Source organism: Protopterus annectens, chromosome 6.part0, assembly GCF_019279795.1.
Source record: "Protopterus annectens isolate FY-2018-M chromosome 6.part0, PAN1.0, whole genome shotgun sequence".
Classification (NCBI taxonomy): Eukaryota; Metazoa; Chordata; order Ceratodontiformes; family Protopteridae; genus Protopterus; species Protopterus annectens.
Window position 1 is genome coordinate 1,002,921,275 of NC_056737.1, and position 72,089 is coordinate 1,002,993,363.

The following is a 72,089-nucleotide window of genomic DNA, read 5'->3' on the forward strand; positions in this document are numbered from 1 at the left end:
TGCCAGGTAGACCTCATTGGGGCATTTTACACACACACACACACACACACACACACACACACTGGAACAGGCAACACAAACACACACACACACACACACACACACACACACACACACACACACACACACTGGAACAGGCAACACAAACACACTGGGACAGGCAACACAAACACACACTGGAACAGGCAACACACACATACACTCTGGAACAGGTAGCACATACACACACACTCTCTGGAACAGGCAGCACATACACACACTCTCTGGAACAGGAAGCACATACACACACTCTCTGGAACAGGCAGCACACACTCCCTGGAACAGGCAGAATACACACTCTCTGGAACAGACAGCACACACTCTCTCTCTCTCTCTTTGGAAAGGCAGCACACACTCTTTCTCTCTCTTTGGAGCAGGCAGCACACACTCTCTCTTTAGAACAGGCAGCATGCACACACACTCTTTGGCACAAGCAGCACACACACTCCTTGAAACAGGCAGCACACACACACTCATTGGAACAGGCAGCACACACTCGCTCTCTCCTTGGAACAGGCAGCACACACACACTCACTGTCTCCTTGGAACAGGCAGCACACACACACTCACTCTCTCTTTGAAATAGGCAGCACACACACACACACACACACACACACACACACACACACTGAATCTCTCCTTGTAACAGGCAGCCCACACACACACTCCTTAAAACAGGCAGCACACACACTCTCTCCTTGGAAAAGGCAGCACGCACACTCACTCTGTCTCCTTCGAACTAACAATGCACACACACACACACACACACACACACACACACACACACACACACACACACACACACACACACACACTCACTCTCTCTTTGGAAAAGGCAGCACACACACACACTCACTCTCTCCTTGGAATAGGCAGCACACCCACTCACTCTCTCCTTGGAACAGGCAGCCAACACACACTCCTTGAAACAGGCAGCACACACACACTGACTCTCTCCTTGGAATAGGCAGCACACACACACACACACACACACACACACACACACACACACACACACACACACACACACACACACACACACACACACACACACTCACTTTCTCCTTCGAAGAGGCAGCACACACTCTCCTTACTTGGAACAAGCAGCAATAAGAAAACTATGAAAAATGGCAATTGAACAGGCAGCACCAGCAAGCAAAATGGCAGCAATAAGAAACAGGAACAGGCAGCAATACAAACATTATCCTTACTTGGAACAGACAGCAAACGCACACTCACTCACTACTTGGAACAGTCAGCAAACACACTCCTTACTTGGAACAGGCAGCAAACGCACACTCACTCACTACTTGGAACAGTCAGCAAACACACTCCTTACTTGGAACAGGCAGCAAACGCACACTCACTCACTACTTGGAACAGGCAGCAAACACACTCCTTACTTGGAACAGGCAGCAAACACACTCCTTACTTGGAACAGGCAGCAAACACACTCCTTACTTGGAACAGGCAGCAAACACACTCCTTACTTGGAACAGGCAGCAAACACACTCCTTACTTGGAACAGACAGCAAACACACTCCTTACTTGGAACAGTCAGCAAACACACTCCTTACTTGGAACAGGCAGCAAACACACTCCTTACTTGGAACAGTCAGCAAACACACTCCTTACTTGGAACAGGCAGCAAACACACTCCTTACTTGGAACAGGCAGCAAACACACTCCTTACTTGGAACAGACAGCAAACACACTCCTTACTTGGAACAGTCAGCAAACACACTCCTTACTTGGAACAGGCAGCAAACACACTCCTTACTTGGAACAGGCAGCAAACACACTCCTTACTTGGAACAGGCAGCAAACACACTCCTTACTTGGAACAGACAGCAAACACACTCCTTACTTGGAACAGTCAGCAAACACACTCCTTACTTGGAACAGACAGCAAACACACTCCTTACTTGGAACAGTCAGCAAACACACTCCTTACTTGGAACAGTCAGCAAACACACTCCTTACTTGGAACAGGCAGCAAACACACTCCTTACTTGGAACAGGCAGCAAACACACTCCTTACTTGGAACAGGCAGCAAACACACTCCTTACTTGGAACAGGCAGCAAACACACTCCTTACTTGGAACAGACAGCAAACACACTCCTTACTTGGAACAGTCAGCAAACACACTCCTTACTTGGAACAGGCAGCAAACACACTCCTTACTTGGAACAGGCAGCAAACACACTCCTTACTTGGAACAGGCAGCAAACACACTCCTTACTTGGAACAGGCAGCAAACACACTCCTTACTTGGAACAGACAGCAAACACACTCCTTACTTGGAACAGACAGCAAACGCACTCCTTACTTGGAACAGTCAGCAAACACACTCCTTACTTGGAACAGACAGCAATAAGAAAACTATGCAAAATGGCAGCAATAAGAAACAGCAGCACAAATGATGTATTTTAAAATTGCATGGGAGGCAGACAAAATGGGACACCAGAAGAATAATATGATGCTATGGGACCATTCTTAAAGAAGAACACCTTTAAAAAACAGTTTAGGGTTTTTTTCTGCTCCTCTCACCCCTCCCCCCAGCTACGCCACTGTCTGTACCATAAATTGAGAGTGAAGGAGCTGTGGGCAATGTATTTCTCAAGAAAAACGTAAAAAAATATTTGAGAACTCTGAATGTGCCTGGCTACTGTAGCATATGTTGAGTTTGCTTAACTGATAGTCAAAGTATGTTATCACAAGTTGGGTTTAGTCACATGATGATACAGGAAGCCTGTACCCTGTATCCACCATCAGTCTGATTTAGACAGCTGAAAATGGGTAAAAGTAGTATTAAAGAAACATTCCATACACAGCAGCCTAATACCGGACCAGTCCAAACACTTCACATAGTTGCAGTTAATAAACTTTCACTGTACATTCTCACATTATAGAATCTTTAAGGGTGTATTTTTCAAACACTGTTTGACATCACTCTTCAGCAAGAGTTAAACCACAGCGTACAACCTGACACTTTAAGAAACAGAAGTCTCACTCCCTAATTTCGCTCTTCATGTGAACCTTTCTTTTTACTCGACTCACTTTTAATTAGAACGTTGTATACAAAGAGTAAAGCATTTACTTTACATCATCACAGCAACTGGCAGCACTACATAACTGCAGTGCCGATACTGTTACAAGGAACCAAATGCTAGCACACGGAATCTTGTTTGAAAAGTAAGTATATTTAAAAGAACATTAATCATTTATGTCCACTAAATGTGAACAGTATAATGTCTGAAATGCAGGTGTGTTCAAAAAAATGTTAATTTTGTTTAGTTACTGTTTAAGAATTGATGTGAAGTTGTCCTATCTCACCTTCATTCTGTACTTATGGGTACAGAACTGACTCAGCTGTTTACTAAAGCTCGAGATCTTCAAGCAACTTGTGGCTTACTCCCTATCCCATGGTGCTCTGGTGCCTTCCTCAGATCTCGTTTGCCGCTGAAACAGATCGGGTGATTCTTTCAGCTTTGGCTAAGTCAAAAATTTATTTTGTATATTTACCAAGTTTTTGACAAATATATTGTGATATCTTGATTCTCTGTTTACTTGTTCATTGATCGTGCTTATTTAAATAGCATTCCGCTTGGGTTAGAGTGTATGTTGTTAAATTTATTGGCTGCATTTTATTTGGGCCTATATAGTTCCCCTATCCCCTATCCCCTCTTTCTTCATACTACTATTGGTGCCGTTTGCTTAGTATTCTAACTTTTTACCTTAGAAAAAGTTTTAAAACATGTATCTATATATGTTTTTCTTAATAGTATGCGATTTAGCCTGATATAGACCTTGATGACTCAGAAGCGTCCCTGTGGTCGCCCTCTGAAGATGTCTCCTTTGTGGACATCTTAGAGATCCTTAAACAGAGAGGTGACTGGAAGCCCATCACCCCTTCTGATGAGTCTGTTTACCTGAAGGCTTTTGGGTCTCGCCCATCCAGCAATTGGGTGTCTCTGCCTTTTGATGAACTCATGGAACTGGTTTGTTGAAAGGAGTGGGAGTCTCCAGACACAGTGGAACCTGTCCCCAGGAGGCCAAATAAATGTGTCACTTCTCCAGAAGACAAAACATTTCTAACAAAAGGGGTCCCGGTAGATGCTATGGTGGTGGCAGCAGCCACCAAAAAGGAGTTGTCTGAGATGTCCACTTCTGTCCATCCCCCGAACAAAGACTCACTCACAATGGACAGATACAGAAAGCGCGTGTTTTCTTCAGTGATGTTTACTCTCAGGTCACTGAATTATCTTACCCATTTCACTAGGCTACAGATAGATCTCCTGAAAGAGCTTGGAGGTACTCTCCAGGGTTCCCTAGCTGTGGGGGCAGCAGATAAGGTGTCCTCCCAACTCTCCACCCTTAACTCAACTGCAAGCCCATCACCCGTTCTGATGAGTCTGTTTACCTGAAGGCTTTTGGGTCTCGCCCTTCCAGCACTTGGGTGTCTCTGCCTTTTGACGAACTCATGGAACTGGTTTGTTGAAAGGAGTGGGGAGTCTCCAGACACAGTGGAACCTGTCCCTAGGAGGCCAAGTAAATTTATCACTTCTCCAGAAGACAAAACTTTTCTAACAAAAGGGGTCCCGGGAGAGGCTATGGTGGTGGCAGCAGCCACCAAAAAGGAGTTGTTTGAGATGTCCACTTCTGTCCATCCCCCGAGCAAAGACTCACTCACGATGGACAGATACAATAAGCGCATGTTTTCTTCAGTGACCTTTACACTCAGGTCATTAAATTATCTTACCCATTTCACTAGACTACAGAGCAATCTCCTGAAGGAGCTTGGAGACACTCTCCATGGTTCCCTAGCTGTGGGGGTAGCAGATAAGGTGTCCTCCCAACTCTCCACCCTTAATTCAGTAGTGAACTCATCCATGAGGCTCATTTCTTATGCAGCTGATTGAGCAAGTAGGTCTAGGTCAGCAGATTCAGGAATTGCTCTTAGGAGACATTCCTGGATGCACTTGTGTAACTTTGCGGAACCCTTCAAGTGATCCTTTATTAACACCCCCTTCGATGGCTCATCCATGTTCGGGCCTAAAGTAAAAAAAACACTAACCAGGTCTGAACATGAAGGAAAGACTCTTTCTGCCATCAAAGTCTGCTCTTCCACACCTTCTAGATCCTATCCCAAGGGTCAAAAGGGAGGGAAAATGTGGTTTCAAAAATCCCAGAGAGCCTTTCAAGACACATTTGGTGAACCTTCCGCCAGAGGCAGAGGAGGAGGTAATAATGGAAGATGACAGCCACATAGCAGAGAGGATCCACAAAACCAGGGCAAGCGGGAATCTTTCTTTAGTAAGCCCTTTCAGTGCTCCTAAAAGGAGGCCTGCCTGTCCCTCTGTGGAGGCAGTCGGGGGTTGCATATCTTTGTACCCAGATGCCTGGCTAAAAATAACAAAAGACAAGTGGGTACAAAGTATCATATCCAGAGGTTACTCTCTACCCTTTTCCATGCAAGCCCCACTAATGAAAAGGATTCTGGACATTCCACCCAGTCACAGGAAACAAGCAACCATATAAGTTCAGAAGTTGCTAGAAAAAAGAGTCATCCAACCAGTCCTCACAGGCCAGATAGGATCCGAGACTTAATCAAGGTTTTTTTAGTTTCAAAGAAAACAGGAGACTGAAGATCCATACTGGATCTCAGCAGACTGAACAAATCTGTAAAAAGACAAAGTTCTGGATGGTTACACTGCAGTCGATACTCCCTTTTCTGGGAAAATACAATTGGATGTGCTCTACAGACCTACCAGATGAGTATTACCACATAAAAATGGACAGGCCATCCAGGAGTCATCTGCGCTTTCAGCTGGGAGCCAGTCATTACCAATGCCAGGCTCTGCTCTTTGGTCTCACTACAGCTCCCAGAGTGTTCAACAAATGCATGGCAGTGGTTATGGCTCACCTGAGGCATTCAGGATTCTGAGTGTTTCCATATTTAGACAACTGGCTCCTAACCGCCACCACCAAGCATCTATTTTAACAGGTAAGAGACACCACCTTGAACCTCTGTGCTCATTTAGGGATTACAATAAACAATGAAAAATCTACCTTATTGCCATATCAACATGTTTCTTTTATAGGCACCGAGTTAGACAATACTACAATGATGGTACAACTTCCACCAGACAGGATACAGACCCTTCAGACACAGATTCAAGGCCTTCTCTTAAAAACAAAGACTTAAGCAAGGGCAATTCTCAAAGTATTAGGCACAATGGCACTCCCGCTTGCTCAAATGGTTTTATATCACATTCCTGTCCCAAAGTAATGTTTTCTTAGTGCTGCAGCTTTCCTGCTTTTAAGGTTGCTTTTGCACATCTATCAAGACCAAATGATATTCTTATATAATCTGAAAAAGCTTTAACCACTTACAGTTGTGCTTTCATCTGATGAACTATGTAGTTAAATCATCTACAAAAAGAAGATGAGAAGTCTTTACACTTTGCTGTTTTCTGGGAGCCAGATTATAGCCATGATCTGATCTGTTAAGTAGACAGCTTACTGGGATAAAGGCAAGGCAAAAGAGCAGCAGTGACAGAGTCACCATGTAATATCCCCTTTGAATTTTCATCCCTAGAATAATAATTTGTCCTCTATCATGGCTTAACTTTAAAGTGGTTTGCCACTGTTTCATGGTTGTTGTAATGTAATCAATCAATGTAGACTGTATCTTATACATTTTTAAGGACTCTTTTATCTATAAATGAGGGATACTGTCAACTGCTTTTTTGTGGTCTATCCATGCCATGCTTAGATTCTTCTCCATTTTGCAGTTCTCCATTATGATTTTATTTAACATCAAATGATCCTTTGTTCCGTATGACTTTCTTTTATTATATTTTGCTATATTGCCATGATTGAGTTTTCTTCTAAATGACTATAAACTCTGTTGGCATCAATTCCAAATGTATAGTTTATATGTCGTTGGAAGGCAAGTTATTGGTTTATAGTTTTTAGGATGGCTTGCAGGTTTGCTCTTAAGGAGGAGTATTGTTTTTTTCCTGTTGTTAGCAAGGCTGGTCTCTGTTTGGGGTCTGTATATAAATAGTTCTTACTCGTGGCTAAATCCTTATGTAAAGATGTTAATACTTTTAACCTAAACTTAGGTACTGCATCTGGGCCTGAGGCTTTCCATTTAGGAGCTTTTGTTAACTTTGTTTCAGTCTCTCTGGCCATTACTTCATTCCATTGCATATCGGTACATTTGAACTTCTTATTCTTTCTTTTACTGTTTCTATCCATTTAACATCTTTGTTATGTTCCATGGGGTCTTCATAGATATTTCTCCAAAATGTATTTATTTCTTCTTTTTTTGGTGGTGTTTCAATTCATTTTGCCTTGTTTCCCAATTCTCTATAAAGCTTTTTTTGGGTCATCAAAAAATTGCTTGTTTTGTACTTTTCCTTTATATTTATTTGTGTATCTTCTAGGTTTTTCTGCCTGTGCTGATATTTTTAGTTTCTTATTTGCTATAGCGCATGATAACTCCTGATCTATTCTGATACTGTGCGTTGCTTTTATCGTGTCTATCTTACTGTGTAGTTTTGATCTGCTCCCTTTTCTATACTCTTCTAACAGTAACACTTTTTGTCTTAAATACTTTGTAGCTTTCTGTGTTTGATACGTCCACGATGGCATTCTGTTTCTTCCCTTCCTTTCCCTTATTACCATATATTTTTGTGATAAAACTTTATCAGTTATTAATTTAACTGCACAGTAATATATCCTATTTACTTCTGTTATATCACATGAATCTCTATGGACAGTCCTAATTACTGTTTTTAGTTGTTTTATTAAATTTCTAACTTTTGGGGTTTTATTGACCTTCTGTAGTCTATTTCTTTCATTGATCTCAGTATGTCTGTCCATCTCTATTAAATCAAGCAACTCTTTTCTTAGATAATTTTATTCTACACTGATGGCATATTCTGTGTTCCCCAGTCCCTGTGAGTATCCTATAGATAGTTCCAGAACATCTTCCTGTACCACATTCTCTTTGGTTTCATCATGTGTCGTCCATTGCTCTTTCATTTGGGAATTCACTGGCCTATTACCCCACAACATTGGCTGCATCACAGTTGCCACGGTTTCCTGTTCCTCCCCTTGCTGTGCAACTCCAACTGAACGTTTGCACTGGTTTCCTATAGAAGGCTCCAAAGTATCTTCATCTGGCAACTGATCAGATGTTTCCTGCTCCTCTGGTTGTGCCTTAATTTGGGGATCATTGCTCTGTCATGCTGTGATGTTTTCTGAGTTAGATTTTCTACACTAAATCATTTACTTCGCAAGTAATCCATAACCTCAGTCTCTATTTCTTTAACTTTTCCATTACTAATCATCTTTTCTAGTTTTCCTCTCTGTTTTTTTAACTTTAATATTGTAAAATTTTACACGTCTGGATGCCTTTCCCTGTATTTCTCTTCAAATATCTTTGGTGCTACTCTTTTTGTATTGATTAGTTTTGCTTTCTCCTTTGTATAAATATTACACTATATTAATCCTCTTTCTCTTTCCCAAGTCCATATTTCTTCTTCAGATGTCTTCTGCTCCTCCTGTTTCTCCTTACTTTGGGGACTCGTTCCATCATGCTATGATGTAACCTGTGTTAGACTTTCTACACTAAATCCTTCTCTTCACAAATATTCTATAGCTTCATCTTTTATTTTTTTAACTTCTAATTTACTAATCTTCTCTTCTATGTTCCCTCATTGTGATCATCCCAGTTTCTCAGAAGATGACTTATTTTTCCAACCTTACTTCAAAATGCCCTTGTTGTGTGAATCATCAGTCAGACAAACCAGGAATGTGAATCAAATTAACTTCCAAAAATAAGTCTCTAAACACACTCCCTTCAAAGTTGAAAGTACCATTCAGCTGCTGACTCGCATTTGTATCTCCTGAATGCGTTTCCATTTCAATCACATGTACACTGTAGATCCCAGAAGGTTTGGCAGCCATTGGAATATGGCTAGAACCTTTGGGTGATGTAAGACTGATTGACAGCACATCAAATTAAGTACAGTGTTCTACAATTCTTCAATGACTAAGGGAGTATCCACGACAAACATAGTAAAATGAGCAATAAAATAAAGAATGCTAGAAGCTCCCACTGAGTTAGGAAAATGCAAACTCCAAAAAGTGTCCCTGGAACATTCTAGAACAAGGAAGAAAAGGGACAAGGCTGTAAATCCCAGTAAAGTATATTTATTGTACAAAACCAGTAAGTGATTCCTTCTCTAACAATACCACTAGAGCTGAGACTTCATCAACCTAAAGAATACACTCTAACCATGTTTTAAATACCATGTTAAAAGATGTTCTATTGAATATTAGCAAAGCAATTGACTCAGGCACCAGGCATTTTAAGTGACACATAAAATTGACAAAGTCTGTGACACCCCACTACTGGACCTATAATGAAGTTGCCTCAATCCTCTCCACTGGCACATGTGGGGGGACATTCACTGGAAGGATAAAAGGTACACATACAGTATTTCCAGATGCAGCTCTCTGCACCAAGTGCAATTTTCTTTAAGAGCACACAGAGACCACAGTCATTTCGGAGCTGGTTTCTCCCTCTTTCTCCAGATCCCCAGTAAGACTCCCCACTGGCACAGCTATAGGGTTGAGATCTCAGCTGAGTGGCCAAGCCCAGACCTCCAGCATCCTCTCTGTTTGACCAGTGCTTTGTATCCCTGCCCAAGTTGCTCACACACACACACACACACACACACACACACACACACACACACACACACACACACACACACACACACACACACACACCAGGCAAAGGCTGATACAGGTTTACCAGCTATTTCCCTTTTTGCGCAGACTATAAGGTAGTTATCGCTTCCACCAGCCAGCTCCTTACCAGCTACTTTAAGGCCCTTAACAAAGGGTGTTCAATTTTACTGTGTAATACTGCTGTTAATACAAATTTTAGTTTGACCAAGAGCAAGGCTATTAGGAGTGACATACACAGTGTCACCAAATAAATATGCAAGTAGTCTCAGAACTTGAATATCTCTAGACAGATCAGTCACAATGAAAGGTTTAAATATGTTTAATAATAATAAAAGAACACGGAAATACTCAATTTATTATTGCAGTGATATTAGAGTTCAAAATCACAGGAAATATTTAAAAAAACATTCTCAAATAAATAAAGAAAACCATTTAAATTAAGCTTTGCTATATTCACAACTGTATCTAAGAGAATTACTATACCCTAATAACTTACTTCAGAGCAAGACATATGTGTTAAATGAATCTTGTTGTTGTTGTCAGGTCAAAGAATACAGAATGCTGAGTCTCTCTCAGAGACTTCTCAAATTAAAATCTCAAATATTACTGCTGGGATAGCCTGCAGAATGACATCATTTCTTGTCATCTAACTTTATCCCAGGTAAACCCCCTACTGTTGAAAGCTAGCAGTATTTAGCATCCACCTGTGAAAATACATAGATGAGGCTTTTTCTCAGATCTTTGGCAAATGGTGGAAGTCATAAAACAATCAAACACTTCCAAGTTAATACAGAAAGTTCCCTAGCTTTAGACATTGTCTCTTGCTGCACTGAAAATGAAAGATAACATATTTTTATGATCTGGCCATAAAGTAATTTAATTTCAGCTGTTTTTCTGAAGTTACCCTTCTGCATTCCAGTACCCATTGTTAAAATATATACATCTAAACAGTTACAATAGTGCAGGTACATTTCTGTTCTATTCAATAGGGCATGCTGTGGTTACATTTTAAGCACTTTGCAAAAACCTTTTCAACACACACTTCTGTACCAGCAGTTTGATATACACAGGACATACAGTTCTAATACATTTGTAATACAAGCATCGCATATGAATCATGTTGGTATTCACAAATGACATATAATTATTTACAAAATTCCAGATAGCTGTGCTGACAGTATCTCCTTTCATGACAGAAGCATTTAATCCAATGTCTACTGTCAAATTTAAAACAACTTGCCACTTATATTCTAAATACTCAAAATAATCACCCATGTTCAAGTTACCTAAAATGCATTCAACTCAGCCATAGGTGCCTGATAGGAAAACTACAAAAGTTGGGAAATTGTTTGCTGTATGGCTGAAGGTTGGGACACAGTTCTCATGGGAACTCATGGAAAGGATGAAGTCAGGAAAAAAGGAAATTAATAATGGGACATCAAAGCTGTCTATCTTGGATCTAGTAGTCTCTGTGTTTGTTTTAAATATATCTGAGGGGACAGTGAATAGGACCAGCCTCTATGATATAAAATTAGATGCAGCAGTGGCTATTGGAGGAATGAACGTAACGGAGGCTAACAGAAGGGTCTATATTATATCAGAAAATGCATAACTTAGTGAATGCTGTATAACTGACCCAAATATGTCGAAACACCAAAATGCCGAACACACGGAGCAGCGATTTTTTTTCCCAGGAAAAAGAAATCGCTGTTCCGTTAAAAAAAAAAAAAAAAAACAAAACAAACCCCCCCCCCCACACCCCCCTACTTAAATATACCAACTCCGAGATTGCACCATATTGGAGGAAATGGCATAGTCCTGAAAATGGCCCAGTGATTTTTTTTTCCCCTGGGAAAAAAAAATTTGCTGTTCCCTGCTTTTGGGATTTCACCATTATGAATAAAAAGGGTCAATTAATAGCGTTCGCTATTTTAAGCATTCACTGATTTAATAGGAACCCTAACAGAATGGGCTGAAAAGTAGCAGCTGAAGTTAAACACAGATGAAAGTATTGTGTTTGGGCTACAAGTCTGTTGTGAAATATCAGGTGGGGATGTAACTTTTGGAAAATGCAGGAAAAGGATATCATTGTATTCATTACCCCTGCATTGGACCTCCATCGCTACACAGAAGGGGTTAGTGACAGCAGCAAATCAATTTTTCAATGTATCCCCAGGGAAATAGAATTTGAAAGGCAAAGAGTTAATGCTGCAGTTCTACTAGGTCCTGAACAGGCTGTACATTGGGTCATTGGGTACTGTCAGCACTTCTGGAGATCATGAAAGGACAGAGGTATCATGCTGCTAGACAGAGTCCATAGGGAAATCACTAAGGAGGTGTGTGGGAGAGAGGGGAAAGGAAACTTGTTATGATTTCGGTGCAAAGCATTGTATCATAGAGACCTTAGCAGATAGACCTAAACAGGAAAGACAGAGGGGGTGTAGAAGCGTAGATACAAAACTATAGGGACTAACTTCAACCTGGGTCTATTGAAGTACTTCACTGAAAAGAGAGCTGTGGGCCAAGGGAATGGACTACCTGAATAGGTGCTGGAGATTCAATGGAGACATTCAAGAAGGCAATAAATCAAAGAACAAAGTGTAAGATGGAAGGTAAGGGATGTAGAAAAGGCATACAACGGAAGGTAGAATCTCTAAAAAAGGTCGACTTAATCAGCTGAATGTATTCTTCTGTTGTCAAGCATTTGTAATGAAAGTGTGCTGGGCAGGAGCTGGGCAGTAGTAGGAGTGTTTGGGCAGTCCTGGATAAGGATGATGCTCACTTGTTTTTTTTTAACTATTCAGAAATCCTAATGCTTATCTGGTAGTTCAGAAATCACTGTACAGTTGCTGGTTTTCTGCTTGCAGACAGAATAATGGAGTTCATAAAATCACCACCTTGCACTGTTATTTGCAGATGTGCCTCTTTAACATGATTTAACACATCCAGGAATACCTAAAATAATACTCCAGCTCCTGCTGACAAGTCAGTATATATCCTGAAATGAACATGGAAGTAGATGAAGCAGGTTGTGGAAATGGGAGGAGAAAGGTGTCAGGGTTGGTGTAAGAGGAATGGCTTTGACCACTCCTTGCCTCATTCAGTGGTGGCAACACTAACTCTGGGAGATGTACAGGACTGGCTAATAATGCTAAGTAAGTATTACAAAGTCAGTCAGTGTGGCTGACTTGGTTGGTGTGATGCTGACAGTGCTACAGAGAATGAATCTCAGGCTTCATGTCCCCATCTGATGATGTCATACACATGTGCTCCATGAAGACAGGAACTGCTTGTCAATGCAAGAGAACTCTGTGCTTCAGCCTTTTCAAAATGAAGGAGTAGAGAGGAAGCAGAAAAAAATAATTAAAGAGAGACTACAAATGAGTTGGTAGAAACTGGGAATACATATGGCTTTGCAGATATCAGCTACCAGAGTGAAAGGAGAGTCGCCACATGGTGATGTATGTTTAATTATAGTAATGTCACATAGTTTAATTCTAGGTACATGTTTGACTTCAGTTGTTATCTGGATAAGCAAACTAATTCTTCTTGGGCACTTTTTGGCCACATTCCAAACAACTACGCCAAGGACTGAAGATCTTTATGTCAAAAGACAAATGCATTGACATGGCAGTCCTCGATGAAACCAAATCTAGTGGTAAACTCCAAAACAAGCCACATTCATGGTTAGTTGATATAAACTAACCTGTATGGCTGAAGGAAGTAACCATTTAAATTAAGATGTAAAGTCAGAAACCCTCTGCATGAAGACAAATTAAAAACCTTACCAAGAAATGGAAGGCAACCATAAAGCAAAGCATCACATGAATTCAGGCTAACAGCTAAGGTAAAAAATAATCCACAAGTCCTACTTCAGAAGAAAATTAAGAAATAATTAACAACACTGCTATGAACCTTTCTATAATGGTGCTCCCATCTCAAGGCTAGAAGGCATTGCTAACTTACTAGTAAATAGGTTTGTGGCCAACTTCTCCACTCAAATTATTGTCCATGAGTTACTAACACCCCATCATCAAGAATCATATTCTTATGATACCTGCAAAGACCAAAAACATCTGTTCTTTGTGTCTTCTGCATTATAAACAGTTTCAGCCATGCACTTACTAAACCCCTCCTTAAATCATTTAACCTGAGCCTATCTACAGGCTATGTTCCTGAATCATGGCACACTGCGAAGTGGTGCGCCTTTACATGGGTGGACTCACCATGGATTGTGGCAAGTATGTATTCATTAGCCTTATGAGTTTTATCTTTGAAGCTATGGAGTGCATCATTACTGGCCTCATAAATCACAACATCAAAAATCTGATTAGGCTCAACACACAGCTTTCAGCTTTGTAAAGAATAGGTCACGCCTGCTAAATCTTGTAAGCTTCTTTGAAAGGACATGCAGGCAATGGACACGATAAACACTGTCCATGCTGCATACGTTGTATTGACCAAGGTGTCTGATACCATACAACATGATGGAACTGTAAATAAGTGTACAGCATTAAACATTTGATCTCTAAGTGGCACAATGGCTAGCAGATTGGCTCAAGAAGAGAACAGACATTGTCAGAGTTTGTGACACCTCCTCAGTCAGGCAGAAGGTGGCCAGTGGTGTCCCCCAGGGATCTATATTGGACCCCTTCCTGTTTGGCATTTATTTCTCTGATCTTAAAATGTGTTACACTGTTCTCTGTTAAACCAGGTTTGCTGATGACTGCAAGCTGGGTGTAGTTATCAAGTCAAATGCCTATATCAGTGAAACTGAATTAACACTAGTCAACACTTGGTGCACTATAAAAAGCTTAAAATAAATGCCAAGAAATGCGGTATCATCCCATTCAGGAATATAGCAAATTGCTTCAATTTGCTGCATTGATAACACCCCACTATGAAGGGTTATCATTGATAACACCCCACTATGGAGGGTTATCATTGATAACACCTCACTATAAAGGGTCAATAGCCATTGATAACACCCCACTATGAAGGGTCATCATTGATAACACCCCACTATCAAGGGTCGATAGCCATTGATAACACCCCACTATGAAGGGTTATAGGTTCATAGGTTCTTCGGTTCATAGTAGGCTATCTGCCCAAGTGCATTTATAAGCCTAGCCAGAGTGTGTTTGACTTTCGCCACCCATTTTAAATTAATTTTGCTATGCCCTTTTTCGAGGTTAGTATACTGTGCCTCTGTCTAACAGTGACACAGAAGTAATACCCGGGGTAAACTTATGATCTCCCATCCACTCATCAAGATTCCTCTTGAAGAGAGTCAATGAGGGACTCTGCCTAACCTGGACTGGGATTTTATTCCAGAGTGAAGGGAGCCTCTGGGTTATGACTCTGTCGCTCCAGCATGTGCTATTTATTTCAGTGCTGAGGTTCAAGTCTCTTGAGCACGTAGCTTGATGACATTTGGATTTTCTGAGGTGCAGCATGTCCATTAATTCCGGGTTGGACATGGCTTTATACGTCAGGCACAGATCACCTCTGAGCAGGCAGTATGCCACTGAGTAGAGCTGGAGTTTATTTAACCGGGCAGTATATGGCATCTGTTTGAGCCCTTTGATCCTCTTGGTGAGGTACTTTTGGGGTCTTTCCAGTTGCTGCAGGTGTCTGGTAAGGTACATCCCAAAAGGGGCATTGTACTCAATTATGGGCCTGATGAGGGATGAGTAAAGAGGCACGATGACCTCCCCTGATCTAGATGTGAATCCCTTCATGATTAGGTGGGCTATATAAAATGTTTTTCTAACCACTTTGGCCACGTGGTTGTCAAATGAGAGATTGCTGTCAGCTTGGGTCCCCAGGTTCCTAATTACTTCTTCTGTACTTAATGGATTACCACCTATGTGGTAATTTGTGGGCACTTTGTTTTTGCCAAAGGGGATGACTATACACTTTTTGGCATTTAGCTTGAGGCCATTGCTCTGGCACCAGTTGTCTGTTTCTATGAGGCCCTTTTGGAGGATGCTTGTGTCGGCTGGAGAGTCGATTATGGCGCCCAGTTTGCAGTCATCTGCGAACTTGGTCAGCCACAGTCCTTCCGTGTTGGCCTGTACCTCCGAGAAATATATACCGAACAAGAGAGGTCCCAGGACTAAGCCTTGTGGGATGCCACTTGTAACTGGTTTGGAGTCTGACATGGCTGCAGCATTTCTAACCATGTGGGTTCTGTCCTTGAGCCAGTTTGCAACCCATCTAGTGACATAGGGGTTTATATTTAAGCTGGTGAGCTTATCTATAATGCCCAAGTGGGGTATTGTATTGAAGGCTTTTGTGAGGTCCAGGTAGGCTGTGTGGACCACCTTCCCCTTGTCAATGGCCTTGGTGACTGTTTCAAAGAAATCAACCAGTTTTAAGAGGCAGGATCTGCCCTTAACAAAGCTGAACTGGGTAGGATACAGTGTCTGTAGGTCCTCAATATCTTTATTTATGAGGTCCATGATAATCCTTTCCATAGCTTTGCAGACCAAGCCAGTCAGGCTTATGGGGCAATAGTTTCCAGGATCCGTTGAGGCACCACTTTTGTGGAGAGGGACCACTGTTGCTGTACGCCACTCTTTGGGGACATATCCTGTAGTAAGGCTGAGATTGAACAGTAGTTTTATGTTTGGGTTTAGCTCTTCTTGGAGTTCATGTAGGACGCAGCCCGGGACACCGTCTGGTCCCATTGATGCTGTGTTTTTTGCTTTGGAGAGGGCAGCTCTTACCTGAGCATCTGAGATGTCAGGGGCAGCACTTTTCTGGGATAGATTTTTGCCGTTTTGGTGGGGGGGGGTTGCGCTGAACCTGTCAGCTAGGATGTTGGCAATGTCTGTGGATTCGGTGTATTTTTGTCATTTTGGACTAATTCTGAGCATATCTGGGAATTCCCACCCAGGTTCCTAACATAACTAAAGAAAGCCTTGTGATTATCCTTAGTGTCCTGTGCAATTTTTCTCTCGAAGCTGGCCTTAGATGATTTTATGAGTGCCCATAGTTTTTTGCTAATACTGATCAGAGATGCCTTCCCTTTTTGGGATTTTGCTCTATCATGTAGTAGCTTCCTCCTTCTATTGTATAGTTTGTTTATGGCTGGGGTCCACCAGACAGAACGTCTGCCTTTGGAGGATTGGGTCTTGGTTTTGTTTGAGATTGCATGATCCATGCCTTCCTGAAGGTGTTCATAGAATGTGTTTATAAAGGATTCTGCGGTATGGGCCGTATTTTCCACAGGCCCGGGGGCTTTGAAGGATTCCACCTCGGTTTTGAGGAGTGTGAAATTTGCTTTAGATAAGTTTTTCACTGTGGTTTTCAGGGCAGGGGGTGGAGTCGGGATGTGAATATCCAGTGAGATTAGTTTATGGTCTGATCTTACCAGTGAGGGATACACTTCTGGTCTGGAGCATAGAGTCCCCATGTTGGTGATGATCAGGTCCAGTATGTTTTCTCCTCTTGTGGGAGTGGTAACAAGTTGTTCCATAGCACTTGAGTTTATAAATTCTAGGAACCTTTGGGCTAGGGTGTTGGAGCTAGAGTAATGCTCCCAGTCAATGTTTGGGTAGTTGAAGTCGCCCAATATAATGGTGTTTGGAGAGACCTTCATATTTTCCAGAGTTCTCAGGAAGGCCGAGTGCAGTTCCTGGGTTTGGGAGGGTGGTCTGTAGCAGGCTATAAACTGGAAGGCAGTTTTACCCACTGTTAGTTGCACATGGATAGTCTCTGATGCTTCATGCTGTGCCACCAACCTGGCGGTGTGGGTATCTTTGATGAATATTGATACTCCCCCTCCTTTTGTGGTTCGGTCCAAGTTTTGGGGCTGAAAAGCATGGTATGAGGTATAACCTGGTAGTTCTGTGGTGCTCTCGGGAGCCTTGAACCTGGTTTCTGTTACTGCACAGATATTGATGTTCTCCATGCTAAGGAGAGTTTCGAGTGTGTGCATCTTGAGATTTAGACTTCTGGCGTTGAGTAGCATTACTCTTAGTTTCTTATCCCTTGTGTTACCTATGGAGGTGGGTTTGTCTTTTGAGCCTTGCCTAAAAAAGGCACTATGGGGGTAGCAAGAGCCTTTGCCAATATCTGAAAGCCCAGGGGTGACAGGTGCAAGCCGTCCATAGCGAAGCATCGTGGCTTGTCGAGCATGTCATCCCCGGCTGACAGGCATTGGATCCCCTTTGAATGACACCAATACTTAAGCCAATTGTTGAAATTGATCATCTTGTCTTCATATTGTGGCATTATTCTTGGTGAGGGTAAGATGTTAATCAAGGTCATGGTCATACCGGCCTGGGCTACATGCTCAGAGAGCTCCTCTATGTCTCTTTTCATGTAGTCCAGGGAGATACGTCTCAGGTCATTCATACCAGCATGGACAATGACTGAGTCATATTTGTACTTGCCTTGGAGTGACCTGAGTGCTTGTGTTATGTGGCAGATCCTAGCGCCCAGCAGGCAGCTCACCATGACCTTCTCCTTGTTCAGCCTGGTGAGCGGGACGTCAGTGTGCCTGACGATAGAGTCACCTTTTACAAGTGTATCAGGTGTGTTGTTTAGCCTTAAGGGCTGTGACTATTTGGCACACTGGCTTTGTGAGCTATGTGTTGCACGTGTTTTGTTTTGGGGTAGCGGTTGCTTGGGTATCTGCTTTGGAGGTCTCTGCTGCTTAGGCAGATTTTTATTTAGAGCCTCTGAGTATGTTTTTGTGTGTTTGCATTTGGTTTGCTGTTGTTGTAGGTCTATGTGAGACTGGAATTGTAGTGAGTGTGGTTTCCTTCTCCTCCTGACTGGTTTCATCAGTACTGATTTGAGAGAGCTTAGCCTCCAGTATGGCTATATGGTTGCATCTCTCACATGTGTTGGAATTTGTTGGGAGGAGGAGAGGGTTGTCTGTGTACATGAGGCAGTTGTAACATTGACTCAAGATTCCCAGATTCATCAGCTGGACTGGAGAGGAGATTGACAACTGGCCTTTGAACATGCTAGAATAGTATTGGGAATTCCTTTATAATTGAACAATAAAAGGGCCAATGGGGAACGAGATACTCAAGGGGAGTTTGTGAGGGTGTAGTGCTTTTAATATTTTAGTGCTGACATATAATTGCTTTAGTGAGCAAGTGCCAGGTAACTTAAATGCAATGTGTTACAAGTACCTTAAATGCAAAACCGACAAACAGTAACTTTCTTTCAAGTGAAACAAGGAAATAAGTGCAGTAAGCAATGCAGATATCACTAGGGATCCACAGAAGCACTGAAAAGCCGCGTTTTAGGTGGAATTAGCATTTCGGGGAAATAACAAGCAAACAAACAACAAGCATACAAACAAAGCTAGATTCAGCAGGCCTGGATCTAGTCTATGCTACAGCAAACAAGGTGTACCAATTTCAGTAAAAAACAGTTAAAATATGCAGGCACTATAAGCCTTTAACCAGGAATTTCCAGCTCAGAAGGGCAGAGTCCAGCCTCTCCTCCCACAAGAGTGCAGACCATGAATCTTCTTAATGTAAAATAACTGGCCTGAAGCCCAAGTGCTTAAACCAGAACTAATACACTTTTAGAATAACAGACACTAAGCCCTCAATCAGCAGTTCACAACTTAGAAGGATGTAAGCTACCTGTCCTGCCACCGCAGTGCAGGCCGCAAACCTTCGGAATGTAAAACAACTGGTTTGAAGCCCAAGTGCTTAATCCAAAAGACTTAGAATGATAGCTACACTTTAATCAAGTTACTACCAAGCAGTAATAAATACAATTGAATACTTTAAAGAATGCCTAGATTAGTGGTCAAATTATACAAACAAAGCTAGATTCAGCAGGCCTGGATCTAGTCTATAGTTTCATAGTTTCATAGTTTAGTACTAGGCTATCTGCCCTGGGGCATTTGTAAGCCTAGCCATAGTGATGTGGCTTTTGCCACCCCATGAAATGGTACAAAAATGTACAGAATAAATTTAGAATACTGTGCCTCTGTCTAGTAGTGACACAATGAAGGTCCCCTTATATAATAGAATTAGTTTACTGTGCCCCTGTCTAGCAGTGACACAGATGTGACCCCTGGGGTAAACTTATGATCTCCCATCCACTCATCAAGATTTCTCTTGAAGAGAGTCAGTGAGGGGCTCTGCCTAATATGAACTGGGATCTTGTTCCAAAGCATGGGAAGCCTCTGGGTTATGAATATATCCCTCCAGCATGTCCTATTCATACTTGTGCCGAGGTTTAAGTCTTTAGCTCTCATGGTCCTGATGGATTTGGATTTTTTGAGATGGAGCATGTCCATCAGATCCTGATTGGACATGGCCTTGTACGTCAGGCAGAGATCACCTCTGAGCAGGCGGTATGCTACTGAATAGAGCTGAAGTTTCTTTAGTCTGGCAGAATAAGACATATGTTGGAGACCCTTGATCCTCTTGGTGAGGTACTTTTGTGGTCTCTCCAGCTGTTGCAAATGCTGGGTGAGGTATATACCAAATGGGGCATTGTACTCAATCATGGGTCTGATGATGGAGGAGTATAGCGGTACAATGATATCCTTGGATCTGGATGTGAATCCCTTCATGATGAGGTGTGCAAGGTAGAATGTTTTTCTAACCACTTTGGCAACGTGGGTGTCAAATGAGAGGTCGCTGTCGACTTGGGTCCCTAGGTCTCTGATTACTTTTTCCGTACTCAGTGCGTTGCTGTTTATGTGATAATTTGTGGGTACTTTGTTTTTCCCAAAGGGGATGACTATACATTTTTTGGCATTTAGTTTAAGGCCGTGACTCCGGCACCAGTTGTCCGTTTCTGTGAGGCCTTTTTGTAGGATGTATGTGTCAGCTGGTGTATTGACTATGGTGCCTAGTTTGCAGTCATCTGCGAACTTTGTCAGCCACAATCCTCCAATGTTTGCTTTAACATCTGAGAAATAAATGCCGAACAAGAGGGGTCCCAGGACAGATCCCTGTGGGACACCACTTGTGACTTGCTTTGAGTCTGACATTGCTCCAGCGATTTTAACTTTATGGGTTCTGTCCTTTAGCCAGTTTGCAACCCATCTAGTGACATAAGGGTTTACGTTTAAGCTGTTGAGCTTATCTATGATGCCTGAGGTATTGTGTAGAAGGCCTTAGCCAAGTCCAGGTGAGCTGTATGGACTGCTTTGCCCTCATCAATGGCTCTAGTGACTGTTTCGAAAACATCAACCAGGTTCAAAAGGCAGGATCTGCCTTTTACAAAGCCGAACTGGGTGGGGTCCAGTGTCTGTAGGTCCCCTATGTCTCTATTTATGAGTTCCATAATGATTCTTTCCATAGCTTTGCAGACTAGGCTGGTTAAGCTTATGAGGCGGTAGTTCCCAGGGTCTGTAGAGGTACCCCCTTTGTGGAGTGGGACCACTGTTGCTGTACGCCAGTGTTCATGTACATATCCTGTAGTAAGGCTAAGGTTAAATAGCATTTTTATGTGCGGGTTTAGCTCCTCTTGGAGTTCACGTAGCACGCAACCCGGGATACCGTCAGGTCCCATTGATGCTGTGTTTTTAGCTTTGTTGAGGGCGGTTCTCACTTGGACATCTGAGATGACAGGGAGATTACATTCAGCTGGGATAAGTATTCCTTCTTTTGGGGGTGAGGGAGGGGAGAAATTTGCACTGAACCTGTTAGCCAGAATGTTGGCAATATCTGTGGGTTCAGTGTATTTTTGTTGTTGTGAACTAACTCTGAGCATATCTGAGGGTTTCCGCCCAGGTTTCTAACATAGCTGAAGAAGGCTTTGTGGTTATCTTTAGTGTCCTTAGCGATTTTTCTCTCAAAGTTGGCCTTGGATGTTTTTATGAGAGAATGTAGTTTTCTGCTAATGTTGATCAGAGATGTCTTCCCTTCATGGGATTTTGCTCTGACGTGCAGTAGCTTCCTTCTTTTGTTATACAATTTGTTAATGGCTGAGGTCCACCAGACAGGACGCTTGCCTTTGGTGGAGAGGGACTTGGATTTATTTGGGATTGCATGATCCATGCATTCTTGGAGATGTCCATAGAAAGCATTTGTGAAGGATTCTGCATTGTGGGATGTGGTATCCACTGGCCCAGTGGGCTTAAAGGATACCATCTCAGTCTTAAGAAGAGTGAAGTCTGATTTTGAGTAGTTTTTCACTGTGGTCTTTTGTGCTGGGGGTGGAGGTGGGATATGTATATCCAGGGTGATTAGTTTGTGGTCAGATTTCACTAGTGAGGGGTATACCTCCGGTGTGGAGCATTTTGTCCCCATGTTTGTGATGATCAGGTCTAGTATATTATCTCCCCTAGTGGGAGAGGTGACTAGTTGTTCCAGTGCATTTGAATTTATGAATTCCAGGAACCTTTGGGCTAGGGTGTTAGGGCTAGAATAATGTACCCAATCTATGTTTGGGTAGTTGAAGTCTCCCAGTATGATGGTATTTTGTGATACATTCATATCCTCCAATGTCTTCAGGAAGGCTGAGTGGGGTTCCTGAGATTGGGAGGGTGGTCTGTAACATGCTACCAGTTGTATAGCAGTTTTGCCTATGGTTAGTTGCACCTGTATGGTCTCTGATGCTTCATGTGTTGCTGCTAACCTGGAGGTGTGGGTGTCCTTGATGAATATGGACACTCCCCCTCCTTGTGGTTCGCCCGGGTTTTGGGGCAGAAAAGCATGATATGAGGTATAGCCTGGTAGTGCTGGGGTGCTCTCAGGAGCCTTGAACCAGGTTTCAGTTACTGCACAGACGTCGATGTTCTCCATGCTGAGGAGTGCATTGAGTGCCTGCATCTTGAGATTTAGACTTCTGGCATTGAGCAGCGTTACCCTTAGTTTTTTTCCATTTTTGTTTTCTAAGGAGGTGGGTTTGTCTTTTGAGCCTTGCCTAAAAAAGGCACTATGGGGGTGGCAAGAGCCTTAGCCAATATCCAGAAGCCCAGTGGTGACAGGTGTAAGCCATCCCTTGCGAAGCAGAGTGGCTTGGCCAACATGTCATCCCAGGCAGACAGACATTGGATCCCCTTAGAATGACACCAGTACTTAAGCCAATTGTTAAAGCTGATCATCTTGTCTTTGTATTGTGGCATCATTCTTGGTGAGGGCAAGATGCTGCTCAGGGTCAGGGTCATACCAGCCTGGGCTACATAATCGGAGAGCTCCTCTATGTCTCTTTTCATGTAGTCCAGGGAGGTACGTCTCAGGTCATTCACGCCAGCATGGACAATGAGGGAGTCATATTTGTACTTGCTTTGGAGTGACCTTAGTGCGTGTGTTATGTGGCGGATCCTAGCTCCCGATAGGCAGCTCACAGTCACCCGCTTCTTCTTCAGCCTGGTAAGCGGGACATCAGTGTGTCTGACTATAGAGTCACCTATTACTAGTGTATCAGGCATGGTGTTGGGCCTTATGGGCTGTGATTGGTTGACACACCTATTTTATTGAAGTATGTGTCGCATGTGTTTTGTTTTGAGGTGGTGGATTTTTGGATGTCTGCTTTGGGAGCCTCTGTTGTTTTGGTAAGTTTTTTATTAGAGCCTCTGAGTATGTCTTTGTGTTTTTATGTGTTTGGTTTGCAGTTGTGGTAGGTCTATGTGGGACTGGGATTGTTGTGTGTGTGGTTACCATCTCCTCCTGTCTGATCATGCCAGCCCTGAGTTGAGAGAGTTCAGCCTCCAGTTGGCTATATATATGCTACAGCAAACAAGGTGTACCAATTTCAGTAAGAAGCAGTTCAAATATGCAGGCACTATAAGCCTTTAACCAGAAATTCCCAGCTCAGAAGGGCAGAGTCCAGCCTCTCCTCTCACAAGAGTGCAGACCACAAACCTTCTTAATGTAAAACAACTGGCCTGAAGCCCAAGTGCTTTAACCAGCATTAATACATTTTTAGAATAACAGACACTGAGCCCTCAATCAGCAGTTCCCATCTTAGAAGGATGTAAGCTACCTGTCCTGCCACCACAGTGCAGGCCACAAACCTTCCTAATGTAAAACAACTGGTCTGAAGCCCAAGTGCTTAATCCAAAATACTTAAAATGATAGCAACACTTTAATCAAGTTACTATCAAGCAGTAATAAATACAATTGAATACTTTAAAGAATGCCTGGATTAGTGCTCAAGTTATACAAACAAAGCAAGATTCAGCAGGCCTGGATCTAGCCTATGCTACAGTAAACAAGGTGTACCAATTTCAGTAAGAAGCAGTTTAAATATACAGGCACTATAAGCCTTTAACCAGAAATTCCCAGCTAGAAGGGCAGAGTCCAGCCTCTCCTCCCACAAGAGTGCAGACCACAAACCCTTTTAATGTAAAATAACTGGCCTGAAGCCCAATTGCTTAAAACAGAATTAATACACTTTTAGAATAACAGACACTGAGCCCTCAATCAGCAGTTCCCAACTTAGAAGGATGTAAGCTACCTGTCCTGCCACTACAGTGCAGACCACAAACCTTGCTAATGTAAAACAACTGGTCTGAAGCCCAAGTGCTTAAACTAAAAGGCTTAGAATGAGTTACACCAAGCAGTAATAAATACAACTGAGTACTTTTAAGATGACGCAAAAGCAAAATAAAGTAGGAAGAAACACAAATACAGTAAAAGCAGATACATTTTTTTTTTTTTTTTGAGTGAGCAAATGAGATGGGCCCAGGAGTTACAGGACAGAAACAAGTGCAAATGCAGGCCTTCAAATCAGAAAGTTGAGAGAGATGGAAGACCGCCAAAACGGCCAATAACTACAAATTCTGGGCAGAACCACTCCTTATGTGGTAGACAGTTTACCTTGTGCTTCCCACTCCCACTGATAAGCTAGAAGGCTTCCCTCCAACACACCCCACTATGAAGGGTTATCATTGATAGCACCCCACTATGAAGGGCTATCATTGATAACACCCCACTATGAAGGGTCGATAGCCATTGATAACACCCCACTATGAAGGGTTATCATTGATAACACCCCACTATGAAGGGTTGATAGCCATTGATACCCCACTATGAAGGGTTACCATTGATAACACCCCACTATGAAGGGCTATCATTGATAACACCCCACTATGAAGGGTTGATAGCCATTGATAACACCCCACTATGAAGGGTTGATAGCCATTGATAACACCCCACTATGAAGGGTCGATAGCCATTGATACCCCACTATGAAGGGTTACCATTGATAACACCCCACTATGAAGGTCTATCATTGATAACACCCCACTATGAAGGGTTGATAGCCATTGATAACACCCCACTATGAAGGGTTGATAGCCATTGATAACACCCCACTATGAAGGGTCGATAGCCATTGATAACACCCCACTATGAAGGGTTGATAGCCATTGATAACACCCCACTATGAAGGGTCGATAGCTCCCTCCCCTTTGATCTCCATGCAGCAACAGTAGCTATGAAATTCTTTTATTAATTGCAAATATTGACAAAGGTATGTCTTCTAAAAGTAAGGAAGTCACTGTTCCCTTATATGCTGCGCTAAGCAGACCTGTTATGGAATATAAATCACCCTTTGGCATGTATCTTACTAGACACCTCAAAAAAAACTTGGAAATCCACAGTAGTTCTGTTCTCAAAAATCTTAGGTGCCTAGAGATACTGGAATGTATGCTCTTGTTCCTGTACGCAGTGTTTTTACATGCTCCTAAGGGAGGATCTACGTCTTCCTTACTGTTCCTTTAGGGTCAGTAAGTCAAGCAGTGCAGACAAAACTAGAATAAGAGATCTCAACCTACATCAACAGATAAATAAATTAGAAGGAAGGATACGTTTATCACTGACCACCTCCCCCTGATGTGGAATAGGCTTCAGCTATGGATCAAACAATAAGATTCTCTGTCATCCTCCCTCTGCTGTGAACAGGCTTCAGCTATGGATCAAACAATGAGATTCCCTGTCGTCCTTCAAATGTTGCTTGATTAACTGGATGGAAACCCTCAAATTTACAACTCAGTATGCAAACTTTGCCCTTGGAACCTTTGAACTTTGAAATCTTGAAAGGGGTTGTAGACCCAGATGGTGATTATTGGCAAGTCACACATAGCTTCTGGTTAAAATGCCTATATCCTATGAGTAAATACAAGTGTGTGGGCAGTTTCTAGTAGCCAATATAGCAGAATGTTTCTGAGTGGTGGGTAGAAACCAATGTTCCCAGGGAAACACAGGCAGGGACAGACAATTCTCCATATCGAGAGTGACTGAAGCCACAAATGTACACTGTAGATCTGAAGCAGATTTTCTACTACTAAACCACCGTGCTATCTAATATAAGTTAATCAACAATGCACACATTTGAAGAGGTTCATAAGTAAATACCAGGCTATCAGTCTGTAGACTGTTCCAGCCTAGCCAATAAGCAAAGGTCAGAATCAAAACGTGTACCTCATATCTGTGAGGTAAAGACCTCAATCATCATGACACCCCCATCCTTATGAATTGTTTTATTCTGCTTTCAGATGATCCAAACTCCTGCATATCATACAACAAGCTATATGGCAGTTAGCAAATGATTCAACTTCAAATCTTAGTCAAGTTCCACTTTTCTTACAAGAGGACAATAGTCTGACATTTGGCAACTGATATTAATCAGACAGACATCTGGCTGTGGTTTATGTTAGCTTGGTATTGAAGCATGTGGGAATTTGTTCCAGGTAAAACTTGAGCAGAGTTCAACACCTTTTATCTTTGAACTATTGGTTCAGTTTATAATCTTAGAAGTGTTTCATACTTTTTAGAATTTAGCACTTCTTTTATTTTCTGAAAGTCTGTTAATGCAACATTAGCAACCAGTTCCATATTGTATCTTAGAAGAGTTTCACACTTCTTAACCAAAAATAATTAGAATTTCACACTTCTTTTCATTTCAAAAGACTACTACAACTCGCTGATTAAGCTGTTTATGCATGACAACGTGTAAGTATGCCTGGCTTTAAACTTGCCTTCCAGTACCTACTCTCTTGATATTTCAGCTCTGTTTTACTATCTTTTAAGGACACTTGCATATGACCGGATTTGAAAGGGAACATTTAACAACTAATTTACCCTATACCAGACTCACATTAAATCTTCCTTGGCTCAGGTGCATATGTTTCTGAGCATATAGGACATTAATTATTTAATTTACATTTGTATGTCTAAATTTCTGGGCTAAAAAATCTCATTATAAAGTTAGAAAGAAAGGATTTTCTTATTTTATAGAACAGAAGATCATTGGATATTGCACACTGCATATTACTGAAAACCAGTCTTTGCATAGCCTTAGTTCAGTTTTCTTTTATAATGTCTGTACCCTTAAACATGTCTAACATAATGACAAGCAAAACTGAGATAAAGGCAAAATTTGAATGCAAAAAGATGCTAGCATTTCTGTCTAAATCAAAGAATATGAGAAGTATGATTTAATGTTTTCTGGAATTCAGTAAAATATTTCTTCATGTACAGATGGCAATGTGTAGCACAATCCAACACAACAATCAGTTACCTGAAGCCATTACTTAAATCTTCCCTAAACTAACCTAATCAGGATTAATTCACTTCTGAATAGAGTGGAATATCATAGTTTGCACTTTTTAAAGGAACAGCAGTGTCAAAAATTGTTTGCAGACCAGTTGTACTCTGGGTAACAGTAGCAAAGTCAGCCCAAAGACTAGCAAAGCCCACTGACAGCCCATTGCAGAACGGCTGAAATGCACACCCACTGTCCGCCAAACCTGTCAACATCTTCCTTGTACTGCAAATATTACGCTATGAAAAAAATACTATCTTAAAATACTTTTTACTTTACTGTAAAGACTCAGAACATATTACAGTAATTTATATTTGTTTACTAAATAAAGCCATGACAAGCGGACTTTAATGACGTGAGTTCTACTGCTTCTAGAAGTAAATCAAAATGCTGTGAGGGTACAGCGATTTTTATTTAGCAACAATTTCAGCACCATCACCAACAAATTTAATGTAAACACACTTGTAAATACATGCTTACAACTCTATTACAAATGGACTGCAATTCTAAAACGAACACAGCATTGCACATTTACGTCTTCTTTTCCTTATCACTGTCCAAGTTCACTGCACACGTATACCTTGTTTTTCCCATAGTCTGAGTCCTGAATGGCACCATTTGATACTTACAGCATGCATTCTCAAATAAACAGTTGAAGAATTTTGCAAAATGTCCAGATTTTTGTATTGTATTTTCAGACTGTTTCTCATAAAAAGTTGTGTTTTTTAATATATAATTTTTATTCATTTCTGCTAACAGCAGCAATCATAAAGGTATACATAATGGAGAAAAAATGAACAGGACAAAAAAAAAGAAATAATATAGCAACTCTCTATATGCAAAATGTACAGTATATGCTCAGAAAGAAAGGATTGTTTCCTACTAGGCTACTGATCTGTGAGGATCTTAAGAAATCTAGTCTTATAGACAACGACCGGGCAAACAGTTGAAAAATAACAAAAGTACAGTCCCCTGCATCTAAAAAGTGTATTTGTTTGCAAGTTCGTCTTTTATTGGTGTTGGCCGTACTGGATTGCACCTGTGGTTCAACAAACAGGTGTTTAGCAAGGGCTTGTTCAACAGGGGACTGTATTTTTGTTATTTTTCAAATCTAGTCTTATATTGAGGTTAACGGGCAACACAGTGGTCCAGCAGTTAATATTGTTGCCACACAGCAAAACGTACAATTCTCAACTCGTGTGCTTTCTGTATGGAATCTGCACAGCCTCCTTGCATTCACGTAGGTTTCCCCTGGGTATTCCAGTTTCCTCCTACATTTCAAAGACATGCATCTGCAGCATTTCTCCCCAGGCCTCTGTTGAAAATAGGCTCTATCCTAGTCAGAGTTTCCTGGTCAACAAATGTTAAATAAATAAATAAAAACTAAAGGTGCTTGAGTCCCAAGCATTCAAAAACCACTGTCTTGAGCCAGGAACTTGATCAGCTAGACTGCTGCTTGTGCTCCAACTCAAGTATGCATTTGGGCAAATAGCTGTGGGGAGGTAGCACTCCTCACGTTCAAACTCAAATATGCATTCAGACAAGCAGCTGTGGAGAGGGAGTGGGAGGGGTTTTAGGATTAGGGCATAAGAAGTGTTGTTTAGGAAATGAGATGGGAATTTTAGGATTAGGGAGCAAGAAGTAAGTTTTATGGTTAATTAGCAGGAATGCAGTTTTAAATTTAGGGAGAGATTTGGAAATTTAAGTTTAAGAAGAGGTGTTGCATTTTTAAGGTTAGGGATTGATGAAAGACTTTCAAGTTAAGGAGGTGGAGGGGAGGTTTAAGGTAAGGGCCATAGCAGATGGTTTGGGAACTGGATGTGATTTTCCACTTTAGGGTTTTGGTTCAGGTATGACTACATAATTTATAGGATCAGGTATTGGGAGGGTTGTGTAGAAATGGGAGATTGGCTGGTGGGAGTTAAATCACTTGGTTTTTTGAGCAGGTGGAAAAACACTGGTGTACTGCATGTTACAAGCACCTGAGCACCTTAACTGTATGTTACTAGGACTTGAGTACCCCTACTGCATGTTACAAGCACTTGAGCACCTTAACTGTATGTTACTAGGACTTGAGTACCCTTACTGCATGTTACTAGCACTCAAGCACCTTTATTGGATGGGGTCTATATTAAAAAACGCGAAAGCTTACTTTTGCGAATACAAAGCAATCAATACATAACTGTCAAAATCCAAAAACAGCGAAGGACGAAAAAAGTGAAAATGACAACGTCGAACGCATTCCCAGAAGCAACAGTGCCATACAGGTAAGGTAAACCTAACAGAACAAACCTAAGGCAAAACACTTTTTACAATGTTTTTGCAGGGGGGCTCCCTTCCCTTTGACCCCCCCCGCCCTACTTAAATATACCAACTCCAAGACCGCACTACAGTGGGGAAAAGGATTTATTTCCTCATCCCCACAATCACCCTGCTGGCCAAAAAAAGAACGTTCGACATTCTGAATTTGCTTTTTTTGTTTTTCGCTGATTTAGAACTTTGACATTTATGTGTCGATTACTTTGTAAACGCGAAAGTAAGCTTTTGCAATTCTAATATAGACCCTATTGGATGTTACTAGGACTCTAGCACCTTTACTGGATGTCATTAGCACTTGAGCACCTTTACTGCATGCTACTACTACTGGAGCACCTTTATTGGATGTTACTAGCACCTGAGCACCTTAACTGTATGTTACTAGGACTTGAGTACCATTACTGCATGTTACTAGCAGTTGAGCACCTTTACTGGATGTTACAGGCACTCAAGCACCTTTATTGGATGTTAAAAGGGCTTGAATACCTTTACTGCATGTTACTATCACTTGATCACCTTTACTGGATGTTACTAGCACTTGAACACCTTTACTGCATGTTACTAGCACTCGATCACCTTTATTGGATGTTACTAGGACTTGAGCACTTTTACTGGATGTTACTAGCACTCGAGCACCTTTACTGGATGTTACTAGGACTCGAGCACCTTTACTGCATGTTATTAGCACTCTAGCAGTTTTACTGCATGTACTCGAGCACCTTTACTGGATGTACTAGCACTCGAGCACCTTTACTGGATGTTACTAGGACTCAAGCACCTTTACTGCATGTTATTAGCACTCTAGCAGTTTTACTGCATGTACTCAAGCACCTTTACTGGATGTTACTAGCACTCGAGCACCTTTACTGCATGTTATTAGCACTCTAGCAGTTTTACTGCATGTACTCGAGCACCTTTACTGCATGTTACTAGCACTCGATCACCTTTATTGGATGTTACTAGGACTCAAGCACTTTCACTGGATGTTACTAGCACTCAAGCACCTTTAGTGGATGTTACTAGGACTCAAGCACCTTTACTGCATGCTATTAGCACTCTAGCAGTTTTACTGCATGTACTCGAGCACCGTTACTGGATGTTACTAGCACTTGAGCACCTTTACTGGATGTTACTAGGACTCGAGCACCTTTACTGCATGTTATTAGCACACCAGCAGTTTTACTGCATGTACTCGAGCACCTTTACTGGATGTTACTAGCACTCGAGTGCCTTTACTGGATGTTACTAAGACTCGAGCACCTTTACTGCATGTTATTAGCACTCTAGCAGTTTTATTGCATGTACTAGAGCACCTTTACTGGATGTTACTAGGACTTGAGCACCTTTACTGCATATTACTGGGACTCAAGAAGCTTTACTGCATGTTACTAGCATTAAAGCACTTTTAGTTCACGCCTTAGATTTCCATGGCAGTTTTTTGCAGTTGTGTTTAGTGTATGAATAACCGTGAGGCAGCCAGAACTAGGATATTTACTTGTTTCACTATCTATGAGAGACATTGGTGCTAAACTATGGGTGATTTTGTGGTTTCTCATCCAGTCATCCAAATTATATTTGAATAGAGTAAGGAAGTACTTTGCTTTATGTGGAGTGGAAGACACAGTATTCTCTATGATACATACCCGTCCCTCCAACACATCCTATTTATGTTGAAAAAGAGACTGAGATTCCCTGATCAGGTGCTCATGTTGCCACTGGCCCTATCATTCTGTATATGTCAGAAAAGATAGGACCTGCTGGGGCTCTAAAGACAAGGTGGAGGTTGCCTCTTAGTAGCCTGTATGATTCTGAGAAGAAGGACACCCTCTGAGATGGCCTTCATAGCTTTTAGGCCTTTGGTGTTTTTAGTGAGAAAGCATCATGGTCTTTCCAGCTATGATACGTGTTTGAACAGATAAATGCCAAAAGGGGAATTATGTGTAATTATCAGCTTAATGAGAGCTGAGTACAGTGGACTGATGACATCCTTGGACCCAGATGTCACACATTTACGTATGAGCTGTGTAATCAAAAAGGGCTATTTACAATAGTGGACCATGGTGATCAAAGGGCACTTCATTGTCTACAGAGGTATGGGATCAGCTTTCAGGGGGTGCGTAATATCTGTTAGTTACAAGGGGGTCTTTCTTGTGAAAGCATACTGTTATACATTTTTTTGTATTTAATTGTATTTAATTTTAGTTCATGTTTTCATAGGTTCATAGGTTCATAGGTTCATACTAGGCTATCTGCCCTAGGGCATTTATAAGCCTAGCCAGAGTGTGTTTGGCTTTCGCCACCCATTTTAAATTAATTTTGCTGTGCCCTTTTTAGAGGTTATTATACTGTGCCTCTGTCTAACAATGACACAGAAGTGATACCCGGGGTAAACCTACGATCTCCCATCCACTCATCAAGATTCCTCTTGAAGAGAGTCAATGAGGGACTCTGCCTAACCTGGACTGGGATTTTATTCCAGAGTGAAGAGAGCCTCTGGGTTATGAATCTGTCCCTCCAGCATGTCGTATTTATTTCAGTGCTGAGGTTCAAGTCTCTCGAGCGCATAGCTCGATGGGATTTGGATTTTCTGAGGTGCAGCATGTCCATTGATTCAGGGTTGGACATGGCTTTATACGTCAGGCACAGATCGCCTCTGAGCAGGCGGTATGCCACTGAGTAGAGCTGGAGTTTCTTTAACCAGGCAGCATATGGCATCTGTTTGAGCCCTTTGATCCTCTTGATGAGGTACTTTTGGGGTCTTTCCATTTGCTGCAGGTGTCTGGTAAGGTACATCTCAAAAGGGGCATTGTACTCAATTATGGGACTGATGAGGGATGAGTAAAGAGGCACGATGACCTCCCCTGATCTAGATGTGAATCCCTTCATGATTAGGCGGGCTATATAAAATGTTTTTCTAACCACTTTGGCCACGTGGTTGTCAAATGAGAGATTGCTATCAACTTGGGTCCCCACACTGATTATTTGTTTGGGAAAGGCCCTCTGGGAGGATCTTGGTGTTTTCTGGAAAGTTAATAATGGCACAAGGTTTACAGTCATCTGCAAACTTGATCAGCCATAAACCCTGGAAATTTGCTTTCACCATCAAGTTGTAAACACCACAGAGGAGTGACTCAAGGACAGAGCCTTGGATTACATCATTAGTGACAGGTCTATTGGAAGATGTAGAGCTGTCTGTCCTGATGTCCTGTGTTCTATTTGTGAGTCATTTAACTATCCAATGAGTTAGAGGGATTTACAAGAGAGAGGTTATCTATGATAAATGAGTGTGGGATGATGGGTTGAGAGTTTGTCAGTTATTTATGTCATTATTTACTATTTCCATAACAACCCTTCCATAGCCTTACAGAAGTGGCTCATGAGGCTTATTGGCCTATAAGCACCCGAGTCCACTGAAGCCCCACCTTCATACAAGGGTATGACTGCTGCTTTCCTCCATTCAGCCAGCATGAAGCTTGCTTGGAGGCTTATACTGAATAGCCTTTGTAGGAGATCTGACAACTCCTGTTTCACACTGACCAGTAGACAGCCCAGTATATTAACTAGTCCCATAGAAGTAGTGCTCTTGGCCTTGCATAGTGACTTGAGGACTTGTTCTTGGGAGATTTGAGGGGGAGATGTAGCTATAGGTATGTGATCTGGTAATGGGGAGAGGGTTGTAATGTTTGAGCTCAATTTGTCTACCAGTAGATTGGCTATGTCCTCTGGGTCTAAGTATTTGATATAATTTACTATTAGCTCTGAGCAGTGCTGGACATTGCATCTGGGGTTTCTAACATAGCTGAAGAAGGCTTTGTATCTGTCCTTCACCTGAGTGGATATTTTGACCTCATATCTATCTTTGGTTGTTTGATCAGGCTCTGGAGTTCCCAGATAAGTTTTAGCAAGAGCATTTTTGGCATCATAGGATTGTATGATCATAATATCATAGGAGATTACTAGGCTATCAACATTGAGGCTATTTTAAGCTTAGCTGTTTCATCCTAATGAAATACCATAGAAATGCTACTCAATACCCAAGATTGCATTTAGTGATGACTGCCCATATGCATGAGTGTTGTGGGTGCTATCCCCAGTAAGAATTTATGGTGCCCCATCCACTCTTCCAAGTTCCTCTTGAACAGTATCATAGAGGTGCTCTGTTTCACACAAATTGGCAGCCTATTCTAAAGATGTGGCAGTCACTGGGAGATAATTCTGCCCCTTTGGCATGTCCTATTTAAGTTGCAAGCCATATTTAGGACCCTGGAATGGATAGTCCTAGACACAGCAAGATCATGGATTGGGTCATGGACTGCTCTGTAGGCCAGGCATAAGTCTCCCCTAAGAAGTCTATATGGTATGGAGTATGATGACAGGGACTTCAGCAGGTCTGTGTATGGCACATGCTGGAACCCTTGATCTTCTCTGTTAGAAACCTTTGAGATCTCTCCAATTGCTGTGAGCGCTTAGTCCGGTACATGCCGAACATCATACTTTAGTTTTAGCACTCAAATTAGTTTTTTTGAGCTCAGCACTTGTTCAGAACTCATTCTAAGCACTAAATAAGCTACAAATTACTACAGCACTCAACTTTCCTCACTTGTCTAGGAAAAACAGTTTTCAGTACTTAATAAATAAGCACCTATCCAGGCATGGCTATGGGTCAGCTCCAGGTGTTTTCTCCTATCTACCTGATGAATCTGGGCATCTTGGAGCAAAGCAGCAATTGCCTCATGTACACAGACAGCCCTCTCCTCCTACCACCCAACACTATAACCTGTGATAGATGCACTTATATAGCCAAACTAGAAGCAAAGCTCTCTTCACCCAAGACTGGACTAGACAGTCAAGAAGAGAGGGTAAACACTTGCACCACACCACACTCATCACATAGTCCCTCAAAACCTACACCACCAAAGCACACACATAGAAACACAAAACACACACCTATATTCACGGATGCTCTCAATAAAAATCTGCCCAAGCAACAGAGACCTCCAAAGCAGAAATGCAAACAACCCACACCCTCCAACACAAACCAAATGACACATAGCCCACAAACTCAGTGTGCCACCCAACCACAGCCCATAAGGCATAACAACGTACCCAACACTCTAATCATAGGTGACTCTATAGTCTGGCACACTGATGTTCCACTCACCAGGCTAAACAAGGAGAAAGTTACTGACAGCTGCCTGTCAGGTGCCAGGATCTGCCACATAATGCATGCACTCAGGTCACTCCACAACAAGTACAAATATGACTCTTGTCATTGTCCATGTTGGTGTGAATGACTTGAGATGTACCTTCCTGGACTACATGAAAAGAGACATGGAGGAGTTCTCCGATCTTGTATCTGATCTTGTAACCCAGGCAGGTATGACCCTAGCCCTGAGTAGCTTCCTGCCATCACCTAGAATGATACCACAGTACAAGGACAAAATGATTAACTTCAACAACTGGCTAAGCTTCTGGTGTCATTCTAAGGTGATCCAGTATCTGTCTGCCTGGGATGATATGATTAACAGACCACGATGCTTTGCCTGCACCTGTCACCCTTGGGGTTCCGGATACTGGCTAAGGCTCTTGCCACCCCTATAGTGCCTTTTTAGGCAAGGTTCAAATGACAAATTCACCACTGTAATAGGTACAAGCAAGCAAAATCTGAGGGTAATGCTACTCAACGCTAGAAGTCTAAACCTCAAAATGCACTCACTCAAGGCACTCCTTAAAATGGAGAACATCAACATCTGTGCAGTGACAGAGACCTGGTTCAAGGCTCCAGAGAGCACCCCTGCATTACCAGGCTATAATTTATACCACACCTTTTGGACACCTAACCTGGACCGAAACACTAAAGGCGGAGACGTGTCCATGTTCATTAAGGATATCCACACCTCCAGGCTAGTTGCTCAGCATAATGCATCCGAGATTATCAAAGTGCAACTAACTCTGGGCAAGACCGCAATCCAAATTGTAGCTTGCTACAGATCCTCCACCATGCCCCAGGATTCCCACTCCTCATTTCTTGATACGCTGGAAAATATTAGGGTACAACCCAACACCCTAATAATGGGTGATTTCAAATACCCCACCATTAACTGGGAAAACTACTCATGTACCAACTCTTTTGCTCAACGTTTTCTGGAATTCATAAATTACAATGCCTTGGTTCAACTTATCCACATCACCACCAGGGACAGCAATATCCTAGACCTGGTCATTACCAACATGGGTGACTGGTGTGTCACACCAGAGGTCGATTTCTAGTTGGTCAGATCCAACCACAAGCTAATCACACTATACATCCACATCCCACCCCCACCCCCATTAGGGAAACCACCGTAAAAAAATTTCTCCAAAGCCAACTTCACACTTCTTAATGTAGAAGTGGTAAACTTCACAACACCCATCCAGACGGACAATAGAGGTACGACTGCTGAATCCTACACAAATACACTTTATAAGCACTTACACGAGTGCATGGATCATGCTATCCCTAACAGAACCAAGATGCTATCCTCCAAAAAAAGGAAGCCAACCTGGTGGTCCCCTGCCATAAACAAACTCTACAACATAAGAAATAAACTGCTGTAAAAGGAGTAAAATCCCATGATTGGAGGAATACCCTGGTCAGCCTCAGTAAGAAGCTCATAAAATCCTCCAAAGCTAGTTACAAAAACAAAATTGTCACTGTTTCTAAAGACAACCACAAAGCATTCTATAGCTATGTCAAGAATCTCAATGGCAACACTCAGTTCTGCTCTGAGTTACAGCACAATGGCACTAAATATACAGAGCCAACTGATATTGCCAACATCCTGGCAGATAGGTTCAGTGCTAACTTTACCCTCCTCTCACACCCTAAAGGGCCCCATCTATATACTGGAAGAAGGCAAAGTTCCTGTAATCATGGCTGCAAAGGTAAAAAACACAATCTCCAAAGCCAAGAACACAGCATCCATGGAACCTGACAACATACCAGGGTACGTTCTACATGAACTACAGAACAAACTGGCACCCCACCTATGTACCATGTTCAATCATAGCCTCACCTCAGGCTTTGTGCCCATTGAATGGCACACAGTGATGGTTATCCCACTCCACAAAGAGGGATCCACCATGGATGCCGGGAACTACCGCCCCATTACCCTGATGAGCCTGATCTGTAAGGCCATGGAACGTATCATCATGAAACTTATAAACAAAGACATTAGTAATCTCCAAACTCTGAACCCCACTCAGCTTGGGTTTGTAAAAGGCAGATCATGTCTCCTAAACCTGATAGACTTCTTTGAAGCAGTTACCAAAGCTGTAGATGAGGGTAAGGTGGTTCACACAGCCCGAAGCCATAGATGAGGGTAAGGTGGTTCACACAGCCTATCTAGATCTCGCCAAGGCTTTCAACACTATTCCCCACACTGGAATTATAGATAAACTCACTAAACTAGGTATAAATCTGTCAAAGGAAAAATATACTTTAAAAATGATCAAAACACGATAGGTTCAAGTTAAGGCACTTTAATCTTGCAGCAAGGAGACAAAAACATGCTATTACAGAGTTTGTCTAACTAGAAACAGGAAATACTTTCACTTTTATACATTCTCTAACTAGACATGGCCTACCAAGCTGACGTAATAAATTACCAGTCTTTTCATCATCATTTGTTGACCATCAGTCCCATGAATTTCTGCTGATTTATACATTTTTGTGAGAAACTTCCTGAGGAAAACAATGTGGCCTTGATTACCACCAGTTAGATACATGTTATGTTACCATTCAAGGTACTATGGCTAATTCAAGCACAATGATAACAGTTCATTTCTCTAATAATCCTTTGTCTACTTTATCTCTTAGCTTCTGCAGCTGTACATGTTCTCATGCTTCGAACAGAGCTGATTGTTTAAAATCATTAACTTTACAGAATATAGTATTGTTTATTCATTCGTTCCTGACCTAGCAGATAAGCACCTGCTTCTCAAGTACATTTCCAAAAGGCATAAACATGAATATTGCTGTGCTAGCAATTACTAGGTCAGAGGGCATCTTGCAAGTTTCAGAAAGCATACTGCAGTTTTCAAAAAGCATCTTTTTCAGTCTCATATGAAACTCAATTTATATATAACACAGTGCATGTAAAATAGAATGAAAAACATGTTAATTCTTCTGACTATTAATTAACATTAAGCATACACACATTAATACATAGTTTTCTAACATTTCCCTCCTGTTAATACTTTTTAATTCTATTTTCAGAAAAGGATAAACAATTTGCTTCTTTTCCTAACCTCTTCCAATCAGGATTTGCGATTAAGAAAGTCATTCAGTTTAAAACTTTTATGAAAGTGTTTCACATTCTAGCAGCTCTTCAAATTCAGTACTTTCATACATAGTCACAGACACTGATATGTCTATAAATTCTTTGATTAATTTCTTCATGCAGGGGATTCCACAACAAACACAAACTCCTATTAGGAGTAATCCTACCCAAATGGCAATCAATATGTTCATTAGGATGGAACCCCACCCCCCAAATACATTCTGGAAAAAGTCTGTCAGAGGGTTTGGGCCTGGTTTGGTCATGGCCGACACCTGCTGAATTACCTCAAGATGATCGTTAATCTCATGCTGATGATCAGGAATAAACGCACAGCATTCTTCTTTGATTAAAGTGCACGTCCCACCCCTCGCCACTAGGGTGAAGTCAAGAGCCATTCAGTTTTGGAGCACTACAGTTCTCATGGCATTCAATTCATCAGTTATCAGTTCAAGAGCAGAGAAAGTTGCATTACTCATTACTTTGAGAAGTTTAGACAGTTTTCGCGTCTCCCAAATCGATTTAACTGTGCCATATGCAGGTAATATGCCTGCCCACGATATGACAGCATCACTCAAGTCCATGTACGCAAGTTTGGTGCCCACATTATGATGGTCTTTCCAGCCTGCTTTGATCTGTCCCACTGGATTCTCAGGTTTCTTAACAGTCTTTTTGGTTACATCTCGGGTATTTCGAATACTTCCCTGAGGTAGAACTGCAGTGTGTCATATGGCCGGGACCAGGTATCCCAAAAAACAACTTCCAGACCAATTCTCAGGTAACCATTTATATGCTTTTTTACCACACACAAAATAACAGTCCTCTACTTTAGTTGTTACTTTGTTACGAAATGACTGCCCTGCATGAAACATTTTCCTATCTATTACAGATAACTGTTTAAAAGTACAGGATTACATTGTACCTGATCAAGAGTCTTATGCATAGATTTAAGAAATGAGTTATAATTTGTACTACAAGATCCACCTAAATTATTTGCTTTTGTATAACATTTATACTGTATGATGACATTACACTTGCTCCATCCCACTTGGATGGTATCATTTTTGTAAAAACATACAATTCCTTTTTGTGTTACAGGCAAATACAGTGCTACCTTATCATATGCTTTAATAGCAACTGTGTCAAAAAACAGATTTTCCCAGGTCTCATTGACCCCCAGGGGGATAGCAGCCATCAATAAACCCCTGTATGCTGTTGGTATGGCCGTGCAGACACAGCAGTTCGAAACATTAAAAGTCTCAGCATACACACATGTAATTGCCTGATAAGTGTTAAAGTTCAGATGCCAGTCTATGTTTGGCCCATCACGTTTAATCAGTTCAACTTTTGTGGCAGGAAAAAGGAGTGGCCACAACAAAAAGAACGATGTGATTAGCATAGCTATCAAAATGATCATGCAAGTTTTCTGAGGTTGCTCAATGTCTCTATTCACTCTATACCTGGCCATTGTTTTCTTGTTGTACAACAGTAACAAGGTTTTTGTCCAATTCAAAGTTCTTAACCAGTTTACAGTGCATCAAATGAATCCAGGAAGCTCGCTCCACGATCTTGACTGCAGTGGGTGTCGACAGTAGTACCTCGTACGGCCCTTCCCACTTCGGAGAGCTCCAGTACTTTTTCTTCACAATCTTCACCCAGACCCAGGTGCCTGGGGCTACTGCTGCTTCCGATTTCGGTTGCTCTTTATCTGAAACAGAATTTAACTGCAAAAGTTTGTTATTCAAATATCGTCTCATATACCCTGCAAGTGAACTGTCAGCCTCTTGCTCTGCAGACATGAGAGGTTTCCACTGAGGTGTATAATATGCACTCCCAAACAAGGTTTCAAAAGGAGTCAATCCCTTTGCATTTGGAACAGTTCTCATGCTCAACAGTGCTAGAGGCAAACAGTGCACCCAGTTCTTTTGTGTCTCACTCATCAATTTCCTAAGCTTATTCTTCAACACCCCATTATGCCTCTCTACTAATCCTGCAGATTGGGGGTGGTATGCTCAGTGATTTTTTAATGATATTCCAAAATAGCGACTAAGTTGTTGCACTGTTTGGTTCACGAAATGTGTACCGTTATCACTATAAATCTTTTCAGGTATGCCAAATCTAGGTATAATTTCTTTAACAAGGACCTTTGCAACAGTAGCTGCATCTGGATTTTTAGTTGGAAAAGCTTCCACCCATTTGGAAAACATATCTATAATGATAAGGCAATAATTTCTATTCTCACGTTTATTCAGTTCTATGAAATCCATACAAATAGTATGAAACGGATAGGGTGGTGTAGGGAAACTCCCTTGCTTAGGCTTCAATGCCCCTTGTGCATGATGCTTGTTACAAACATGGCATGCTGCACAAAAATTTTTTGTGTAGTTTGTAAATCCATATGTTGTAAACACTTGATTCACTAACTGTACCATCCTCCCTGTTGAGACATGGCTCTGCCCATGGCTCAACAAAGCTGCATATCTAAACAAGTTAGATGGCAGAATTGGTTTCTTTTCCTTGGAGATGTACAGTCCCTTTTCAAGAATTGCTCCTCGTTTTATCCACTTTTGTTTTTCTACATTTGTAGTAAGTGTATGCATTGTTTTTAACATTTCTAAATCTAAAATCTCAGAGGGTTGTAATTCCTCAATCAAAAGAAAAGCTTCTGAGGCTGAAGCTGCCTGTTTTGCAGCTGTATCAGCCCGCGCATTACCTTTTGAAATTCTATTCTGTTGCTTGGTATGAGCTACGCATTTGCAAATAGCTACTTTTTGAGGTAACTGAATAGAGTCTAATAAATCTAAAATAAATTGTGCATGATTAATTGGTTTACCAGTAGATGTTATCATTCCTCTATTTTTCCACTGCTGCGCAAAAACATGTACAGTAGAAAAAGCATACTGACTGTCAGTAAAAATATTCACTTTCTTACCTTCTGCTAAGGTACATGCCCTTGTCAAGGCAATTAATTCTGCTGCTTGTGCAGATACGTTGTGTGGTAAAGATTTTGCTTCTAAAGTCTCGGTATCAGAAATGACTGCATACCCCACTACAGTCTGTCCTGTAGGACCCCTCCTGCATGAGCCATCCACATAGTATGTCACCTCGGCATCATCCAAGGGAACATCTGTAAGGTCTTGTCTAGGTAATGTCTTTTGCTCAATCTCCTGCAGGCAGCAGTGTAGTTTGCCATCTGCAGGGGTTGGGAGCAAGGTTGATGGATTCAAAGTTGTGCATCGTTCAATTGTCATATGAGGTTGGCTCAACAGTATAGTCATACAGGAAAGATGTCTAGCGGGAGAAAGATATGCTACTTTTTCTTGCAGTAAAACAATGGCGACTGCATGAGGCACTCTCAATGTGAGAGGGTGGAACAACACTACTGAGGCCAAAGCCTGCACTGCCGTTGCAGCTGCAACTATTGCTTGTACACAGTGGGGCAGGGATCGCACCACTGGGTCTAACTGTGATGAATAGTAAGCTATGGGGCGTTGTTTGTCCCCATGTTGCTGTGTCAACACTGATGTCATATAACCTTGCTTACAGTCTACAGTTTGGAAAAATCGCTTATGATAGTTTGGTAATCCTAAAACTAAAGATGATGCTATCAGTTGTTTTAACTTGCAGAAAGCTGCTTCTGCTTCTGGTGTCCACTGTAATAAATCCTGTGCTGCCATCAGCTTTTTGAATATCAAATTAATCAGTGGAGCAGATTCCAAAGCATAATTTGGTATCCAACTCCGACAAAAGTTAGTTGTTCCCAGGAAGGACATCATTTCCTTCTTGGTAGTTGGTCTAGGTGCTTGTAATATTGCTGTTTTTCTGTCTTCATCTAATATTCTGCCTTCTTTGGATATTACATATCCCAGGTATTTAACTTGTTTTCTCCAAAGTTGTAGTTTGTTTTTGTTCACTTTGTGTCCTTGAGTAGCTAAAAATTGTAATAATGTTATGGTATCCTCACTACATTCTTCCTGTGTGGGGGCTGCCAGCAGAATGTTGTCTACATAAAGAAAAATCTGACTACCTTTCGGTGAGATAAATCCCGCCAGGTTGCTTGCCATTTCTTGTGCAAATATTGTTGGACTTTCACAATATCTCTGTGGTAATCTCGTATACGTATACCGTTTCCCCTTAAACATAAATGCAAACCAATGTTGGCTGTCGGGGTGTAATAAAGCTGCTAATGGGAGTTATTCCTTTTGTGTCTGCTAGAGAAAAATGCATTACTAATATCTACCACAGAAAAATACTTCTGCTGAGGCTTCAAATCATTCAGTAAGGTGTGTGCATCTGGCACCGTTGGTGCCCAGGGTATAACTGCATTATTTACAGCTTGTAAATCTTGGACCATACACCATTCCCCGTTTGCTTTCCTGACAGGAAATAAGGGTGTATTACATGGTGAATCGGGAGATTCTGTTAAGACTCCTTCCTTAAGTAAGGCTGCTATTATAGGTTTGATCCCTATCTCTGCATCCTTTCTCAAGGGATACTGTATTTTCTGAGGTCTGAATGCTGACTTTGGCATGATAGTTACTGGTCCTGCTGTTCATATAAGTCCTACATCTGATTTCCCTGTTGACCAGAGAGTCTCTGGTATGTCTCGCAAGGCTTTTTCCTCTTCTTCCAGTAAGAGTAATACTCAGCTATTCTCACTGGCCTGTGAGTGCAGAGCTGGGTGTGTCTGTGTTGTCCAATTCAATTTCTTCTTCTGTACTCCTTGTTTGGAGAGTTCTAATTCTGTCTGTTTTTCCCACCTTGTGACTTTTTTTCCTAAGTCTGCCCATTTCAAACTTCTATTTTTGGTTAAGCTAACATGTGGCAATTGATTAGATTTGTAAAGTGCTAAAAATTCCTGGGGCAATGAACAGCTTACTACACTGTTTCCTTCTGTGTCCCAGTACAAGTTTCGTAACACTAGCCTGTTTGCATGGTTTTGAAACAACTCCTGCTCATATTCTTTATCAGGTCCTGGTCTTTTACAGTAATATAGAGTACAATGCAACATATTTTGTTTGTCAATGTCAAAGGAGGGGGATTTACTGATGGCTACGTTCATCAGTTCTTCAGTTACTGCCCCTGGACCAGTCGTAACCAAGTCCTGGTTGTACCAATAATATGTCTCACCCTCCTGTCACACTACAAAAGTATCCATTTGTCACTGTGCTTCCATAACCTGCATGGTTGGAACTATGGCTATGCCAAATATCTGCATTAAGTCTCTGTCCAAGAGATTTACTGGGTATTTTGCAGAAAACAATTTTACTTTTCTGGGTCATTCCTGAAACGGGGTCTGTTATTGCTATATCATGGGAGAGTGGCTCCCGATACAGCTGTCCATTAGCTGCCTTCACTAGTATATAATCTGGTGATTCTGAATCTTCTGGTAATTTGGAAGGATGTATCAGGGTCCGTGAAGCCCCTGAGTCACACAAAAATTTGACTTCCCTCCCCTCTACTAGAAGTGTAACTTCCGGTTTTGTGTCTGCTAAGTAGAGCTCTAGGCTCAATAATGCTAAGTCTAAAATTTCATTTTCATCAACATCTACAAATTCATGTACATCCTCTACCCCTTCTGTCACATCCTCTATCCTTGCTATCACATTTGCATTTGTCTTTTCCCATTTATTCTCATTCAGTGATTCCTGACTATCATTCCTCATCCTCCTTATTTTCTGTAGTCACCTTTTTATTTAGTCTGCAATCCCTTGCTAAATGTCCTTTTTTCCCACATTTAAAACATTCACCCCTTTTCTTTCTTTCTTCAAAATCTTCTGATCGTTTATCAGATTGTTTATTTCCCTGGGTATTTTTCTTACCCTTTCTCCCAGTTTGTACTACAAAAACTTCTGACCCATCTTCTGCTGAAAATACTTGAGTTTTCTTTTTCTTTTTACTATTAAAATGTCTTTCTGCATGTCTTGCATATTCAAGTAATGGCTGCAATCTACTTGTATGATGATCTACCATGTGGTTCATAATAAAGCTGCTAATGGGAGTTATTCCTTTCAAGAATGCATTCTTTAGCTGCTGCTCATATGGGGAATCATGTGTCTGATTTTCTGGTATCTGCATTCCGCAGTGGTTATTAAAACATTCTAATAATCTAGCATAATATCTATCAACCATTTCACCTTCTTGTTGAATGCACTGATTAATGCAAGTCCAATCAGCCCCAGGCTTCCACGTTTCAGAGATTCGGTCTGTCAGACCCTTTACTCTGCCATCTAATTCTGCATTAGTATGTGGGAGTGGTCTAAGCTCTGCATCACGAGGATTCCAGTCACCACTGATCATGTGTCAATCTGGACCTACAATTTGTCTAACTACTTTTTCTACTTCCTCTCCATTTAAATGGTAACTTAATCTCATACCCTGTAAATCTTCTAAAAATTTTCTAAAATTCACTTTCGGATGGGGAATTCTCTCCATGACTTTCCGGACATCTTCCGGTGTCCACGGTCTATAAACTAAAAGAGTCAGATCCTGTCCTGCCTGTCCTGCCTGAGGATTTGGTACTTCTATGAGTGGACATATCTCTTCCTCACTCATAGCTTGTGATTTTCTATTTATTTCATATAATTCAATCTCCCCTCTCAAGTTGCGTGTTCGAGACCTTGTCTCGATAGGATCCCTGACAAATGGTTTTGATGCTGTAGAAACAGCTGGGTATAGTGGAGGTGGATCAGCTTGTCCACTCGCTTCATATTCTGGTAAGGAAAGCAGAGGGGGCGAAGGAGGGGCCGTCAGTATTACCAAGTTATTATCTTCTTTGTCTAAGAACATTGTTTTTGAATTTCTAATCTTTTGTTCCCTGCGATTTGCTTCCTCAAGCCACCTATGTGCCTGAGGAACTCCTAATTGTTGTCGCTTTTTTAATTGACCTTTTGGATCTGTTTTAAGTTGCCTGACAAGTTTAATAAGTGCAAGTTTATCTAAATTACCATCAAATTTATACTTATCAACCCATTTTGTATAGTACTTAACATTGTCGGCACTCTGTAATTGCATATATTTCACGTCTTCAGTTAGGGGCGGGTCTCAGGAACTTTTCGTGCACTGATTTCCCATGTTGCCTTAGCTAAGCTGTAAATTGTCATGTAACCCTTCTTATCACGTGGTACCATGGTTCTACACCTTTTCACAGTTTATCTAGAATAACTGTCTACCTATTCTGTTTACCTGATCTATGACAAGACAGTAACCTTTTTTGTCCCTGATCTGCACATGCAAATCTTCCTGACAAAAACAGTTCTGTAACTAGTCCCTGATCTTAAAACAGAAATAAGGTAAATTCCTCCTTACCTGACCCTCTGTGAGTTGATCCACCGGATCGTTGACTCGTCCTCCAATCCCAGATCAGAAACAGTGGCTGGCCTCTTTCGAACGACAATTCAGTTGGAGGTCTTTCAAAACAGAAGAGCCGATTTGGCCTCTTCTCCATACGGATGCATGCCACCGGGCCCAATTCTGACCTAGGCCTAAAGTGAGAGATACTTTCTGGTCCGAAGGACCAAACTGTCAAAGGAAAAATATACTTTAAAAATTATCAAAACACGGTAGGTTCAGGTTAAGGCACTTTAATCTTGCAGCAAGGAGACAAAAACGTGCTATTACAGAATTTGTCTAACTAGAAACAGGAAATACTTTCACTTTTATACATTCTCTAACTAGACATGGCCTACCAAGCTAACGTACAGATTACCAGTCTTTTCATCATCATTTGTTGACCATTAGTCCCATGAATTTCTGCTGATTTATCAATTTTTGTGAGAAACTTCCTGAGGAAAACAACATGGCCTTGATTACCACCAGTTAGATACATGTTATGTTACCATTCAAGGTACTATGGCTAATTCAAGCACAATGCTAACAGTTCATTTCTCTAATAATCCTTTGTCTACTTTATCTCTAAGCTTCTGCAGCTGTACATGTTCTCATGCTTCGAACAGAGCTGATTGTTTAAAATCATTACCTTTACAGAATATAGTATTGTTCATTCATTCGTTCCTGACCTAGCAGATAAGCACCTGCTTCTCAAGTACATTTCCAAAAGGCATAAACATGAATATTGCTGTGCTAGCAATTACTAGGTCAGAGGGCATCTTGCAAGTTTCAGAAAGCATACTGCAGTTTTCAAAAAGCATCTTTTTCAGTCTCATATGAAACTCAATTTATATATAACACAGTGCATGTAAAATAGAATGAAAAACATGTTAATTCTTCTGACTATTAATTAGCATTAAGCATACACACATTAATACACATTTTTCTAACAAAATCCCTATGTCACATGATGGGTTGCCAATTGGCTCACTGACAGAACACACACTGTAAAAGTAGCAGACTCCAAATCCGACTTCAGACCAGTGACAAGTGGAGTACCACAGGGTTCAGTCCTGGGTCCTCTCCTGTTTGGTATCTACTTCTCTGATGTACAGGCTAACACAGAAGGTCATTGGCTAATGAAGTTCACAGATGACTGCAAACTAGAAGCCATAATCGAAACTCCTAACAATGTGGACATCCTACAAAAGGGCCTCACTGAGACAGATGCCTGGTGTCAAAGCCATGGCCTCAAGCTAAATGCCAAAAAGTCCATTGACATCCCTTTTGGTAAAATCTCTGTATCCATGAACTACCACATAGGCGGTAGTCTACTTAACATCAAAACTGTGATAAGAGACCTTGGGACACAGGTGGACAGTACTCTCTCCTTTGATAATCACATCACCACAGTAGTCAGGAAATCCTTCTACATGGCACACCTCATCACAAAGGGTTTCTCATCAAGGAAAAAAGAGGTAATTGTTCCCCTCTACTCATTAGACCCATTATAGAGTACAATGCCCCTTTTGGTATGTACCTCACAAGACATCTACAACAACTGGAAAGGCTGCAGAAATACCTTACAAAGAGGATTACCGGCCTCAAACAGATACCCTATGCAGACCGTCTCAAAAAACTCCAGCTTTACTCTGTCGCATATCGCCTACTCAGAGGCGATCTCTGTCTAACATACAAAGCTATGTCAAATCCAGAGCTGTTGGACATGCTCCACTTAAAGAAATCCAATCCCTCTGAGCTACACGCTCTAGAGACCTAAACCTTGTCACCACAATAAACAGAACATGCTGAAGGGATAGATTCCTGTCCCAGAGACTTCCCATACTGTGCAACAAACTACCTAACTATATCAAACAAAGCTCCTCATTAGCACTCTTCAAGAAAAATCTTGATGACTGGATGAGAAATAGGAAATTCACCCTGGGGATCACCTCTGTGGGTCTGCTCGACAGGGGCACAGAAAATAATTTTCTTGGGTGGTGAATGCCACGGTACCTTTTCGGCTAGGCTTATATAGGTCCTAGGGACAATAGCCTAGTACCTACCTATGAACCTATGATAAGTGCCAAGTATATGGGGGTTATAACTTCATTTGCTCTTGAGGTAATGCCTTTACTAATCAAGTGCATTATGTAGAAAGCTTTCCTTACTACAGTATACACATGGGGGTCAAAGTTAAAGTCACAGTTAACTTGTGATCCCAAGTCCCTTACCACTTCATGGGTACTTAAGGTATGGTTGTTGATTTGTTAGTGTGAAGGGACATTGTTTGTGCTGAAGGGAATGATGATACATTTCTTTCAATTCAGTCTGAGACCGTGACTAATACACCAGTCATTGGTCTGAGTGACACCCTCCTTGAGTATACTGACATCAGCTGGGGATTCAGTGATTGCATCTAGTTTGTAGTCTTCTGCAAACTGGTCAGCCACAACCTCTTAGTTTTGACCTGAACTTCTGAGAAGTATATATCAAACAGTTGGGGGCCCAGCATTGACCCATGGGGCACCTCGCTGATAACAGCACTGCTGGTTGATGTAGAGTCACCCACTTTGATAATGTGTGTCCAGTTTGTGAGCCGGTTGGCAACCCATCTTGCAATGAAGGGGGTTATTTTGTGCTGAATAGTTTGCTATTTACAGTTAATTGTAACGCTTATGGTTCTAGAGCAATGCACATTTGTTTGAAAAGTAAGGGATAATATTTTTAAAAGGTTCAGGTCAAGCCCTGTGGGAATTGCAGTACAAACTCAAAAGAACTCATCTGGAGGGAATGAGTGAAGGTAAATTTGTTAACTAGATAAGCAAAAGCACATAAGGTAAAGGGTTCTTAATTTCAGACCTAGAATACCATCTATTGGCTGTATCGCCAGCCTTTACTGGTGATTTACAAAGGTTGCAGAATTTTCTGAACAAAATATATATATTCAAAACTGGAAATACTAGCTGTAGACAGAATGTTAATTTATAAAGCAATTGTTTTCCTTGTCAGTGTAATGGTGAACACTCCTGATTGTCACTTGGGAGACTGAGGTTTGATTCCTTCATGGAGAGTGGTCACAGCTTTATGGGATGGGCTGTAGCTCAATGGCAGACCTCATGCTTTGCACATGTGAAGTCCTGGGTTCAATTGCCAGCAACTATGTTGTAATTATCTTCAAGCCGAACAGTTTGCACAGAGAATTAAGGCTACAAGCTGTTAATAAGCTATTTCCTGTTGGTACAGGGATTGATTTCAACACCTTTCATTTGTCTACTGTGACACCTTGAACAAGTCACTTACCTAGGAAGTGCTTTGCGGCAATTGAGAATTTAGTCTAGGCTCCTTAATGGTCTCCTAGACTGTATGTCTAAGAACTCCCTATGACCTTGATTTATGGGTCTGTGTGGATTTTTGTGCAGAACTTGGACAGCCAAGCCAATTACATGACAGATGAGATTTAGTTTATTGCTTCCCAAATCTCTTTGTCGGCATCAAAGAAAAGTATTATGGAACTGTCTCCTTTATATTGCATATAGGAAAAACTCAAATTCTTAAGTAAGCTCTAAACAGGTAGGTGTGAAGACAGAATATTATTTACAATGAATCTGTCTCATGTTTAAACGTTATAAACTGCATTCTGTAAGATAATCACAATATGTTGGATGTCTGCACGAAACTGTGAGATTTTCTAATGTTGTTCTACCTTGTCGGCAACTGGGAAAGGGTTCTTATGATCCTGCTTATTTGCTTTTAATAAGAACATGGCATCTTGATGAGTTTATGATATAATCTTTATACCCTGCTACAGCATATTGTGTATAAATATGAGACAAACATTAAAAACTTTATTCATTTTTGTGCCATTCCGCCATCTGAAACAAAGCTTATTATGTGCAGTCTTGTCCCAGTATTTCTTGAGCCTGGCATGACCACCACTTGGATATTTAGTGCCTAAAAAACAGAAAAAGAAAAAAAAAAGATGGAATTCAGTTAAAGGACAATGTTTGCACTCATAAAAAGCCAAACATCTCCAAGTCTCATCAGCTGACAAACAGTATCATAACTTGATTCATCAGATATTCCCATAAGAATCGCAAGAAAAAAATATTCAGGGGCTGAAAGCAGAATGGATGGCTTACGTATTGGGTTATACTTTGGTTCTATATTAACTGGGACATAAACAGATTTTTTTACTTATAGATCATCTGACTATGTCCTAACTATGCAGATTAAAAGTATGCCACGTAGCCGTTCATTTCCTTTTATGCAATATCAGAAATATGTTACTTTGCTGTGACTCTGCGATACAGTGAACAGAATTCTTTCAGAGCAGCACTTTGTTGTAATTGATCTGAAATGCTGTAGCTTGCTTTTTATCTTGAAATGTAACAGCTTGGCTAATCATATGCTGGGAATTGTATGCCTGGTCTCAATGTAACTTAAAATGAACCTGTTTTGTTATTTTAATAACTATAGTGTGCATATGTACTGGGTTAGATGTTTTTTCTTGCTGAAATAAGTTACAGCTCTATTTGGCAAGCCAGCATTTTATACACTAATATGACTTACGTGAGTAGAGCTGACACATTTTAGCTGTTGATTTAAATTATAATTTTCTATTCATACCATTTTTATGAAGGCATTCTATTATTATACTTAACTTCTGCAATAAATCATGAATTATTAAAAATGCCAACAAGTAAGTGACTTACTATATTAAATTAAAATTAACACTATACTTTTGAATGGAGTGTAATAGTCCAAATAGGAAATAAAGCTTCAGGACTTCTGTCCTCTTGATCCAGAGTTATTATTATGCTTTTAACTAGTTCTTTAAATATATTTTGGACTTGAGAATTATATAGCTCCTTAAGACCAAAATGACACAGAATTGACTTCACAACTAGAAGGGCACACATTTGTCAACAAAAGTGCATGACTTCCAAGACTTTACCACAAGGAGGATACACTTTTCTTAACTGCAAGACATGACCTCCATAATTAACCCATGAGAAATAAAAAAAAAAACAGCAGTACCCTTAGGGAGATGAGTATAGCAGATGATATCAAGAAAAAATGATGAAATATTTCAGTGGGAATTGGAATGGCTTTGAACATCAGTGAACAAAATGGAGACTGGAGATATTCAGAAAGAAATGTAGTGGTTACGGGTTTTATGGGGTTGGTTTGCTAGCCCAAGGCCCAACCCTTCTCAGAGGGTGTACCACAGATTCACACACTCACCCACACCTAGTGCCAATTTAGATTGTCCAGTTCACCTACTGCATGTCTTTGGAATGTGGGACAAAACCAAAGTACCTGGAGAAAACCCAAGCGAACACAGGGAGGACACGCAGACTCCGCATGGAAGACATCTCAGCCATGAATCAAACCAGAAAACCTCTTGCTGTGAGATGACAATGATAACTGCTATACCACTGCACCTCCCCTTTGTGGAGGCAGCTTGGAACAAATTTTTTCTGTGCTATAATAGTAGGTGATATTCTTGTAGGAGGCAATGATGAAGTTGAACATGATAGAAACGTCAGAAAGGTTCTGCAATGTGCTTGTGAAGTGAATCTTAAACTGAATTCTCAAAAGTGTAAATTCAGGCTGCAAGAAGTTCCTTATGTCTGCCATGTATTTACCAGTTCAGGTTTACAACCAGATCCTTCAAATCGAACTGCAATTCTTGAGATGTCAGCTCCAGGCAATGTCACAGCCTTACAACATTTTCTTGGCATGGCCAACTATTTCAGCAAGTTCATTCCAGATCTGAAGGAACTTTCTGCACCGTTAAGAGAGCTGACATACAAAGATACAACCTGGTCCTGGTTAGAACAACACCAAAGAGCATTCGATGCCCTGAAACACAAAATTGCCAGTCCACCCACTTTAAGATAGTATGATATTCACAAACCAGTAACTCTTTCCTGTGATGCTTCAAAATTTGGTCTTGGTGCAGTCATTCTTCAAGAGGGCAGATGAGTAGCCTGTGCATCCAGAACTCTAACTCAAACCAAGATGCAGTATGCTCAAATAGAAAAAGAGCTTTTGGCAACTGTGTTTGCATGTTCGAAATTCCATGATTATATTTATGGCCGACCTATTCAAATCGGGACTGACTACCAACAACCTTTGGTCACTATTTTGAAAAAAAAAAACAATGCAGACAGCTCCTGCGAGGTTGCAATGCATGATGTTAAAATTGCAAACGTACAATTTCCACTTGGTTTACACAAAAGACAATCTTCTTTATCTTGCTGATACTTTATCCAGATTGCCCAGAAAAAAACACTGAACAACATGACAATGAGGAACCTAATTTTGAAGTCATGGAAGTAAAACATTTTTCTTCCACATGTTTTGATGAGCTTAGAAATCACACAGCCTCCGATCCAGTTGTTCAGAAGCTCAACCACTTTATCAGTTGAGGATGGCCATCAAAGCAAACTTGTTTACCACTTGATGTGTAGTAGTATTTTCCTTACAAAGATGAGATTTTGATGAAAAATGGTATCATAAAAGGTCCAAATGTGATTGCTCCAAAATCCTTGCAACAAGAGTATATTAAAATCTTGCATGGAGGCCACCCAGGAACTGATTCTACCACAAGAAGGGAGACAGGGCTAATATTTTGGCCTTCAATGTCAAAAGATATTGAGAAGGAACTCTCAGCTTGTTCTGTTTGTAATAGCAGTAAACCACATCAACAAAACGAACCACTTCAATTAAGCCAGATTCCTGAACTACCTTGGTTGATAGTAGCCACTGATATTTTTGAGTGGAACGGTCAACATTACTTGGTGTCAGCAGACTTTTATTCAAATTGGTTCAAGACTGACCTGCTTCCTAACCTAACTTTCAGTACTGTCATTGCAAACTTGAAGAGCCATTTTTCTGTCCATGGTAGTCTGCACAGAATTGTTTCTAACAATGGTGACAGTTTACAAGTCAGCAGTTCAAAAGATTTGCTGAAAAATGGGACTTTGTTCATGTTACTAGCCATCCTGAGTACCCACAATCTAATGGCTTGGCTGATTGTGCAGTCCAATGTACAATACAGCTGTTGGAGAGATCCAAACGGGGTAAAATACTGATGTTTTCCTTAATCTCACAAACATTCCTCCTGGCGATTGACTTAGTTTACCTTGTGAGAGACTGATGCCGAGACAAACCAGAACCACACGATGCCGAGACAAACCAGAACCACATGATGCCGAGACAAACCAGAACCACACTACCATTCAGTAAGACTTGATTCTGGGTGCTAAAAACAACAACGCAGTAAAAGTTCCACTACTAAAGAAGCTTTTGTCCTAAAAGTCTTACATTAGCAAAACCAGCAAGCCTCTGAATCCATTAAAAGAAGGAGAGATAGTGAGGATGTAGACAGCAAAAGGATTCAATTGAATAGGACTCATGAAACATTTATGTGAGGAACTGAGATTGTACATCGAGTCACAAGAGATGGAATTCATGCAGAATTGGAAACATTTGCTACCGGTGTCTGAGCTGGTGTTACAGCATCTTGCCTGTAATGGAGACTCTAATTCTCAGAGTGATTTGTCCAATGTTCCTGTTCTAGATGATATTTCATCATCTGTTTCTGTTCCTGAAAGTATCCCTGAAAATCTTGAAGCAGAACATTCCCCAGTGACTGTCCCTATTGCTAAACCCAGTTCTGATTATTACATTATGAGGTCAGGTCGTATCTCAAGACCTAGTTGCAGATCCATGGCAGCCTGGGCATGTTTGTTCTTGTTACCTAGTTCCAGATGCATGGCAGCCTGGGCATGTTTGTTCTTGTTACCTAGTTCCAGATGCATGGCAGCCTGGGCATGTTTGTTCTTGTTACCTAGTTCCAGATGCATGGCAGCCTGGGCATGTTTGTTCTTGTTACCTAGTTCCAGATGCCTGGCAGCCTGGGCATGTTTGTTCTTGTTACCTAGTTCCAGATGCATGGCAGCCTGGGCATGTTTGTTCTTGTTACCTAGTTCCAGATGCATGGCAGCCTGGGCATGTTTGTTCTTGTTACCTAGTTCCAGATCCATGGCAGCCTGGGCATGTTTGTTTAGTTCCAGATGCATGGCAGCCTGGGCATGTTTGTTCTTGTTTCTATGTCTGTATAATTTGCATCCATGGCAGCCTGGGCATGTTTGTTCTTGTTACCTAGTTCCAGATCCATGGCAGCCTGGGCATGTTTGTTCTTGTTACCTAGTTCCAGATGCATGGCAGCCTGGGCATGTTTGTTCTTGTTACCTAGTTCCAGATCCATGGCAGCCTGGGCATGTTTGTTCTTGTTACCTAGTTGCAGATGCATGGCAGCCTGGGCATGTTTGTTCTTGTTACCTAGTTCCAGATGCATGGCAGCCTGGGCATGTTTGTTCTTGTTTCTATCTCCAGATCCATGGCAGCCTGGGCATGTTTGTTCTTGTTACCTAGTTGCAGATCCATGGCAGCCTGGGCATGTTTGTTCTTGTTACCTAGTTCCAGATGCATGGCAGCCTGGGCATGTTTGTTCTTGTTACCTAGTTCCAGATGCATGGCAGCCTGGGCATGTTTGTTCTTGTTACCTAGTTGCAGATGCATGGCAGCCTGGGCATGTTTGTTCTTGTTTCTATCTCCAGATCCATGGCAGCCTGGGCATGTTTGTTCTTGTTACCTAGTTGCAGATCCATGGCAGCCTGGGCATGTTTGTTCTTGTTACCTAGTTCCAGATGCATGGCAGCCTGGGCATGTTTGTTCTTGTTACCTAGTTCCAGATGCATGGCAGCCTGGGCATGTTTGTTCTTGTTACCTAGTTGCAGATGCATGGCAGCCTGGGCATGTTTGTTCTTGTTTCTATGTCTATATAATTTGCATACTTATCCAGTTGTCATTGTTTCATTGCAGAACAGAACAGTCAAAGAGGGAGGATGTAGATTAGAGTGTGTGTTGTACCTTTAAGAGCCATTCCAGTCTATGGGAATGTGCTTATAAGTGCTGTGCATGTGCAAGCAAGAGTGCCATTTTAAGTGAGCAGCCAGGGTGAAAGCATGTATGTGTGTAACAGTCAGTTTGTTTAGGATTTATGTTCCAGTCATCTATCCTGATGTGTTTGTGTGTAACAAACAACTTAAACAAACACCTAAGTCTCATTGTCTTAATTGAATACACAGGACGAGTGACACTAACTATGAGTCCAGCAGGCAACATAGAGGTTTATTCCTTGTGTTTTAGTTTTTCTATTATGCATGGGAAGGGGAGGTTGTGTCAAACGTTTTGGCCAGTTTGAGGTATGTAGTGTGTACTGTTCTATCTTCATCCATTGCTCTGGTAACCTTGTCAAAGAAGTCCACCAGCTTGAGTAATCATGACCTGCCCTTGACAAATCCATACTGAGATGAGTCCAGTGTTTGGAAGTTCTCTATGTCTTTACTGACTAGTTCCATGTCTTTATTGACTAGTTCCATAAGTCTTTCCATGGCTTTACATATGCGACTGATCAGACGTATGGATCTGTAACTGACTGAGTATGGGGATGGTCTTCCTTATGCATAGGAATGGCTGAGCTGCGTTTTATTTAGTATTTGCATAGCCTGTACAGAGGCTGAGGTTAAACACTGTATTGGGGACGTGGCACAATCTTGCTTGATGCTATCTGTGGTACAGTTTACAGATATAGTCAAGACCCATTGATGAAGTATGTTTAGCTTTTGATAGTGCTTTCAGGACTTGGTATTGTCGGTTTTGGTTATATCTTGTGTGACAGACAGAAGGGAGAGAGGAGCAAAGTTTATGTTGAATTTATTGGCCAGTAGGCTACTTTAGTCTACAGCTATAGTGTACATAACATCATTCACAATCATTGCAGTGCCACAATCATCTCAGTGCCACAATCACCTCAGTGCCACAATCATTTCAGTGCCACAGTCACCTCAGTGCCACAATCATTTCAGTGCCACAATTATCTCAGTGCACTGCTGAATTCTGTTTCTGAGATTACAAACATAACTGAACAATGCCTTGCGATTGTCTTTGGCTTGCGTGGCTATTTTAGCCTCAGACGTGGCTTTGGTGGTTTTATTAAGTTCCCAAGTTGCTTGTTTATTTCAGTAACAAGGGCTCAAACTTTCTAGGAATTACTCTTCTTTCTTTTGGTCCAAATTCTCTTCCTTTTATTGTAAAGCTGTTGATATTATGGCTTCACTGAGGGCTTTTTTCTGGGGTTTCTCCTGCGCTTGTTTCTACAGGGTACAGCTGCATCTATAAAGCTGTTTACATGCTAGTATAGTGTGGTTGTGTATGTTTCTAAGTATTCAATGGAGTTAACTGGACTTAGTAGGGATTTCAAGCTTGCCAATATATCACTTAGGAAAAGATGGTTTGTCTTAGAGAAATTTGATTTTTGAAGGAAATAGTTTTATGGTCAGACCTAGCCATACCTCTCAACTGTCCAGATTTTTGCAGAATGTCAAGATTTTTGCCTCATATTTTTGGTCTGTTCCTCATAAAATGCATGATTTTCTGTCAAATTACTGGGATGATCTGAGTTTCAGACTTCATACCCATCAGAAAAATGCATGCTATTCCGAAATGGGCAGAGCTTACACCCATACCTCTCAACCCCTAAGAGCAAATCCACTGGACAGGACATAAACCGTTGGGGGAACTAATAGGGACCATACCTCTCAACTGTCTATGATTTTCAGGGACATCTGTGATTTTGACTCAAATTTTAACTCCGTCCCTCTTAATCCCTCCTAAAACTAGTGACTTTTGGAGGAAAGGTGGTGAATTACACTTAATGAATAATGACAATAATTAAGTGTTAACTCCTTTTACTTCAGAAAATGTGTATTAATTCACATGCTCTAATTCTGTCAATGTTTCAAGTTAATAGCACTAATATTTTAAAAGTGTCTCTGATTGTCCCTGAGTGGTTCTTGACTTGTCCCTGATTCAGTTGAAATTTGTCCCCACTTGTTTGAGAGGTCTGATAGGGACAGAAATCACATATTACACTTACAACCTTCGAAAGCTGATAGAATAATAGGTACGCATTAGCATGACTCAGCTGAAGGATGTGGGGTCCTAAACCCAATTACTTGTCTGTATTTAATGGTGCCAGTTCCCAGGTATTTGCCAGACAGATGCAGATTGTAAGAGGAACACACCAATAGTATGAAGCAAACTCTGGCCAGGCCATGGATTCCGTACAGTTGACCGGCATGCTTACGCCTAATGGGCAGCCATTCCTGATATGGGTCCCACTGCAGCACAGTCCAGTTTAAATGGCTAAGTATGGTATGACCATATGTGTCATTGCATAACCCACTACACAACACCTATGAACACATGGTCGCAACACCCCACTGTAGGCATGTAAGCCAATGTAATAGGCATCAGAAGGTATTATCGTAGTCCTCACCCCCACCCAGGGGTGTGAGTGTCAGATGCAAACACCAAATGCAGTGCATTTGCAAGTGCAGGAGCAAGCAGGTGTAAGCCTGTTTGGGCACCAGTATGCAAGTATCACACTAGTGAACCAATGTAGAGGCAAACTGAGTGTAATAAACTGTATCCGGAGGTTAGCATTGCTTAGCTCTGCGCAAAGCTGCACACACCTGCTCACAACTGCTTTAAAGTGCCTTAATCACTCTGTACCCAACAGCTCGTGTTCTGGCCACCAACAAAATAATCAGCCTCTGCAAGGCTAGAACTCTGTACATGACAGTCATAGTAGTAAAACACTACACCATGATAGCAATATATATATATAGGAGGTATCAGCAAACTAATCCTCACAACAGGGAAATCAAATCAAATATGTGAACTGAATTTATGTACAGTGTAATGTGCTATAACCTGCCATAGACCACAAATATGTGAATTGGAGTACTGCAGTAAACATGGAGTTGAGGTGTCACTGTAATAAAGATATAAAGTCCCATGGACCCCATACAGTGTATGTACACATAAATGACAGATACCAGACACATATATAACCTGTAATGAGTAAGACGTCATTGACAAAAGGCAAATATAATGCTAGATAACCAATAAGCAATGCTAACCGCAGCAAAGCCCAACTAAGTAATTGTAAGCAATGTGTATGGAAGCCAATACAATATGCCCACAGGTACACTTCTTTAAGCAGTGCCAACCTGAAGTAAGCAGGTGTGCTCATGGCTTAGCCTTTTCAAAACTGGCCAATTACGGAAAAGTGTGGGAATCCAGCCCTACTTAAACCGAAGTGGCGGGAATATGGCTCATAACTGGTTGTAGCATCCCCCTGCAGGCAGAATGGCTGGAGTGGGAGAAGGCACTCACTTTAGAGTGCAGTGCTGGGGCATCCAGGAGTCCAAATTCATGGTATGGATCCTCGTAAAGCACCATGATAGGAGACTACTGCAGGGCCAGTACCAGGGCTCACAGTACAAAATGGAGGCCTGGGACAGTCTTGCCCATGACCTCACTAGTGCCACAGGTATCCGCCAGACTGGTGAGCAGGTCAGGCACCACCATGCAGACCTGAAGCGATGGAGGGGGAGATGTCCTGGAACAGTGGATCCAGGAAGCAAGGCAGATGCAGAATGCCCCAGAACTAAGTACTCCTTCCACTATGTAGTTAATAATTGCCTAGCTTGTGTATAGTACGGATAGATATGGATAAATATCGCTGTGCTTCTCTGACAGCTGCAGATGAGCGTGCTGCAAACAAGCAAGCCTATGATGCTAGGCTGCAAAGGATGCATCACGAGGCAGGTTAGTAAATAGCCTGCATGTACTGTCATAACAAATAAATGTAAGAGCCTCAGAAAGTGTTGTACCAGTATACAGAATTGTGTAATATGCCACGAATAAAGGTGTAATCCCTGCATTGCTTCTGTTTACTCTGGAGTCATATGTTGTTGTACTGTTGCAGTTATTAAATAGTACTGGTGTAGTAAGCAGTGTTACCCCACACTGTGGTATGCAGATAAAATGTGTATGAAGTGCTGTATAACAATGTTGAATGTGCAAACAGGTCAGTCATATTAGACAAAATGCATTGCAAAGCCTCACAACAATTGCCTGATAGCATAGTGTACAGTGATCTTAACTGTAATGCTTTTGTCACACAAAGCAGGGCTTTGGATCCCAGGAGCACTAGTAAGTTGTATGCATAATCATTACACACAACTGCACACAGTTTGTTAGAATGTTCAAAGAGAAAGCTGTATGCATATTTACACTTAACAACTGTACAGATTTTGCTAGAATGCTCAAAAAAAGAGTGGTATGCATATTCATACCCCTCAACTGTTCTAATCTGCCCAATATGTCCTGATAAATGGCCCACATCACCTGTCTTTTGCCCTATTCCCCTGACAAATTAGTGTGATGATCCAAGAAATGTAGGCAACTGTTAATGACATATCACCAATAGTCAGAGAATGTACAAGCAAACATATCCGTCATCCCAGCATCTCACCCAAAGTGTATGAGAGCAGTCTCAAAACATGTTGCATTAACACCTGCATCTTGTCAAGCCTGTATGCAAGACACAAAGGTTCCATACATACTACTCTACAAACATACCATTGTACAATATAACGCCATTGGGTAGTGCAATAATACATGTAAGGGACAGACCACTGCAGTGACTACGAATGTTGTGAAAACTGCAAGCATTTATTAGTTGTTAATTGAACTCTCTCTCTCTCTTACCCCTACCATATGTGCAAAAATAACCAATTTACACAACTCATTTGGTATGTCTACACCCCTAACCTTTGTTGGGACATATGTCCTATTGTTTTATAAATATTCACATCTGTTTCTATGCATGTGCCATGTTAAAATACTCCCATATTGGTGGTCTGTTGCCATCAATGAAACCTGCATGTTGTTGTAATGGTCACTGTTTAACCATATATGCATGTGTTCCGCCTGCTCTGCAACTATTTATATCTAGTGCCCTGGGTAATGGGAATACCTATTCATGCTGTTATAACTAATCCTGAATGCTGTTGACTGTTACTAATGCATATCTGCCTTAAACATGCGACAACATAGCTCATATGGGAAGGCCAGTCCCAGTGGACCCACCTGTCCCACCTCAGCTGGCCATGGCACCGGGCACCAGCGCATCTGGGTCCCAGCCTGGGACCTCCTCGTCCGTTGGCCCTGCACCACCTTCGGGTGGAACCACCACAGGGGATGGAGCTCGCTCCCCCTGGGAGCGAGAGCGGACAGGAACTTGTCATCCGTGGTATGGTCCAAGACATGGTGCTTAGGGAGCACGACAGGGAGATTCGAGACTGCTTACGCCAGCTTGAGGGCCGAGTGGCACAACTAGAGGGTGAGCCTGCCCCTCCTACACAGCCCCCAGCACAGTCACCTTCTGGGCTTTGAAGGTGCAGTGGTGACTGCCCATGGGTAGGGACCTCAGTCCCACTGTATCCATTTGTGGGCTCATGGGCTTGTGACTTCCAAACACCCCTCTCTGTCCAAGGTGCCCCCCCACATGTCATATGCTGCCCATGTATGTGTCTTGTTTGTCTTGTCTGTAATCCTATCCAACCTATCCTCCCTGATCATACCTACTCTCCTTCCCCAACATCCCACTCTCACCTAAAAATAAAAGAAAAAAAGGACAATCTGTTCCTGCAAAAAATGCACGCCCCATGCATAGCTGTCCATTTCGCACACATGTCCACTGGACACATGTAAATATTTCTAATTGGCATCACAACATACTATTGTTGTCCTTACCCCTCTCTCAGGATTGTGAGTGTCCAAATGTACCACCAAATTTATTGCATATGCACAGCCATTGCTTTAGAAGAAATGGACAGTTATGGACCTTCCCTACACCCTACCTGCACATCCCTAGCTACCTTGCCTACTGTCTTTCCCTCTTTGTGCCCCTTTTTCACCACTTTCCTATCACCGCTTTTTTCTTTTCTTTTAAAGAAATTAGTGTGGGGATAAGCGGGTGTAAGCACTTTTAAGCAGCAGTGAGTGGGATTCAGCCTGTTTGTGCGGGGGTAAGCACTCCTTACACAGGTTAAGCAATCAGGAAGTTAACTGAGTGTAAGGAACTGTGGCCAAAAGTAACCACTGCTTACTGTCGCGCAAACTCACGCACACCTGCTCACAACTGCTTAAAAGTGCCTTAATCACTCCGTATCCAACAACCCTTGTTCTGCTCAGCAACAAAATAAATGGCCTCTGCAAGGCTCAAAACCAGGACCCTGCACACCACAGCTAATGTGATTTACCACTAAGCCATGGCAGATATACAGACATCTGATGTTATCACAAACATATCATCCAGCACGGTCATTCAACAGTATAGGAAATGTATTTCATTATGTAGATGTATGTGAGTGTGCTTATGTCCAGATATATCTACATACATATATATATATATATATATATATATATATATATATATATATATATATATATATATATATATATATATATATATATATATATATATATATATATATCAAGAACAAACCATGTGACAACAAAGCATTAAAAAAGAATGAAAAGGAAAACACCAACAACTCCTGTATTATGTAGTGGTGTTGTCCTATGTAATATCAAGACTCCCTCAGGCAGATGTGTCATTAATGCACGCAAATATTTGTACATTGCCCAAATACATTACTATGAGCATTTTATTTACATTAACAAAACAGTTCCTGTCCAATCATAATGTGAGAAAAGTACTCTTGCAAGGTGCTGTATGCAACATCATCATCATTAAAAAGTTAAATGGGGTAACCATAGAGGGATCGGTAGTGTCATGCATACACTGGGGTCATCTGCATCACCTGTATCTGGAACCTTTAGGAGTCATGTGCGTTCCAGGATCGTGTGCCTAAGAGAGGGGTGAGGACAACAGTAGTATGTTGTGATGCAAATTAAAAAGGTTACATGTGTCTAGTGGACACATGTGAAATGGACAGCTATGTTTGGGGCGACAGTCGTTCTGGGAACAGATTGGCCTTTTGTTTCCATTTTTGTAAGGTGAGAGTGGGATGTTGGGGAAGGAGAGTAGGTATGCTTGTGGAGGATAGGTTGGGTAGGATGACAGACAAGACAGCATACAGGGGCGGTATATGACACATGTGGGGGGGAACACCTTGGACGGGGAGGGTTGTTTGGCAGTCACAAGGCCATGAGCCCCCAAATGGAAACAGTGGGGCGGAGGTCCCCACCCATGGGCAGCCACCACTGCACCTTCACAGCCCCAAAGGTGGCTGTGCTGGGGGCTGTCTAGGAGGGGCAGGCTCACCCTCTAATTGTGCCACTCTGCCCTCAAGCTGGCTTATCTGGCCTCAAAACCCCTTATTGAGCTCCCTATGCACCATGGCCTGGACTGTATGATGGCTGACAAGTTCCTGTCTGGACCTGCTCCTGGTGGGGGCAAGCCCCATCTTCAGTGGTGGTTACACCCAAAAGTGGTGCAGAGCCAACATAGATAGAGTTCCAAGGCTGGGCCCCAGACATGCTGGTGCCCGGTGCCATGGCCAGCTGAAGTGGGACAGGTGGTTCCGCTGGGACCTGCAATCCCATACAGCCTATGATGTTGCAGTTTTAACACAGATAAGGCTTAGTAATACCCAACAGCATTCAGGATTACTTGTAACAGCATGTATAGATATTACCATTAACCCAAGACAACAGATGTCATACATTTGCAGAGGGAGCACAACACATGCATATATACTGCATGACATCTGTCCAAAGCGTAGATGACTTGTGACTGCAGCTATGAACAGTGGCCCATTATTAGCATGTCACTGTGATAACCTCAGACAGTGACTGTCATACCACTGTTTCATGTGACGTACATCCAATCAGGGATGCAATGTCAGTAACTCTCATCGCTGTCACTGTGTACTGACTAAAATCCTCACACTATGCTTCTGCAGTTCACAGATGTGTGTTCTGTGAGTAACACAAGAAACAAATGGTTCCACACACTGACCAGTCCACAGATGACCCTACATATGGGGGTTTCCTCACAAACAGGGCACTGTGTTGTCAGTTATTAAAACATGCATACTAGCCATTACCACACACAACCTGTTAAACTGGCAGTAGTCTGAATGAAGCATAGCTACACTTACATGCTGTAGTCATGTCTGGCACATCACCCTCCTGTCTTTAGGCTATTTTTCATAGTGTATGTTGTTTACCAAACACCAGGTCAAGGTTCCACTCACAGCGACTGTCATGGGCAAACACCAACATGATGTTCCTAGATATTGTACTGTATTTTCATGCAATTGGCTATGGCAATGTCACCACAGCTGTTCCACATGCAATCAGCTAGAGGAGGACTGCAATAGGTGCAGAGGCCATCACCTGAAATTGACCATCACTTACAAAACACAAGCTGCTGCTGAGCAGGTGTACATCTCCACATCCACCAGATGGTGTATGGGAGGGACAGACAGAGGCAACGTACAGCAGAGAAGGGCTGGGGGACTAAAACCTAAGCATATTCTGTCACACACCTACCAGTACAGGGGTTCAAACCCCTGACTGGCTAGCCATTACTATTACAAGTGCATGCAGTTACTCCATGTGCCACATAGCTAACATGTTGGTGTGCTGTAAGAACATATATGTGTGCTGGTGAGCGACATCTGCAACAGAGATATAGTAGACATACATTAAGTGTAGCACACATGGCTGTCCACATGAACGGATGTCATTGTCAACACAACCACACTCTCTGGGACCCAGACACATTGGCACACTTTGTCAGGCTCAAAAATACACATCCTAACTATTAAGTTTGCCACACTGCAGTAATGCACAGGTATTACATGCACCACAGGGGATATCCTGAGGTTCTATGGGCTAGGGCATGTGAACGTGTCTAACATCAGTCAGTATGCCAATGGGAGGTATACTGGGTGTCACTGTGGTTGGGAACATCATATCCCACTGGCAAGGGAGCCCACAGGATTTTTTGCAGGGGGGTGCAAACCCAAGCCCCACCCACACAGCCCCACCCACACAGCCCCACCCCCTCTGCTGTCCCCGCCCACACAACCCTACCCCCACCCCCACCCACGCAGTCATTCCAGTGTCCCATTACTTGGCTATTTTTCCCCATTTGTCATAGACACTGTTCAAATCTTTCAGTGTGCATACTGTTTTATGCTTTACTTCTACAATGATTATAGATATTTGGATTTCATTTACAACTTTTATTTAAAATTTTATAGCACAAACACTGATAGACATTTACTAAACCTAAACAAAGCAATAGTCTTACAATGAAAAGAAGCTTAGCATTAAAACTTCTCTACCTTTGAAACCCACATTCACGGAAACAACATTGAAACCCGCATTCAAAGAAAATGCATCTGGCCAGTGGCAGGGTAGGTTTATCTTTGGGCTGTTTTCAAATCATAGGCTCCTTGCACACATTTTTAGAACCGGGCAAAAGTTATTTGATTCACCTTCCTGACTGTATTAATTATACTATATAATAATTGAATTATATCCCTTGTATAATACAGCACCACTTGTTAGAGTGTGTTTTAAATTTATAGTTCTGAACATTTTTCCTTTAAGTAATGAAGCAAATCATATGAACCAGTAATGACAACCTGCCCAATTCAGAACATTTCAACCAGAAAGGGCCACTACTCAAACTTCTGTCATACAATCCACCAATGTCAATCAATATGCAGAATCTTTGCAGAAGTAAAACTCATCTGAATAATTCCACATTGAGATCTGAAACCAGTGAAGAGGTTGTTGCTAGAAAACAACTTTATATTTCAGTGTTTCATCTACAAATTCAATACCTGCTCCCCTTGAAGAATAAATTGCCTACGTTATATTAAAAAAATGGTAAGCTGGTATATTGCAATAGGGAATGGGTGGCAAGCTGAAAAAACAAGTTCATAGTTACTAGGCATCTCATCCAAAGGAGGACATACACCCCCTTAAAATACAAATCTACATGTTGTGGGAGTAGAACCTATAGCTCTCTGTATCAAGATGCAAGTATGCTACCTGCTGTGCTGCTTTAAAAATTCTATACCACAATAGTGATACTATTTGCTAAACAAAACAGTTGCACATTTTAAGCAGGTTTAGCATGAGCAGCAGTAAAACTCTCTTCCCTTGAAGCTCACAATTCCTTGAAAATGCACTTGAAAATAAATTCCACCTGCTAACTCTAGGACATTTCACTCTCTCTAACACACACCTCAACCTCTAAGTGCAAGAAATCTGGACAAAGCCTAAAATAAACAGGAGCAGATTATAAATATTGCTCTCATGAACTTAGAACATTGCTAGAATAACAAGATTTATGTTAGTATGCATTTTTCTAAAGGATATGACATCTAAATCTCAAATGTCTGTCATTATTTAGCAACTTCAATGCTTTTTAGGAGGAATATGGGGCAACAATCTGGACATTCTCCAAAAACCTGGACAGCTGAGGGGTATGTTTCCTCCTTCTTATACATACATACAGGCACACACACACACACCATACCTCTCAATCTGTTAACACAGGAAATCTGAACAAAGCCTGTTATAATGTTTAAGATAAAGGCCCACAACTAGGGACACATTTGAAAGTTGCTAGAATAAAAGGATTTGTGTTAGAATTAATTTTCTGAATGATATGAAGTCTGAAACTGAAATGCATGCCATTATTTATTAACTAATTATATTCATATATAGTTGATTGTCTCAGTAATCACCATGGCTTGCATATTCTCCTCTCCTGGAAGGCCCACTCTGCTTAACTTGTGTATTATTTCCTCAGTTACTTCACCGTGGGTTGCAAGGCAGCTTCATCACTAGTGTGTGCATAAAATATAATGCCTTCAATGAGTCTTGCAAGAAATAACATGCAATCATCATGGCACAAAGGTTCTACTGAAGATGCTTCCAATTTTTCTCATACACGAACATGACAGAAGCCAGAAACAGTTGTTATTCCACAGCTAGATGCAGCAGTAGCAAAACAAATTGCAGCGAACCAAAATAAATTGGAACCAGTTGTATCTACCATTATTTACTGTGCAACCCTTGACATTCCTATCTGTGGAAAAGAAGGCTTTGGTGGAAATTTCTGTTACTTGTTAGATTTTTGTATTGGAGCTGGTGACACAATACTGAAACAGCACAGTGAAACAGCTGCAGGAAATGCTTGGTACACATCCCATAGGGTGCAAAATGAGCTGTTGGGAGAATACGAACATGTACTTCGAAAGGAGATTGTTTGTGCAGCAAACAGGGCAGTTGGAGTTAATGTATTGGTAGATGAAATTGCAGATATCTCAGACATTGAGCAGTTGTCATTGGGCATTTGGTTTGTTGATGATGATTGTATTTGTAAAGAATTTGCGTTTTTTGTTCCCATTGTTGTGAGAGATGCACAGTCTGTATCAAACGTCATTGTCAGTGAATGCATAAAGTGCTGTCTAGACCTGGAAAAATTACTCAGACAGGGTATGATGGCTGCTCCATAATGGTAAGCATCCAAAATGGTGGTCAGGCAAAGATTTGTGAAAAGTATCCAAAAACAGCCTTTATCCACTGTGCATCTCTCAGACTAAACCTTGTAGTCAGTGATCTGAATGATGTTCCTGAAATACGTAGTGCTGTTGGTGTTATCAAGAAGATTATTACTTTTGTCCATGACAGTCCAAAACAACAAGCATTGGTACCAAATATACCTCTTGTGTGTGAGACATGATGGACCGAGAAATATAAATCCATTTGTGTGTTTAGTCAGAACTTTGAGAAAATATTTGACTACCTGGCTGATTTTCAGAAGAGCACTGCTGGTGAAACCAGACAAAATGCACATATGTTACTCAGTGCTTGCTCGTCATGCACAATTGTGATTTCTCTCTTCATTATTGCAAATTACTCATCAGTTCTTGAGCCTGTTGCCCAGATGTTTCAGTCTGTTCAACTTGTACAGTAAAGGTTGAAGAACACATCAACAGACTCATTGAAATATTCAAGGAGCACCACAACCATGCTGAAGAGCACTTTAGGAATGACATTCTCAGTAAGGCAAGATCACTAGCAGATAATCTTGGTATAAGTTAGTGTTGCCAAAGATTTGAAGTCGACACACCAAGCAAACACAGTAGGTGTGGATTCTGAGAGTTATTTCAGAACAAGTATTTATATCCCTATCTTGACTCATTAGTTTCTTCACTGACGTCTCGCTTTTCCACCAGTAACACTGTTCAGTTCAACTTATTTTATCTGCATCCTAAAATGATGCAAAACCTACAACATGAAGAATTCTGAAAATGAATTGTCATCATTAATGAACTATACCATATTTCTACTATATCTGAATGCTCACTTCTTGTCTGATGCATTGGCTTTGAAGTTATAAGACAACCTAAAGAATCCCATGGGCTACTACTACCTTTGCAGTCAATATCTTGCAGATCTTCTGTCAATGATGTTACTGAACAAAAAAAAAAAAAAAGTGTCAGGTATGGGGATTAAAAAAAAACATTTTCTGATGTGTTTCAGCTACACCAATGATTAACATGTGCATCATGCTAACCTGGACAACAACAAAAAATAAATACATAAAACTATTTGATTTTTGCATTAGTACATGTTTATGCAAGGAAAACTTAATACTGCAGTAAGCACACCTCTCAACTGTACAGATTTTCGCAGAATGTTCAGATTTTTGCCTCATATTTTTTGTGTGTTCCTCCTAAAATCTGTACTTTTCTGGCAAATAGCTGAGGATTGAAGTCATTAAATAATGATAAACATTTGAGTTTAAGACCCCACATCCTTCAGAAATGTCATGGTAATGCAAAACCTATTATTCTATCAACTTTCTAAGTTTGTAAGAGCAATATTTAAAATCTGTCCCTACTTGTCCCCCCATCGTTTTAGGCTTTGTCCAGATTTTTTGCTCTAAGAGGTTGAGACTGAGGTATGAATTCTGGATAGATATATATGCTTTATGGACAGTCTTCACAGTTTCCCTTAAAATGTCAATGAACCTCACATAAACTTGTCTATATTCTCCTGATTTGACAATCTGGCTAGTGTTTTTTAATTTTTCCTTTCTTGTCTTACCTTTAGTACAGCTTCAACATTATCTGTACTAAACATACTGTATGAACAAGCATATGTTACTACCTACTATACTTTTAATTGTATGTCTAAACCACTATGCTTATGTAAATATCTTATGCAATCATATATCTGCTATATTTTATAACTGTAAACCACAACACTCATGTAAATATCTTATGTATAGTATGTTAGCAATTGTTCTGGAGCTTTTCTCCCTGGGCCTCTGCTGAAAATGGACAGCTTTGTCCAGTCGGACCTCCCCGGTAAACAAATGTAAAATAAAAACAAATCTGACCTTTATGTGGATTCAAAAAAAAAAAAGTACATCATGTAACAGAAACCAAACAATGGCTCTCTGTGAATTTACTATACTATTCTGTAAATGAATGCACATTACTTAATGTTAACTGATATAAAAATTAAATAAAAATACAGTATGACGGGAAGAAGATAATGCTTTATGATTTGTAAACTGCTCATAAATTGTCACAATCCATGAAGTGTATAAAACACCTCTTTCTAACCTTTAGACTCCAGAAAACAGCTTTTCTCGATAAGCAGCAATAAAGAATCCAGCATATAATAAAAATACATACACACCAGAACATAACAGTTAAACATACTGTGCATGTCTCTCTGCATATCTGTAAATTGGTAAGTCATGTCTTTTTAAACCTGCAGTAAATGTTATGTTCTCCATGACAAAGTTATGAATATAGTTCTTTGCATACTCTCACCTTAGTGAACTGCTTGCCGAAGACAATGTTAACCCATCCTGACTGCGACCAATACAACACTTCATTAAAATATCTATTAATCTACTAAGAAAACAGATTATCCTGACTGCGACCAACACAACAGTTCATTAAAATATGTATTAAATCTACTAAGAAAACAGATTTCTGCCTCAAAGTAAGAAGTAATTAAAAACAGTTAACAACAACAACTCTCCCACTTTGGTCTGACATCCCGTGATTTGTAATGCTAGCCACTCTCAAAAAAATATTTATGTTTGGAACTTCCTTATCAATTAAGGTAGAATGAAATCACCAGCAAAAATCATCACTTCTTGAAGATATGACAACAATGCAAACAGCACAACATAATTCTATTGATAAGTACTGCAAAATATTTTATTTGCCATTTCCTATTTAACCAACTGCATATGGGGAGAAGTTGGAACACAAAGGTGAAGCAATCAATACCTTTATTTGGCCAAGATGGATTTTACAATGCACGTACTAGACCTTCACCTTCAACAGGGTCAGGCAACAGCTACTAAATAAACAAAACCCTATGTTTAATAAAATAAACATATCTAATTAGTCACATTTCATATTTTGAAAGTTTACTATTCCAAATACTAACCCATCTCTAAACTTGAGTGCAGCGTCATATTCTAAGAAAAAATATATAAAAAATATTTATTCAGAAAGAGTAACAACCTGTAAAACTTAACCAGCAGCCAATGTCTTGTCACATCAGGACAAAGTCCAATAAAAAGTGTTCCAAATTTCAAACCAAATTATTTATATGTAGCACAATTGAAGTTATGGAAACTCCCAATCCCACAGTGTCTGAAAACTTTTTAACTTAGGGTGCATACATACTTTAAATTTAAATAAAAAATACTAGTAACTACATGTAAACATTTGAAATATGCACAGATAGAAAACAGTAGCACAACTCAATCTGGTGCAGGCTTGCATTTCAGCAGACGGCAAAAAGTTCAGGTGTACATCAAAACACTCCAGCTGGAACTAATTGTTAACAGTTGTGGCACAGCTCTCTAACAAGAGGTGGACACAGGAGCAGAGCAGAAGTACTACATACTACTACAGAAATAACGGGTGACGTCTGACAGGCCAAAATTGAATCAGACTCTAGCAGTTATACCTTCGGTAAGGCCACCTCCAGGCAGGCACTAGTTAACATGGATGCTGATACCACTCTATCCCTAATGGCTGATAGCAGCCCCATAAAAAAAGTAAAACTGACAGCATCGTTCTCTCACAACATGCACCAAAAATTTGCAACAGGTAACTAGGACACAACTATGTACTAGTTTCAATTGTTAAAACATATACATTTACACAATTACAATAGTTTATATACATTTCTATTCTAAGCTGGCAGGGCAGGCTGTGGTTACATTTTAGCTCAGTACTTTACACCTTTACACACACTTCTGTATGAATCATATCAATATTCACAAATGACATAGAATTATTTACAAAATTCCAGATATCTGGGCTGTCACTATTTCCTTTTGTGACAGCATATTTTCCCCTTTCTCCAATTGTATACAAACCTAAGATTATGCGTCTGAATGTTATATAGAATAAATCTGTGCAGCAGAAGGTATAGAGTGTTTGAGACAAACGTCCCATCAAACAATAAGAATTCAGGGACAGATTGTTATCAAACCTGGTTTAATCACTAGCTTTGAACATAGTCCCTGATCACCCTGTCCTAATTTTTCATTAAGACACTATGCCATCATGCAACTGTAACTACTGCTGGTGACATCCAGACCAGTGTGCTACTTGTTACCAAGTCAAGGTTTTCCAGGTATATGACAGGGCCAGAACTGTACATACCTAGTTTTGCATTGAATCTCCTATTTATAACGACTGAAACAGACCGAATTTACAAGATTGGGTTTGTTTGAATGACGTCCTTTATATCCTCAGTGGACAGAAGTAATCCTTTTACCAACACCTTCCCCTTCAGTTTTACCCAACTGCAGATATTAAGTTGCACAGTATAAACTTGCTAAGAACTTACATTCTCAATTCATTTCAGTGTCATTTTCCAATCTGAAGGACTGCAAAGGTTCATCAGTTATAATAGAGCCGCAATTAATCCCAACAGAACTGCTGACTGTATATTGTAAGGGAATACCATTTTGTCTCCTTCATGCTGTTCAGTAAAGTTTTCTGTTACTTCCCAGTCTGTCCAAACATTCCTATCAAACTTGATGTCGTTTCCACTCAAAGATTGTTATTTACTTCAGTTTTTTCATGAATGCATTATAACTATAAGTGTATACATTTAATTTCACATTTGCTGGCTACTTCTCTAAGTTTCTCTTCTTTTTATTCCAAACAAGACTAAAGTATACTCGATGATTTATCCAAATAAAATCTACTCGTCTGCTGAATAACTTCTTTCCTTTACTAATATAGTTTCAACATGTCACACCATCAGCATCTATCAATTGCCTCAACAACTATAATACAAATCTTATGAAGGCACAATGTATGCATTGCCTTGCTTAGATGACATACAGTTACTTACAAAGTCATATCAATAAAAAAGAAGTAGACTGGAGAAAGATGTTTGTTTATCTTAAGATATGAGGAATTATACCCACTATTTTTGCCATGGAAAAATGACCCTTGGTATATAAACACATAACACTCACACACCTACCTCTCACTTCATCCCAGAAATTCGAACGTCCTCTGGAATTCAAATTCCCAGCAGGCGCGAAAGACAAAGAAGTAAACCATCAGTCGCACACATAAAACAGGTGTTTGCGACCTGTTTTCGTCTTCTGTCTCTGTGCGACTGGACAGGACGCAAAGGGCATTCTTAAAGAGGAACACCCTTTAAAAAAAAACTTTTTTTAAAATTAAAATACTTTTTTTTTTTAATTAAAATATAATGAATCTCTTAGTCAGCCAGTTCCAGGGGGGTGCAAGTGCACCCCCTTGCACCTGCCTGTGGTTGCCCTTACCCACAGGCAGACACAAGGTGCCAGTACTGACATGCATGTGTGCATTGCTTCATGGGTGTGTAGTGGTTGGCTGTGCAAGATGGCTGTACAAGGCTGGGTGAGGGGTAATCCTTGGCATCAGGTCACATGATGATGGTCTGCAGTGTGGTTCAGGGGTGTAGTGTCTGCAATGTCCCACACAGATGGATATTGTATGACCTGTCCTGTCATCCTGGTTACCATTGTGTGTGGCCATTGCTTTGCAATGCATGCCATATCTGTGTTTGATAGTCCTTGACATGGACAATGCCTGTGCACATCCCACAATAATGTACAGTGACATGTTTATGTGTACCTGGTTTGCCTGGCACATGTTGTGTACACTGGCTGTTATCATCAGATGTGCCAATACTGGCCTGGTGTGGCAGGATCTGCTAATAGACAGCAGGTTGACCCTGCACCTGCAATGATAGCATGATACAGGTATTCCCTGGTGTCAGTGGCATCTGTTCATACAGGGCGTGTGTGTAAGGCAATGTATGTCCTTTGTGAATCACATTTGATGGTGCCACATATGTTGCAGGTGTCCAGTGGGGAACATAGTGAAGGCGCATTGTCTGCTATTATGTGCCTATTGTACTGTTGGACAGGGTGCCATGCCCTCTGTGGCCCACTGCAATTACACCATGCCTACTATCTGTCAACAATGTGCAGGGTACTAGCAACATAGCGGGATATTCTAGACAAGTGTGTTTGTGTATGTGTAGTCTGGGTAATAGTAGGGTAATAGTAGGGTTGCTTACTGTGTTCACCAGGCCTTTTGCTAGATGTAGGGGAATGGCTTGCTAACACAGTCTCTTGGCTGACTGAAATCTGTAAACCTCGTGAGGTGGACATTGTGACATATAACATGGCCACCATATAGGAAAACTACAAAACCTGCTCCTCAACATGTCTAGTTGTTAGACATTCACAGCCACCTCCACACAGGCTCTGACTAGCAAA